Source organism: Lactuca saligna, chromosome 2, assembly GCF_052625555.1.
Source record: "Lactuca saligna cultivar CGN05327 chromosome 2, ASM5262555v1, whole genome shotgun sequence".
Lineage (NCBI taxonomy): Eukaryota > Viridiplantae > Streptophyta > Magnoliopsida > Asterales > Asteraceae > Lactuca > Lactuca saligna.
This window is the reverse complement of record NC_136418.1, coordinates 22,874,202-22,946,290: the sequence shown is the minus strand read 5'-3', so window position 1 is coordinate 22,946,290 and position 72,089 is coordinate 22,874,202. Positions and strand designations below refer to the sequence as shown.

Here is a 72,089-nt window from a genome sequence, read left to right as displayed (position 1 = left end):
TAAACTAATTAATTCCCCAGATTAATTATTTGGATTAAATAAGATTTGTAATGGTCAATTAAGTTATTAATTCAATTAACCTCTTGTTGATGGTTTCTCAAACAAGCTCACACATTAATCTTCCTATTTTCTTATTAATCTTAGTTTCATACTCATTACTTCCAAGCATATGTTTTAGCATTCACATAGACATATGAGGTTAACAATTAAGTGATGTTCATGCAACCTAATTGCCTTCCAATTAACAGAAAATAGTAGTGATTAATACATAAGGTTCTTTAACAAACTTAATTTAATAAATCACCAATAGACAATTAAACAAAATTCAATAATTAAACCATAGGAGTTCTTTGGTATTCCCCAAACAGAAACAAAAACGAGTTTAGCTCATAGTTGCAGTAGAAACAAGCATAAAAACAAAGTTTATGAAAGCAAACATGTTTAATTCCTAAGTCTAAGTGGTAGAATTAACCTAATTGCTTGAATTCTTCCAACTCTTGAAGCTTAGGGTTCCTCAGCGCCTTCTGAACCTTTTAGTCGCAGCTAATCCTTCAAAACTCACCAGGAGTTATATCCCATGAGATAAGGATTCGTCTTTTAAAGATATCCCAAAACAGAGGGTACTCGGCGAGTAGCAGAATCAACTCGCCGAGTAGGTCAATACTTATCCGTCTTTAGATTAGCAGTCGTATTTATCTTCTGGCATATCATCGTGTACTCGCTGAGTAGGGTCGATCTACTCGCCGAGTAGGTCCTTCTTTTCACTCTTTAATCTTCACTTGCTTTCCCTTTTCTCCTCTTTGCCTCCAAGCATATCTTTTGGACTGAAAACACAATTCAAAGCATTTTAAGTACCTTTTGTCCACATTATTTTCATAATTAACCAAAAATAACTAAGAATATATGTTAAATAATTAACTAATTATGCACATATCAACCACTCATGAACACATGTTGTTCATATCTCAAATATATATAGTTGATCAGACTATATTTATCCCAGATATGATTACATAACTATCTAGGTTTGACTGTAGTGTTCAACCTCTGAGTTATTTTGTTTTATCTCTTATTATGGTACATTCCTAGCAAGTATGTGTTCTTTTTTGTCAGAGTGTTTTAGTCCCATTGTTTTTAAAGTTGTATATCATGTATGGCTGGATATACTAGTTCACTATAAACAATGCCTTGATACCAATCTGTCACACCCGCAGACCAGAATGGAGGAAACGCCCGAAGGCGGGTGACATCATTTGTGTAGTATCATAACAATTGTTCATAATTGAAACATAACAAACCCATACATCATACATTAATATAACAAGCTTACATTGTTTTACATCATGTTCGTGTTTTCAAGTGTACACAAAAGAAACATCAGTAAACAATATCCAAAATACAACAAAATAAATCTTGAGTCCGTGATCCATAACCTGCTTATTGATTTCCTGACAATACAAGTCGTTTGAAAAGCGTCAACATAAAATATGTTGGTGAGTTCATAAGCATTTACGTATAAAAACTTTGATAATATTTAGAAATCCAGAAAATCCAATATTTTCTTATCAAATAGTTGTAATTCTTGTTTCAAATCGAGTATAGTTGCATGTGTCTCTTAAATCATTATTTTCGAAATCGTACAAACCGTTTCCCTAGAAAATCCTATATTTTATGATGTGTAAAATAGTAGTTTTGGTAAAACCATAACACTTGTGTGGAAAAGTCTCATTGAGGTAGTAAAAAATAGTTGATTTTCAACCAAAGATGAAATTTATATAAATACGTTTTTGATGTATTCTAGTGAGTCGTTATAACCATACTAATATGACGGAGTGTCTGTTATGATGTTCTTCAGGCATCAGTTTTGTTCAAGACATTTGTCACCCTAGACTGGTTGGCCTAGCTGTAGCAAACAGCAAAGGTGCGAGGTGTCAACCCTGTATAGATCTATACATAAATTCCCGCTCTCCCTCCAGGAGGCTCTAGTTATAACTCTTACAGGACTTAGAGTGTACAATATTGCATTAATGTATGTACTGTGAAGATTTTGTTTGACTAGAATACTAACCGATCTTTGAGCAAATCATGAAATTCATTATTTACTAAATAAATAATAATAATAGTTGTAGTTGTAACTAGATATTTTGTTTCGTTCGTTTCGTTTATTTAAATCAATCCGCTTTGAAATATTTATCAAAATGACCCAATATTATACCAAAACCGGCAAGCAACCTTTTTTTCTTTATAAAAGACTATGTGTGATTCCAATTATCGGAAAAATCCTAGTTGTGAGTTATACATGTATCTTTGGCTTGTGTGAGTTTATGACAACAGCTTTATGATATGCAAATTTTTCTATCATAAAGGCATCATTTGTGTATTATCTTTCCATAAATATTAATATCAAATATTTATGAAATACCCCTAACGGTTTGCAAAAACAATCATTTATGGGGCATAAAGTCCAAAACTTTGTAGATCCTAGCAATTGTGTCAACTTATAAGTCTATTTCAACAACTTTTTGTCTTTAGATGTAAACATATGAAAGGGGGGGTATGAATGGACACATTCATAACCTTGGGAGGCTCTTCTTGTACATAAAGTATTCTCTATATGGTGGTTTTGTAAACATTTCTAAGATTTTCATATAATCTATGAACTTACATTCATGAAAAATCTGTGATAATATAATAACATCTCAACATACATACTAAACATACAAATACATGCAATTATCCAAGGATTTAGACAAGATTTGACTTGTATTTTCCCCCAAAAACAATAAAATATTGAAAAAGGTGGGGTATGAAGATCACCTGGGTATGTTTTTTGGGTGGATTTGAAGAGTGATGAGGAAGTTTCCAACTCCAAAACTTGATAGATTCTTAAATCTCTAAAGGATTCTAAGAATAATTTCTGTGTGTAAATATAGTGGAATCTTAGAATAATGTAAAGAATTATTATTCAAAGAGGATAGAATACTCACCAAGGAAATATGGGAATTTCCTTTGAAAGGATGAACTTGAAGCTTGAAGGTGTTGAGAGGATTTCTTCGGAGTAAGCTGAGTATGGAAGTGAGGTGTGTAATGTGGGGGAGGAGATTCACGTATCTAAGGGAAGGATAAAAGGTGACTTGACATTTGCTTGGAAACCTGGTGGGTAAAGCATATTTTCTGATGGATAATGTGTGTTTATTTGGGATTTGCATGGGAAATTTGGAATTAGCATCACATCATAAAGTCAAACCCCTTTATTTGCCTTAGAATCTCCTTAAAAATCTTGGGTATTATTTTATATAAATATTTTTAAAATAATTGATTTTGGCATAAAATAGGGGTTTAAGGGGTTTAGGATATGAAACATACGAGTTTGGTGTGATTTCCGGTGTCAAAATGTCTTAAAATGAGAAAAAGGTCCGAAAATGACAAAAATCCGGGGTGCAGTGTTGTTTCTGTGAGGGTTCAAAGGGTGTAGGAGGTTTCCAGAGTCATTCTCCAAGGATCCGGAGTTAACTGGAAATTTTCGAAGCTCTTCCTTCTGATCTGGAGCATGGTGTGAAGTCTGAAGGTCCGGACCGAGGTGTGAGCCGGCTAGGGATTCCGAAGCACTTGCGAGACCTTCTGAAGTGAGGTTCCAAAGCAAGCCCTAGACCTTCTAGAGTATGCGAGATCAGGAGCAAGGGGGGTTCCGAAGATGTGAGTCCTCTTGGGTCCTTAGAAGACATTTCGGACCAAGAAGGGTCCGGACCAAGAGGGTCCTTTTGGGTTTTCTCCTCCGGTTTTGGGCTGTTTTTAACTGAGGATGGTACGTTGAGAGATTTGGGAGAGATTTCACATACTTGGGGAGATTTGGGAGATATATATATATAGTAAGAGAGATTAAGAGAGACTTTGTCGTGAGCCCTTAATAATGTTTTTCTTCTTAGAGTAAGGACTTTAGACTTATTTATATCTCATTTTGAGTGCTTTACACCCTCGAAGGGTACTTAATAGTACTTTCTAGAGCTTTTACTTCCCCAAATTAAATTAGGGTGTTAAATTTTGAACATTTGGGACTTTCAAGTCTTACTTTGCAATAAGATTATATTTGTACATTAGTAAACATAAAGAAATCCCTAACACATAATACTAGTTTAGTTGACCAAGTTGACTTGCTGACCTTGACTCGACTTTGACTTGAGCAGAAGCTTGTCGGTTGTCACAGTCAGTCTACTAGTTTTTATATTACAAGTTCCCTATTGTATGCTAGTTAGGATGTAAACCTTGGAAAAATCAAATTTTCATGAATATCAGAGAAAGCATAGATCCAAGGTTTTTAGGGTTGCATATACACCATAGGAGTGTTAGAATGCTCAAAACCCATTAGTAACAACTTTCCTTGCAACCAAATAAACTTTCTTGATCTTCAAGCTTCACCAAATCACCATAAAAACCATCAAAATAGGTTTAAGGAGAGAGGATATGGTCATAATACTCAAATGATGTTATGGTTTCATTCAAGGAACATTATAAGGTTTATGGAGGATGAGGAGTGACAAATCATTGGAGATAATGCACCTTTAATAGTCACAAAATCCTAAAAATATGCTTTGCCCACTTGGAAGGAAGCACACCGTGCTTATTAAGAGGTGTTCCGTGCTTTTTCGATTAATTTCATATTTTACCACTAACAAGTTGAAGTTGGGAGTTGCTTTAACCGCCCTTCCAAGATTTTGATGAATAGGGATTGGCATATATATATATATATATATATATATATATATATATATATATATATATAAAGTATATGATTTAGGAATGATGAAGATTTTGATAGGCAGGGTACAATAAGTTGTAGAAGCCTTCAAGTAAGAGATTGTTAGGGTGTGAAGACTTAAGAAAATTCAATGGATCATCTAGATTTTTCATTAGAGCATTTCGCATGTCAATGAAGCATTTAGATATATATGTAAGCATCAAGAATCAACATGGAGCATTTGGGATCAATGGAGCACTTGGAAGCTCGAGTGAGTATCAGGGATCACATGTGAGCATTGAGATCACGTGTGAGCATCAAGTGTTATACTTTGAACATTGTAACACCCCGTTTATTAAATAAATAAATAAGCAAATTAATGAATGTATAATAGCCTTAAAATCAATAATTATATAGCAAGGTATTGATTTCGAGGAGTTAACTGGCATAATTTAGAAGTTGGAGTTAAAAGTGTATGTTTCGAAGTGGTTGTAAATATTCATGATGACAGGGACTGATTGGTAATTATTAGGACTTAACATGGAAGGAATTATGGAAGCAAGGGCTAAAGGATAAATACTGGATTTAATTGGTAAAGATTTTTGGAAGCTGGGGGCTGAATGGTAAATTTTTTATTAAAGTTGAAAAGATTTATGGGATCAGGGGCCAGACTTGTAATAATGCCTCAAGGTTTCGAATGGAACATGGGATAACACCTGTGCCTTCCACCTCGTGCATCTTCAACCCTAAACCTAGGATATCAGTTGCCGCATTGCATGACACTTCCAGCCACACTATTTCCTCGTTCGTTTTCCGATCATACCAGGTAGCCAAGTGATCATGTGATGAATCGAGAATATATCAGAGTAATCAAGTAAATGAACACAGAAAGTAAATAGAATCTGGTTTCAGCTCATATTATGCTTTCAATGTTTACAAAGAGAAAGTAGACAAGACAAATAATGATTCTTATCTAACTCTAAGTAAAGTCCCTATTTATAGGAGACGTCAAAGCATACAAAAAATTACAAGGACTAAACACCAAGTCGCTACTCTACCATCAAAATGCAACGCTGTTGCCGGAGACGCCGTGGGCAGCCGATGAGTCGTCGAATCAGAGTTGGAATTGGGTCATTGTGTGTGGTTCGTAAGCCGTCGAAGACACTCGGTAAGCTATCTACATCATAATTCTTCTTCTCTTTCGTTCTGTTTGGCGGTTCGACGTCGGGTATGTCGGTTGTGGCTGCCACCGCCCGTTGGCCGCCACTTATGCTATACTCTGGCAACGTCAGCTGCTTGGGAGGTCGTCGGACATTATATGCTTGAGTATACATATGCTAATGTTGTGCTTACAGGTTGTAATGCTTCTCAGTGATTGCAATGTGGATTCGCATGCGTATGGGCTCTCTATCGCGTGAAGTTGTGAAGATCCACCATGGCAGCCGGCCATGGTGGCTGCTGTCGTCAAACCGGCATTAGTTTTTGTTGTTGCCACCATCTAGTGCCATCACCACCACCGGTCACCACTAGGGTGACTATGTGTGTGTGTGTGTGTCTATTGCAGTTAAGTGGTGTTAGGGTGTTGTTTAGCCGGAATTCTCGAAGAACACCCACCACCACCACCGTGCGGTGGTGGCTGCCACCAAGTGTGTGTGTTTATGTTATTTAGTGTGTGTGTTTATTTTCGGATTTTGTGTTGTAAACTGTAATCATGTCAGAATGAGGAAAAGGAAAACCCTAACCACCATCGTGAGGTGGTGGCTGCCGCCTCCTGCCACCACCAGCCGCCATGTTGGCTGGCAGTGTGCTTGTTATGTTTGATTCGTTGGGATGTTTGGACAAAGGGTCTAAACCCTATTAGGCCTAATAAACCCTAGTAGGCCCAATGAAACCCTAATGGGCCTAATGAAGCCTTAATTGACCTAAAAGCTTAAACATGTGACTAATGAGCCTAATGAACCCTAATTGATCAAAATACCTAGTGTGACAACCGAAAGTTCATTATGTTACATTACCCCATTTCCGTTGACGGAATATTCCACGTTATAAAAGTTCTGTTAATTTGAGGTCGTAAAATAAATAAATGTTCTATTTATTTATGTTCTATGTCGATATTCGTCATAATAAAATAAAGTAAAAGCATGTAAATTACATTTCCATATTAATTTGGAAAAAGTTAATTTTATTACGACCACTAGATCGGGTGCGACCAAAAGCCCCGTTTAACGGCAGTGTCGGGTGGATTTCCACTGAGCCTCAACTCAAGCCACTATATAAGGGGGAATGGACTTCATTCCACCCTTTTCACCCTCTCTCTATACTCTCTCTCATAAAAGCTCATTTCCGACTCAAATCCGCGAGTTTCCGCCTCCAAAACGTAAGATCTTCTACCCTAACTTGTTTTAGACATTGTTTAGTGTTGTTTTAACCCAAAAATCACCCAAGAAAGCCAATTATAAGGAGTTCACGGCCTAAGAACCTCCTTAGGCCGTAAACACCTTAAATGGTGCCAAAATACCCAAAACTATCTCCCTTAGGCTTGGAAACTAATTTAGGATTAAGCCTAGGAGTGTTTGAACCTCAAATCAACAAGTTTAGGGGCTTGAAAGAGGGTTTACATACCAAGAGCATTCTTAAACCGTAAACTCCTCAAAATATGCAAATCAAGCCTCAAAATCACTTCCAAATCACATTTAGGCTTAAGATATGGCTTAGGGGCTTGCTATTTCGGGTTTGGAACAATTAAACACAAAGAAATGAGGGGTAAAAAGAAGTTTATGGCCCAAGCACATGCTTAGGCCATAAACACCCCCAAACCATGTCAAATGATAGTTTTTGTCCCCTAAATGGCCTTATACCTTCATTAGAAAATCCTAGGGTTTAATCAAGGGCTTCAAATCAAAGTTTATAGGGTGCATGAGAGTTTATGGACAAGCCATAGAGCTTACGAGTGTAAACTCCCAAGGAGTGGTCATTTGGACCGTAAACTCCAAGGGAGTGGACTCTTGGAACCCTAAACACCCCTATAGCCTTGGATAATTACTTAAAACCAATTCTAGAAGCACTTGGGACTTGAAACTATCCTAAAACAATCCTCCCATGAGTTTACGGTTGTAAACTCATGGGGAATATGGCCTCCCAACCGTGAACACATATAAAGTGAGTTTTAGGAGAGTAAACTCGTTGTTCAAGCCATACACACCCTTAGATGTTACCCGGGCACCCCTAACGCTTAATTAAAAGTGTTTTCACACTTAGGAAGCGTATACTTGTTTAATTAGTATTAAATGTACTAATTGTATGTGAACATATGTTATCATATGTTAAATAGGTCACTAAGGGTGTTCAAGCCTTTACTTGACATCGAGCACCCAACCGGCACCTCCATCAGATCCACTTACATCAGGTGAGTTCATACCCCTGAATGAACCTTTTAAATGTTTTTACATGTTTTATAGGGGGGAATACAAGTTAAACATGCCAGTTATCATATCAATCATATGTGATTGATAACCCGCATGCACTAGGATTTACCACACTGTTAACTGTTTTACCGAGAATGACACTGCAAATGGTTTTCTAAAAACGTAGTTACTTGTTCAGCTTTTACTTATAATGTTTAATCAAAGTTTCATTTTAAACTTGTTTATGAAAAGTTTCCAATGGATTTCTAAAGGTTTTCAAACTTGTTTTACAAATAAGTACCAAGTTGTGATTTATTAAGTATAAAGGTTTTTCTAAAGTTTTCATTAAGGTTTTCTTCCATGTTTTATTACTCTTATTTGTTAGATACTACTGTTTCGTTATACTTCTGCATAGTTAAACGCTTATACTGGTTAGAGGCTCCTACTCACTCGTTCAACACTTATACTTGTTATAGGTTCCTTCACTTGTTAGACGCTCCTACTCACTCGTTATACGCTCATACTTGCTAGACGCGCCTTCACTTGTTAGACGCTCCTACTCACTCGTTATACGCTCATACTTGTTAGACGCTCCTTCACTCGTTAGACGCTCTTACTCACTCGTTAAACACTCCTACTTCGTTAAGCACTTCGGTTAGTTAGATGTATGCATGTGCTTGTATAGATGCATATAAATAATGTTTGAAGGACTTAGGAAGGCTTGTTCGCCCTATTTCCTTTGCTTCGTTGAGATGTGGTCTGGTGGGATCGGATATCCGTCTGAAGGTCATTTGACCATTAATTATATATTATGTATACAAGCATGGTCATATTGGTTTACATTAGTCAGTTCGATTATGAGTCTCTATCACTAGTTCAGTATTTTTACATTAGATCTCACTATATGAGATACATGCTCAGTACACGGCCTTCTCCGTTGTCGAGTTGGTAACCAGAGTCTCTTGTAGGGAGAGCGGACATTGTGTGTATAGATCTATACAGGATTGACACCCCCGCACCCTGACTGCTAGCTACAGTCCATGGCCTACCAAGCCAAGGGGTGACAAATGTCATAATTATACCGACGCTTGCAGGGCGTCAAGATTCTCTAGTGTCGATCAGTATGGTTACGAGTATCTCGGGGTTACCTTATAATTCATAGCTTTAAGGTAACGGGTTTTATACACAGTATTTCACTGTATATACTGTGTTTACTGTATTGGACCTTACTAGTTGTATCTTTCATTTGATACTATCTAGGGTCTGTCTCTAGTTTAGACCTTGCTAGCTGTATCTTTCATTTGATACTGTATGGGGTCTGTATTCTCTATTTTAGACCTTGATAGCTGTATCTTTCATTTGATACTGTCTGGGGTCTGTATTCTCTGTTTTAGACCTTGCTAGCTGTATCTTTCATTTGATATTGTCTGGGGTCTGTATTCTCTGTTTTAGACCTTACTAGATGTATCTTTCATTTGATACTGTCTGGGGTCTGTGTCTCCTTTTGTTAGACTGAGCCAGGCATACCGTTCATTCGATACCCTCCTGGAGTCTATGATTCTTTTGCCTTAGTCAGCAGTCCTCACAGCTGAGGCATATGTTATTTTCCTTCATATTCTCCGACTTTCTTAAAAAGAAAATCCCGTATTTTGATAATGAAAGTGTTTAAGGGAAAACTACTTTTTACCACATAACTCTGACCAGTCTTGGTAGAAGACTGCTTTTTAATCAAAAAATATAGGATTTTCTAGAAAGGACTCTATTTCACTGTATACTTGAAAATTAGTACTTATATAAAGTTTTTTTTTGTATAAAATGACACTAAATGTTTATGAACTCACCAGCATTTGTAAAAATATTAATACTCGCTTTTCAAATAACTTGTATTCTCAGGTCATCATTAAACAGGTACATTCCAGGAGCTTCTGTTGAAGACGGTTTTATGCCAAGCTATATCTATACTAGTTTTTCTATTACTTTAATAATTCTGTACAATGTAAACTATGTAAAATTATCATAATTAATGCAATGGTTGTTGTACTTGGATTACTCTACTACATATGTTGTGATACTTAACATGACGTCATCCACCCCAGAACGTTTCCGCCGTTCCGGTATTGGGGTGTGACACCTAGCTATTGGTTCTATTGGGCTAAGATGGGATTAGAAATCCTAATTAGGGTTTAGAAAACCCTAATATTGGATTTATGGGCCTTGAATTTATCAGGACCCACATTTGGGCCATTGGAATGGAATTGTGTATAAAAAACCCAATCACACCATATGATTTATTTAGAAGAGTGATGGACTGTAACGCCTGTGTTTCTGGGCTTGCCATTTTTAGCAATGTAATAGTCTAGGTTAACCTTTGTAAGTCGTTTTGAAATAATAGAAGTGTATTATTTGAGTATTATGTGTTTTGTGCTTAATTGCTTAATTATGTGGTTTGATTAATTAAGAATAAAAATAAGCGTCAAAATTTAAGTGTAAAATAAACTTAATATCTTTAGATAATGTTGTACTAGTTGAAACAAGGTTTCCGATGATATAAAGAATGCCGAAATCCGAGTTATAACGAAGAAGTTATGACCTGTCGAAGTTTCGCGACAGGACCAGCAACGCTGAATGACGTAAAAAGTGAAATTTATGTTAGATCGATAGTTAGCCTTAGTGATCTAAACTAGAATAGAAGATCTCATTGTTAGTATCGAAGCGATAAAAAGTTAGGCGAGAACGGACGTCAAACGAAGAAGTTATGAATTTATAACGAAATTTTCTGTCCCGGCCTATTAAAAATAAATAATAAAAATAAATTCAAAATTAGCCAACGGAGTTTAAATGAAAGTTGTAAAGCGTAGTCACACCTTCGCGTGGATATAAAGAACGTTGAAAACGGAGTTCGTATGAAGAAGGTATGAATTTTCGAAGTTTATTAAATAATTAATAATTAAATTTAATTATTAAATTCGGTATTATACGAAGACGAGTCACCGGACTCATCCGAAGTACGCACCGCGTACTTGTGTACGCCCCGCGTACAACGAAGGATGTCGACACTCGCACTCGAGGACTTCGGATGACGCATGCGCTTACGAACTCGGAGCAGTACGCCCCGCATACTGCTGTACGCCCTGCGTACTGCGAGGCCTCAGCCTCCTATAAATAGGATGCGAGGGCAGTCGGATCTTTTGCCATTTTTCTCCCTTCTCTCTCCCGTTTTGCATCGTTTTGCATGCCAGAAATACCCTGAAGCCCCGGTAATATTCCCGAGTCCCGAAAAAAGTCCTGAGATCCCGAAGATCCCGAGAAGTGCGGTTTCCGAGCCGAAGCTCTGCCCGCGAGAAGTTCGATTTTTGTAGAGATCTTCCAGATCTACTGAGGATTACTACTTTTGCAAGTCGTAGTGCTGTCCGATCATCTTCTGATCAAGTGAGTGTATACTACCTTTCATAAACACGATAATAATAAAAGTATGATTTGAGTGTATTAAGTATATTGTTGTTTATATGTGTGAATGTGTTGTTACTATCTTCTAACGCATAATTATGAAGTATTTTATACGAAATAAGTATTATGTGTGTGTGCCTCATCTGTTATGTGGAAAATGTATTAATTGAGCATGCTATACAGGTTTTGAAAATATGTATAAAAATATATGTTTTATCTACTAATATGTTGGGTAGAACATGGGTAGATAGTTGGTGTGTAATAAACAGATGAGAGGCCTCGATGTTGTTTTGATCCAGTCATCTAGCGGAACTTAGATGACGACCACGGACTTTTCTAGACAGTCCAGTGGAACGCTAGCAGGCTCATAACCTATAGGTGTTAATGAACTTGGGTGTTCATTTGCTGTATTCCATCCCCCTCATGGTTGCCTTATTTGACTTATATTGCTGAGGAACCCCCGAAGCATGTGTTGTCACCCCGATGAAATATTCTTAGACTAGGTCCCTTGTGTTAGTTATTTTAGCGACATAAAGTGAGAATAACGGGAATGGGTAATTAGGTTATTGTTGGTTGATAATAATTAATTTAATTATTTATTGTGGGTTGAAAACCCTATATGTTCACCAGGCTCCCAAGCCTGACCCACTCAGTTTTATTTGTATTACAGGAAGTGGCGCAAGGGCGTAAGATGGATGAACCATCAAGTTGTTTTGTTTACAAGTCTGTATATGTATATATTTGTTGAATGACTTGTAATGTTTTCGTTTATGCTTATTGGTCTGTATCGGAACATGACACCCCGAGTTTTGATTATATAATGAAAATACATTTCTTTTATGAAATGCTTTGGTAAACATTGTTTTATCATGTTTTGTTTTTGGGAACAAATTCCGCAACTCTTTCAAATCAAAAGGATTTACTCTGAAATTATTTTAAAAGCATAAATGAAAATCGGTCTTTTCTGGCCTAGATTTTGGGGATGTCACAGTTGGTATCAGAGCATTAGTTTAAGCGAACTAGGAATTTGTAGGATTTCTAGACTTAAACTTAGAATGCTAAGTGAAATTTTGAGATGTGTGTCTGTTATATTTTAGACACGAGCACTAGTTTATTTTAGGAAAGTTGCCTAAAATGCTTTATGTGCTAAATGTTATATGTTGCCATATATGATATTAATTGTTCGGATCTATGGTCTGTTGCCGATCGGATCTAGAAACTTTATGTGTGTAGGATTCTAAACGTACGTCTACGATATTAGAACTAGCATATAAACGTTTCGGAGTGATAAGGATGATTTGAATATCTATCGTGAATGAGGATCTAATTTCACCTTATTCGGTATGTAGATCAAAAATGGTGAGAACAAGAAGTGGAGTTGGAAATGCTGATGAAAACAGGAATCAACCACCAGTGATTGAACAAAGACCTGTCGTAGCGGCAGCACCTGAGCCAATAACCATGGCTGGTGTGCAAATGATGATTTAAACAATGTTGGATCGTGAGATGGATGAAACTAGACGGCTGCTTCAACAAAATCCTGAAGAACTGTCAATTCGTGTGGAAGAGCCTGAATTAAATGAAGGGCACTCGGAAGGTGGAAACTTCAATGGGTCTGTTGGTCAAGCCAACCCACCGATAGTTAGACAAGACAACCGTGATGGAAGGAATGATGGAATGGGATGCAAGTACAAGGACTTTCTAACTTGCAAACCATCGACCTTCAATGGAAAGGAGGATCCGATTGGAGTTATGGATTGGATATCAGAAATGGAATTGGCCTTCAGGACTTGTGGCTGCAGAGGCAAGTTGCAGACCATCTATGCAGTGCGTCAATTCCGAGGTGGATCCGTTCGTTGGTGGAATACTCTAGGGAAGACTTTAAGCCCAAATGAGCCACTGCAATTGACATGGGCAGAGTTCTTGGTGCAGTTCAAGCGCAAGTTCTGCTCGGCTCAAAATCTATTGGAACTAGAGAACAAGTTTATGACATTGATGAAAAGCAGCATGTCAGTTGATGAATACACCAATAACTTCACCGATAAGATGGAGTTTGCCTTGTGTATCGTTCCAGACGAGCTGACAAAGGTGGACCAGTATGCGAAGGGACTCCCATGGGAGTACGAGGTACCAGTACATCAGACACATACTCTAGAGGCAGCTATTTGGGCTGCCAAGTCTGTTGAGAACATGATAAAGGGGAGAACCACCAACAAGGTTGAGGTTGGTGAGAAGAGAAAGTTTGAGGGAACATCTGGTTCCGGTAAGAAAGGCAAATTTTTGAAATCTGATTCGAAAAAGTTTGGAGGAAAGGGAGGCGAAGCGAAATGGTGTGATAAGTGTAAGAAAAAGCACTTTAGGAAATGTAGCGAGGATGTAACCTGCTACAAGTGTGGGAAGGTTGGACATTTTGCCAATGAATTTCCGAACAATAAAAGGATGTGTTTCGGTTGTAATGAAGAGCGGCACATTTTGAAAGACTGTCCGAAGAAGAAGGAGGCAGCTAAGCCCAACATTCCACCAAAGCCGAAGGCGAGAGCATTCCAGATGACACTGGAAGCTGCTAAGGATGAAGTTGATGTCGCTTCAGGTACCTTTCTCGTAAACACATTGTCTGCCAAATTTTATTTGATTCTGGAGCTAACTACTCCTTTATATCGCATGAATTTGGTAGAAAACCAGCTTTGCCTGTTGATAGACTAGATAATGCTTTATTAGTCGAAGTTGCTAGTGGCAAGTTTGTACCTGTTAGCCATCGTATGAAAAACATCTTAATCGATCTTAATGGGAATAAGTTTCACGAAGAATTATTACCTATCGAACTTAATGGTTTCGACATCGTGTTGGGAATGGATTGGCTTAGCGCCAATGATGCCGAAATTTTATGCAAGAAGAAGATAGTTAAAGTGAACCCGCCTGGGAAGGAATCGTTTATGGTGTATGGGGACAAACGCCGAGTGAATTCCGGAATCATTTCCCTAATGAAAGCTAGAAAGTGTTTGACCAAGGGATGTACATCATATTTAGCATTCGTGATTGATGCTAAGAAGGAAAAGAAGGTGATGCAGAGTATTCCAGTGGTGTGTGATTATCCGGAAGTATTTCCCGAAGATCTTCCTGGGTTACCACCTGATAGACAAGTGGAGTTCAGAATTGACTTGTTACCAGGAACCACGCCAACAGCAAAAGCACCTTATCGATTAGCACCGACGGAGATGAAGGAATTGATGATGCAACTTCAGGAGTTATTGGACAAAGGTTTCATTAGACCTAGTTCATCACCCTGGGGAGCTCCGGTGTTATTCGTAAAGAAGAAAGATGGAAGTATGAGAATGTGCATTGATTACAGAGAGCAGAACAAGGAAACAATAAAGAATAGATATCCGTTGCCAAGGATTGATGACCTGTTTGATCAATTGCAAGGTTCGAGCTATTTCTCGAAGATCGATCTAAGGTCAGGATATCATCAGCTAAAAGTAAGAGAGCAAGATATCGAGAAGACCGCATTCAGAACTAGATATGGACACTACGAGTTTTTGGTTATGTCATTTGGACTAACAATTGCTCCAGCAGCATTCATGGATTTAACGAACAGAGTTTGTAATCCGTTCCTTGATAAATCTGTGATAGTGTTCATAGACGACATTCTGATTTACTCGAAAAGTCAGGAGGAACATGGCAGACACTTGCGAGAAGTGATAGAAGTCTTGAAGAAGGAGAAGTTGTATGCTAAGTTCTCCAAATGTGATTTTTGGATTCGTGAAGTCCAATTCTTGGGTCACGTGGTCAACTAAGAAGGGATAACGGTTGATCCAACAAAGATTGAAGTTGTAATGAAGTGGGAACAACCGAAAAGTCCCACGGGGATCCGAAGATTTTTAGGATTATCCGGATATTACCGAAGGTTTATCCAAGGCTTTTCTTCGATTGCTACTCCATTGATAGCTTTGACCCACAAAGGAGCTACTTATGCTTGGAGTGATAAGCATAAAGAAGCATTCGAGAAGCTAAAGAAGAAGTTATGCGAGGCACCGATACTTTCTCTACCCGATGGAGTCGAAGACTTCGCTGTTTATAGCGATGCGTCTGCTGTTGGATTGGGTTGTGTTTTGACCCAAAGAGAAAAGGTGATAGCATATGCGTCTCGACAGCTAAAGGAGCATGAAAAGAATTACCCGACTCATGATTTGGAGTTGGCAGCGGTAGTTTTCGCTCTAAAAATATGGAGGCATTACCTCTATGGCACGAAGTGCAAACTTTTCACTGATCATAAGAGTCTCCAATATCTCTTCAATCAGAAAGAGTTAAATATGAGGCAACGACGCTGGCTAGAGTTACTCAAGGACTACGACTGTGAGATACTTTACCATCCCGGTAAAGCGAATGTTGTTGCTGATGCTCTCAGTCGGAAAGTCAATGTTGAGAGAAAAAGGCCAAGAGCGTTGAGAATTGAAGTTGTCTCGACTATTTTGGAAAGTATAAAGAAAGCTCAAAGTGAAGCTTCTGAGAAGAATGACCGAAAGGAGGAACGTTTGGGCAAAACGTTGGTGTTCGGTGTAAACAGCCATGGACTGAAGGTGTTCCAAGATCGGATTTGGATACCTAAGACAGGAGGAATCAGAGATCTTCTGATGGAAGAAGCTCACAAGACCATGTACTCGATTCATCTCGGTAGCACTAAAATGTATAGGGACCTGAAACCCCACTACTGGTGGCCGACGATGAAGCTTGACATTGCGAAGTATGTGGCAGAGTGTGTGACTTGTGCAAGAGTCAAGACACAACATCAGAAACTGTATGGGAGTTTAGAACCTTTACCTGTGCCTATGGGTAAGTGGGAAGACATTGCTATGGATTTTGTCACTAAACTGCCCAGAACAAAGAATGGCCACGACATGATTTGGGTGGTCGTCGATCGATTCACTAAGAGTGTGCATTTCATAGCAGCCATGGAGAAATGGTCTATGGAAAGGCTTGTAAATTCTTATGTGAAGGAAATTGTGAGACTTCACGGTGTTCCGCTAACAATTGTGTCGGATCGTCATAGTCGTTTCACCTCAAGGTTTTGGAAAAGTCTACAAGAGGAAATGGGTACCAAGTTATGTTTGAGTACAGCTTACCATCCGCAGACTGATGGTCAGAGTGAATGAACGATACAAACACTTGAAGATATGCTGAGAGCATGTACCTTGGAATTCCTAGGTAATTGGGATGAACATTTACCATTGGTAGAATTTTCCTATAAAAATAGTTTTCACTCGAGCATTAAGATGGCACCTTACCAAGCTTTGTATGGACAAAAGTGTCGTACGCCGTCTTGTTGGCTTGAGGCTGGGGAAAAGAAGTTTATGGGACCGGAGATGGTTCATCAAACTGCTGAAAAGTTGAAAATAATTAGGGAAAGAATGTTAGCGGCGCAGGATCATCAAAATAGCTATGCTGACAAAAAACGAAGACCGATGACTTTTGAAGTTGGGGATTCGGTTTTGCTTAGAGTCTCGCCGTGGAAGGGACTTATAAGATTTGGTAAAAGGGGAAAGTTGAGTCCAAGGTTTATTGGACCGTTTAAAGTTCTTCAGAGAATTGGGAACCAAGCTTACAAGCTCGAAGTACCAGAAGAACTGAATGGAATTCATAACACTTTTCATGTGTGTTATTTACGGAAGTTCACGGGGGAAGTTCCCGACATGATTCCACTTTCGGAGTTGAGAATCGATGAGAACAAAAGGTTGATTGAAGAACCTGAGGCAATTGTTGACCGAAAGACTAAGAAGTTGTGACGCAAGATGGTCGAGTTAGTGCTTGTCCGATGGAAACACACGAATGGGCTGAATCTCACCTGGGAGACAGAGACTGACATGATGGGTCGCTATCCGCATTTGTTTTTTGAGGTGTGATTCCGGGGACGGAATCATTCTAAGGTGGAGAGAATTGTAACGCTTGTGTTTCTGGGCTTGCCATTTTTATCAATGTAATAGTCTAGGTTAACCTTTGTAACCCGTTTTGAAATAATAGAAATGTATTATTTGAGTATTATGTGTTTTGTGCTTAATTGCTTAATTATGTGGTTTGATTAATTAAGAATAAAAATAAGCGTCAAAATTTAAGTGTAAAATAAACTTGATATCTTTAGATAATGTTGTAGTAGTTGAAACAAGGTTTCCGAAGATATAAAGAATACCGAAATCCGAGTTATAACGAAGAAGTTATGACCTGTCGAAGTATCGCGACAAGACCGGCAACGCTGAATGATGTAAAAAGTGAAATTTATGTTAGAGAGATAGTTAGCCTTAGTGATCTAAACGAGAATAGAAGATCTCGTTGTTAGTATCGAAGCGATAAAAAGTTAGGCGAGAACGGACGTCAAACGAAGAAGTTACGAATTTATAATGAAATTTTCTTTCCTGGCCTATTAAAAATAAATAATAAAAATAAATTCAAAATTAGCCAACGGAGTCTAAACGAAAGTTGTAGAGCGTAGTCTCACCTTCGCGTAGATATAAAAAAACGTCGAAAACGGAGTTCGTATGAAGAAGATATGAATTTTCGAAGTTTATTAAATAATTAATAATTAAATTTAATTATTAAATTCGGTATTATCCGAAGACGAGTCACCGGACTCATCCGAAGTACCCACCGCGTACTTGTGTACGCCCCGAGTACAGCGAAGGATGTCGACACTCGCACTCGAGGACTTCGGATGACGCATGCGCTGACGAACTCGGAGCTGTACCCCCCGCGTACTGTTGTACGCCCCGCGTACTGCGAGGCCTCAGCCTCCTATAAATAGGATGCGAGGGCAGCCGGATCTTTTGCCATTTTTCTCCCTTCTCTCTCCCGTTTTGCATCGTTTTGCGTGCCAGAAATACCCTGAAGCCCCGGTAATATTCTCGAGTCCCGAAAAAAGTCCTGAGATCCCGAAGATCCCGAGAAGTGCGGTTTCCGAGCCGAAGCTCTGCCCGCGAGAAGTTCGATTTTTGTAGAGATCTTCCAGATCTACTGAGGATTACTACTTTTGCAAGTCGTAGTGCTGTCCGATCATCTTCTGATCAAGTGAGTGTATACTACCTTTCATAAACACGATAATAATAAAAGTATGATTTGAGTGTATTAAGTATATTGTTGTTTATATGTGTGAATGTGTTGTTACTATCTTCTAACGCATAATTATGAAGTATTTTATACGAAATAAGTATTATGTGTGTGTGCCTCATCTGTTATGTGGAAAATGTATTAATTGAGCATGCTATACAGGTTTTGAAAATATGTATAAAAATATATGTTTTATCTACTAATATGTTGGGTAGAACATGGGTAGATAGTTGGTGTGTAATAAACAGATGAGAGGCCTCGATGTTGTTTTGATCCAGTCATCTAGCGGAACTTAGATGACGACCACGGACTTTTCTAGACAGTCCAGTGGAACGCTAGCAGGCTCATAACCTATAGTTGTTAATGAACTTGGGTGTTCATTCGTTGTATTCCATCCCCCTCATGGTTGCCTTATTTGACTTATATTGCTGAGGAACCCCCGAAGCATGTGTTGTGACCCCGATGAAATATTGTTAGACTAGGTCCCTTGTGTTAGTTATTTTAGCGACATAAAGTGAGAATAACGGGAATGGGTAATTAGGTTATTGTTGGTTGATAATAATTAATTTAATTATTTATTGTGGGTTGAAAACCCTATATACTCACCAGGCTCCCAAGCCTGACCCACTCATTTTTATTTGTATTACAGGAAGTGGCGCAAGGGTGTAAGATGGATGAACCATCAAGTCGTTTTGTTTACAAGTTTGTATATGTATATATTTGTTGAATGACTTGTAATGTTATCGTTTATGCTTATTGGTCTGTATCGGAACATGACACCCCGAGTTTTGATTATATAATGAAAATACATTTCTTTTATGAAATGCTTTGGTAAACATTGTTTTATCATGTTTTGTTTTTGGGAACAAATTCCGCAACTCTTTCAAATCAAAAGGATTTACTCTGAAATTATTTTAAAAGCATAAATGAAAATCGGTCTTTTCTGGCCTAGATTTTGGGGATGTCACATGGACTTAATGGATTAAGTGAAAAACACTTAACCCTAATTGTCATTTTATGTGAAACCCTAACTTCACTTGGGTTTATTATTGGGCCTTTCTATTGGTCCTTGATGATTGGTTTATCAATGGGCCATCCAAGATCAAGCAAATGGACTAGAATAATTAATAGGCTTTGAGGTAAGACCCATATGAGGAGTTGGGCCCAATTTGGAAAATTGGGCCATAGTTTGAGCCTTTATGTTTATGTGATATTGGGCCATTAGAATGTTGAATGTTGGACTGGACTAAATGGTTAGGCCTTATGGTAAGACCTTATAAAGGTTTAGGCCCAATTCGGAAAATTTGGCCATGTGTTGGGCTTTAACCCATAGTTGACTTTTGGGCCTTTAGATTGAGCCTTGGGATTGAATCAAGCTAAGATAGAGGTAAAGCAATCTTTTACCCCAAGCGTTGACTTATGGATATGTGTTGGAACCTAATTATTAATTGGGTGTTATTTTGATGTAAACAAATTCGGTAATCTGTCAGCCATCAGCCACAACTTTATCCACAGGACTTCAGCAGTGTGAGGTGAGTCTCCTCACTTTTTGTTTGGGTTTAAGGCACCAATGTCGGCCCATTTAGGTTTTGTATGATAGGAAGACCTGGGGGTTAGCCCTAGGCACTATGCATGAAAGACCAAGAGGCGGCTCCTGTCATGTAGTATGTTATTATGTATGGTAGGAAGACCTGGGGGTTAGACCTAGGCAATATGTATGAAAGACCAGGAGGTGGCTCTTGGCACACTATATGCTGATTAGCTAAGTAGAGTAGTATGTATGCTAGTTGTCTTTTTGATGCTTGCATGGAAGACCAGGAGGTGGCTCTTGGCACTTGTCTGTGAGACCGAGGGGGTGACCCTCGGCTTGGCAAGAAAGACCATGTGGCGACCCATGACATAATGTCAAGACTATGTGTGGCACATAGCACCTTTACTGATTATGCTATATGTATGGCTCATGGTTATGTATGACAGTATGCGAGTATGTATTTATATGCTAGATAGTATCCGGTTGAAATAGACCGTAGGGATAGGCCAGCAACCAAATATGTTAAGTAGTATGTTGATATGTATAGTATGTGGTATTTGCGGAACTCACTAAGCTTCGTGCTTACGGTTTTCAGTTTGGTTTCAGGTACTTCGTTTTCAAAGAAAGGAGTCGGCTCGATCGCAGCGCATCATACTCTGATATTATTTTATGATAACATGTTTTGATTACGGATACTTTGGTCTTGACATGTGATGTTATTATGAATGTTTTTATATTGTTGGTTTTATAATAACTTAATTAAATAACAAAAATTTGGTCTTGAATTTTGGGGATGTTACAAACATGCTCAAGGCGGATGCTCATGGACGATGCTTATTGATGATGCTCATGGACGATGATCATCGATGATGCTCATCGATGATGCTCATTGATGATGCTCATGGATGATGCTCATAGACGATGCTCATGGTCTATGCTCGTTAATGATGCTCATGGATGATGTTCATGTATGATGCTCATGGACGATGCTAATGAAGTTAAAGGTTATAGAAACGCCCACATAACATTCTGTGATTGGTTGGAAATTAGGGCATCCCCTTCATAGGCTAATTATGGATAGGCCTGGCCCAACAAAATCTGGCTTACCCATTTTTGCCTATAAATAAGCTCATATCCTCATTCATTATTCATTCAACTTGTATGTGTGTATGTGTGCATAATAATTTCAAGAGAACAATCATTGTTAGGTTGAAAACACATCTTTCAGAGCAGTTAGTAAGTAAGAGATATTCTTTTGTTTTGAGACCTTAAATAAGGTGTAACATTTGTGTGTGATTGTAATTGTTCTTGGAAGTTTAATAAAATCCTCTCTCTCTCTCTCTCTCTCTCTCTCTCTCTCTCTCTCTCTCTCTCTCTCTCTCTCTCTGATGTTGGTCAACTTGACCTAACCATGTTAAATATTGTGTTCAACTTTGATTTAAGTTTTCAGAAGTTTTATTTCGCAAGTTTCATCGAAGTTTGTTCAACATTTGTCTAAAGAGCTAAACTTGTTTTGTTGTTATAGCAACATTTCGCTAATTTATTTGACAACTAGGTGTGAGACTCATGTATTACATAGGTTTAATTAAAAAAAATAAATATAGAATTTTAACAATTTGAAAAGTTTAAATTTATAAGAAAAATTAGAAAATTTTTGAATTATTAAAATAAATGAGACTTTAATGTATTGAATACATTACATATATAAACTCTTTCTAATAAATATTTTACATATATATTACCTTACACATTAAATGTGGAATTTTAATTTAATAAAATGAAAAATACAATAAAATGATAAGTGGAAAATAGAAAATTTAAAAATTTTAGAAAATATCATGTATCCAAATGATGGAGAATAGGACATGTGGTAAAAAAAACTTTCATTTATTATAGTAGATAACTTGTCGTCATAGACCAATTATTATCCACTTTTAATGATTTTTTTTGTAAATTTATTAATTTATTCTCGGTTTTTTTAGATGTTTTATAAAACTTCTCATGTAATTTTTTTAAACAGATGCAATATTTGAATAGGATAGAAAATCCCTTTAACAACAACATTAATTAGGAAAGTAAAATGAACACTATTGAATAAAATTAAAATTAAACAAATTAAGATTTAAAGGTTAAATATAACTAAGTTTGTAAAAAGAAATGTTATTAAATGAAAGAGGTTAACGGTAGAAAACACAAAAGCCAAAATAAAAATAAAAATAAAATAATTAAGTGGTTAATAATATTTTCGAATTTTCTATTGACATTTTCTTATCAATGTTCTCTTTTTGTAAAAAAACCATTTAAAAAATTGATACATTTGACTTTTTGGATGTACATTGAGTTGTGACATATCTACATAATATTAGTTTATAGTTTACACATCAAATGCCTTACCAATTGAATAGCACATTAACAGACCCATGTCAAATGTGTAAATTTATGAAAACAAAAGTTAATGTGTCTAATGAATCCTTGATATTTTCCATTTTAGGTAAGCAATAATAAAAATTTCTCTGAGATCACCTATCTTTGTTACTATTTTCATCTGAGCATATCTTATTGAATTCCCTACCATTGCAATTTTAAAATGTGTTTTAGAATAAGAGTTATCCACATCATTATTAGGAACACTCACCAACCAATGTGAGACTAGTTTCCTACTCCCACAAAGAGTATTAATTCATGACATTTTAACAAAGAGAAAATAAATTTCTTCCTACTTTTTATGCCTACAATTATTCATACTCACTAAAATTATGATAAATCACTATTTAATTTAATTTTATTTGATATGTTTCTAATATGACTTTAATGAGTTAGTTCAAAAAATATGGAATAATAACACTTGACATAAGAATATTTATTTGAGTAAATTACACGAATGGTCCCTATGGTTTAGGGTAATTTGCGTGTTTGGTCCCTAACTTATTTTTTTAACTCGGAAGATCCCTATTGTTTGTTTTTGTTACGCGTTTGGTCTCTATCTTATCTAAAAAGACTATTATGCCCTTGATTTTTTTGATTTATTTAAATAAACACACCCCTAATCTCACCCCCTCACCTTATCTCACCTACCCCATCATTATTTTCTCTTTAAATAATAATCTTTTTAGATAAGATAGGGATCAAATACATAACAAAAATAAACAGTAGGGATCAAACGCGTAACAAAAACAAACCATAAGGACATTCCGACTTAAAAAAATAAGTTATGGACCAAACACGCAAATTACCCCAAACCATAGGGACCATTCATGTAATTTTTCTCATTCTTGAATTGTTTTACCAATGTTTTGTGATTTAATCCTCAAGTCCCCAATAACCTGGAAGTGAATCCGGGATGTTATGGTTAATAACTTGTTCATCCACTTAAACAAATATTTACCACGACTTTTATATTTTAAAAATAATAAATAAATAAATACACCATTTTTGAATAAATTGTAAACCACTATAATCACTTTGAAGCTAAAAGTATCATCAGTTTGTTGTGGTTCAAAATTTAGCAAATGCATATATTAGCTTTCACCTCTAATCATCATCTATTCTGTGCATTGAATTTTTTGACCTATAAAAATTTAACTTCTTCACCTTTTAAATTTTTGCCTCTGAAAACATCAAAAAAAATATATAATTTATTAGTTTATCGATTAAAAAAATTATTTTTCCCAATTACCAAATTTCTAAAAAGGATAAAATAATCATACCACTAACTTTGAGATAAGATCACAAGACCAAAGTATGTTGCTACACCAAGAAAAACAAGAGACAAGAGTCCCCTGAAAATTATGGATACTATTTTTAGTCAACATTTAGTCAAACATAGCAAATTTTCATGAGTGAATATATATAAGAGTAAAATTACCAAATTACCCCCCATCCAACACCATTACAAGGACAAGGGCAAACTTCTGCAAACTTTTCAGCATCACTAGTGTGAACTTGTCTAGAAATTAAATCCCCATATATATCTGTATAAAAATGTAAATACTTTATTTGTCATTTTGAATTTTATAAATCAACAAATCAATCAGAAAAATATAATGTGAACTTAAAATGATTCATGAAAAGGATCTTTACCATAAATAGAAAAGACACTGTTCATCACACCTGCAATTTTGTATGAGGGGCAAATTTGTAAAAACTTAAGTCAACATTGAGAGATAAAGAGGTCAAAGATGGTATTATTACCAATGAACATTATAATGTATCGAAGAATCCGAACTTTTGTTGTTTCTTGTAAAACCCAAACTATTGCAAGAATGATAATAAATCCTGATGATTATAAATTTATAATATACAAAAAACAGGATTAGATGTTACAAATTTTATAAAAATTATTGGAAATAAAGATTTTGTAAGCACGTATTAGTCATACCTATACAAAGCCCACGAAGTGTCCACTGTAAAAATGATATTTAGTATATTAATCAGTATTTACAATAGTTTTTGTAATTATATTTAGTATTATTAATTAGTTAGAAATTAAAAGAAATATTGTTGCTTACATTTTTAGCAACAAAAAGAACGATTATTAAAGCAGCTGCTAAACATCCTGCAGCAATTCTTGCTGCAAGAAGATTTGTTGATGCCAAGATCAAAACCATTCCCCAAAATGATGATCCTAAATCTGTAAATATACAAAAGAAAATATAAAATTTAAGATATAGATATATAGATATATAGATATAGATATAGATATAGAGGGAATTTAGTAATTTACATCCAGCTGGCAAGATAAACCAATAAACACCACCACGCGTTTGAGTCATTCCACCTTCATCAGCATGAATCTGCATTCCTTCAACCTTGAATTCAAAGAAAAAGTCGATCAAATGATAATTTAGGCAATGATTATTAGTTATCTTTTGGTATTGTGAACGTTGATTCCCTTTTGCATATAGGAATTGCTTACATGGCCACATGTAAGTTTGCAAGCAACAGCATGACTAGCTTCATGAAGAAATACAGTGACAAGCTTGAATGGTAAAAGCACCACTGTTCTCCATAGCTACAAGAGGAAATCAAATGATTGCATAAAAAATAAGAAATTAATAAGCATATGATATGATAAAATCATAATATTAAAGCAACGAGTTGAATTTTTCTGCATCTACACATATTCATAGACTCTTACAGACAGGATCAGATTCAATGTATGTGAAAAATAGAAAATCGTAAGTACATTCGGATTTCTGTAATCATTTGGAATTCAAATCATCATGTGTTATGTTATTAGATCCATCTCTGAATTTTCTAATCTGTAAAACCTGATATAAATCAAGCAAAAATAGCGAATCCGCATCAATCACTTAGACAATCACTTAGTAATTCATCGAATCGACGAGAGAAGCATAAACTAAATTTGCTTTTACAACAACTAAGAGCCAGAATAGAATAACAAACCGCGAGAATGACGACGACGCAGAAGGCGAGAGTGATGAGGAACACTAATTGATCGTGATTACAGCAATTTCTGAGCTCCCAATTGGCCATTTTGTTAATAACTACAGAATTCTTACTGATTATCAACAAAGAAGAAAGAGAATGAAGAAATTATAATATAATATGGTAGTTTCTGCGGGGTTTGGATCTAGAGAAGAGATGGCCATGATCGATGGCGTGAGTCAATGCGCGTCTTCCATACCTCCATTAATAATTTACAGAAATTTTGAGAGAGAGAGAGAGAGAGAGAGAGAGAGAGAGAGAGAGAGAGAGGAAGGGGTGAGTTTGGGTGTGTAGTGTGAAGGACTTGGGGAAGAACAATGTATTTGAGTATTCCCATTGTTTAATGTTTATGCATTGACTTATAATTCAAACCTTTTGTCAGAGTGGGTCCAAATACATTGCATAAAGTTTAACAAATATTTACATCGTTTTTTTTAACATTTTATGTACTATTAATCGACAATAACAATTAAATTATAATTTTACAATAAAGGATTAATAAAAAAATATGTTTATTATATTGAAATGGTTAAATTTTAGTGTGAATTATAATTTTTGATTATTATGTATTGTTTTTTACTTATAGTAAAAACGTGTTTCAGTTTTTTTTATTTTAAACAAAGTACGATTTACTATAAAAAAAAAAAAAATCTGCCAGTAATGATGATTTGAATAATTTAATTGTTGTGCTGTCATTTGATAATCAAACAGCTGTATATGTTATTGAAATGAATGGAAATTAATAATTCTGGTTATTTTTGGTAAGAGAATATATATAGAAGATAAAATACAAATTCACCCCTTTTGTTATTTTTGTATGTAGTTAACCTCTTAAAATAGTCCCTTTAAATATTGAGAGTAAAAATAACATATTCGGAAATGCATTTCCTCTAGATTTGGTTTAAATAAGTAATATATTTTATTTTTAAACAGTTTATATTTACCTTTAATTCTGTTTAAGTTGTAATATTTTAAATATATATATAGTTAGTTATAACTTGTAACACTTATTAATGACAGCTAAAACGAATATTGACTTTAAAAAAAATGATATAGTGATAAAACATTTTGATACTTCCATCTTAAAATAAGATAATTAGATACAAATCGAAGTTTTATCTAAAAAGTTTTGTGAAAAATATTATTTTAAAGTAACGAAATATCTAAAATGGTCGTTTTAACTTCCTCTTTGTGAGCTTACAATTGCATAAACTCAAGAGTTAAAAAATATTATTTTAAGGTAACCATGTATCTTAAATATTAATTTTAGACCCACTTTATTAAATTTGTTAAAAGTGTCTCGTTTCTCCTTTGTAATTATAATCATTCAAAAATTCAGGTTTTAACCGATTAGATAGATATTTTTTTTTCAGGTTTAAACAGATCTTTTTGACTGAATAAACCGAAAAACTATTTGATTTGCACAAAAAATGATTTTTCCGGTAAGATATCTTTCATAGAAAGTACCAAAACCATGATCATTTGTTATCATTCAGCACAGTCAGTTATACTATCAAACAGTATGATTTCTTTTCCAGTCAGTAAACTTTCTCAGGCAAAACTTTCCAAAACAACATTTCCCAAACAATGGAAAGGACCCTTAAGTTGTCAAAACTTAATGGCATGGCAGAAAATCGTTTTATTTTTATCGATTTTATTAATATTTAATAACTACAACAATGTTACATCATTCAACTCAATATTATCTTATATTTGAAAAAAAAATCCAAATATATAGTCCAAGTATCCAACTATTTTAACTTTTTGTTGGTTCATTATGACCCCACAGAGGTCCAATATTTGATACTTAAAAGTTTATGTATAGAATGTCAAAAGGGCTTCTTACTCCCAAAAAAAAATCCTCCTACATATTAATCAGAAAGTAAAATTAAGAATTGTATAAGTGCTTCTCAATCGACAATCAAAACCAACTCCACGTTTGGCCATTTTTTAATTTTTTTTGAACTTTATTTATTATATTTTACTTGTGATCTTTTTGGTTTTGATTACTTGAAAAAACTTAACAATTAAAATTTTATATAATTGGTTACCTAAAAACCGCTTTAACTTGAATTCAACTACAAAGTTGTAAAACCCCACAAAATGAGATAATCCCCAAACAAAACATGAAAACCAACAAAGGATCCGATTTCAGAAAAGAGACTGCATAAAATATTAAGAAAAAAAAATAATAACTTCCAGAATCAGACAATTGAGTAACAAACTTCAATTCTAAAACAACTAATCTTAACATCATCAAACCAAAATGTAATACAAACACAAACATCAAAACAAACTCCTGAATGAACTCTCTAATCCATCTCTGTAGTACCTGAAAGAAAGCAAGCAAACAAAACCACAAACAAAAGGGCATTTTAGTCATTTAAACAACACTCAACTCAAGACATTTTTCCAAACCATGGGGGTGTTTGAAAGTGATTTATACACATATATTTGCCGTATCAAAATCAGAATCTCAAGCTATAGTTTCTTGAAGTTAGTTTTGATGGAGTTACAACTTGAAGGGTATATAAGTAATTTCACCTAATATGTTACTGACGCAACATCTGCTGAAGCTGAAGCACTTGGTTTCTTTGATCAGGTGGCAGCTGATTAACTTGATCAGGTGTCAGACTCATTACCTGCTGAAGTAATGCCTTCTCCATATCTGCAGTTAACTGCACACATGCAAATAAATAATTAAATAAATAACAAGTTAAGAAAAAAAGAAAAATAAAAAAAATTACCGATGGAGGTCGTGGAAGCTGAGTGGCTGAGGTCATATGAGCAGGAAGAAAAGATGATGTGGCAGTGGGTCCCACTGCATTTTCAGGCATCCAATTGGATCCCCTTTCTGGTTGTTGTGAAGGGACTCCCATTTGGTTAAAATCCATTCCTACATGTGAACCTCCTCCCTGTAAAAAATTCATAAAAGGTAATACCAATTTATTATTATTATTATTATTTTTAAATCCAATTGAGATTTAAAAAGAATAACAAAATACCTGATATAACCCTTGAGAAAGCTGCTGATTTGGGCCTTGAGAAAAAGGTGGGCCCATGCTAGTAGGAGGTCTTGAACTTGACTACAAAGTTCATGAAAAAAAAAAATTACAAACCCTAAATAACTCAAAACACACAAAATTACGAGTTTAGCCTTACATGAAACATGGGTTGTTGTGAATGGTGGAGCTGGGGTCCACCCGGGTGCTGGAAACCTGAAGTGGGTCCCATGTGAGAATAGTTTTGATGAGGGAAAGTTTGCATAGAAGGTGGTCTTGGTTGTGGTGGTAGTGGTGGTTGAAGAGGCGGTTGGAGTGGCAGATGAGAGATGTTACTTATATGTAAAGGTTGCTGTAATGGAGTAGATGCGGGAGGTAATGGTGGTGGTGGCTGGGTAGAATAATGAGATGGATGAGCCGCCATTGGTGCCGCCTGAGGTTTGATCTGAGCTCTGCCATGTTGTGGTGGTTGTAATGGAGGTAATGAAGGGGAAACAGATGATGGTGGTGGTGTTGAGATGGTGGTGTGGTTTTGTTGTGGTGGTTGGTTCTGTAGTGGTGGTGCTAGTGGCTGAACTGGCGGTGGTGCTGGCTGAGGGTGGTGGGTTCCGGTAGGTTGAATGTTGGGTATCTCTTGAGGTGGTTGCAGCATTCCTAGCATTATTTGTGCCTGAAGGTATAAAGGAAGAAGAGAGACAAAGTGACAAACATCAGGAATTACATAGATGATAGAACCCTAATCGTTGATTTATTGAATCTGAATCATAAGAACAAATACACAGAAGATATAAGTAAAAGTAAACCCTAGATATTAGATTAGAACAAGACCTGAAAGAGAGCTTTAGTGAGTAAAGGGTTTTGAATCAAGATTTGTCTCGCTTGATCCTGGTTCTGTTCGATCAATGTCTGCATAAGGAAACACAGATAAATCGATTACATCTGTTTGAGTCCCAAAATAAGGTTTTCAAGTTTAGTTTTTCATCTTTTCCCCTAATTCAAGGAAATAAATTACCATATCAAGCTGTTCATTCTCCCTAATCTGACTAAATATGTTGAAATAAGAATCCAGTTTAGTCTAAACTCCTCACATTCACTTAACAACAACAACAACATACAACGAAGTTCTTGTAAAATTCGGGAAACAAAGGAGGAATCGTCAATTTGAAAAGAAAGAAAAAAGACAGAAGAAGAGGGGTTTGTGTTTTTACCTTCATCTGGGACATGATATCGTAGAGTTGATTCTTTGACATTCCGGCGATATTCACCGATAGACCATCACCGGTGGCCTGATTTCCGGCCATTATCACGGTAGTTTGGGGTTTTTTTCCGGGTGATTTTGATTAGGTTATAGCTTTTAGGGCTCTTTCGTAAGAACTGTGAGAAGATGGGGTGGGTCGAAGGTACAGACAGGGGAGGGAGAGCAGACGGTGAATTTGTTTGGACGGAGATACAACGATCTTTAGTCGTCACTCACTCGCCAGTCACCAGCCTTCTGGGTCTTTGCCTCTTTGGGTCTAATGTTCCATTTGAAAACAAAATTTCTGTTAAAAAAAATAATAATAAAAAGAGAGAGAAGAGAAATTTAGGTTTTTTTGTTTTTTTTTTTTTTTTTGAAAAAAAACATTTTCAGATACACACCACTTATTATCTCGTAGTTTGTTTTTTTAGAAGTTTTCAGAGTTAAAAACTTTTGTGCGTGCTCTATTTAGCGTAGCACTTGTACTGCTTCTTCCAACTTCTTTTTATTCTTTTTTTTCTTGCTGAATTTTTATTATACATTGTTGAAATTTTATTCCACTTTTTTTTGTTTATTCTTGTTGAACTTTTTTATTGTTTTTTTATATTGAATAATGATAGATTCTTGACGAAATATCATTATTTTTTTGCGTAATATATTTATTTATTTTTTGTTGAAATATCATTATTTTTTATTGAAATATCATTAATTTTTATTAAATTTTTCATATTAAAAAACTATTTTTAATTTATAAAATTAGTTTATTTTAACTTTTTAATATCTGCAGCAGTATGCAGATATTAAAAAAAAAACAAACAAACAAACAAACACGCTTCTTATTACAGTCTACAGTCGTTTGGTCCACCTCTTCTATGCAGAGGGTTGTAGAGGTGATCCGCATACTTCATAAATTTTTGCTTCAGAAAATCAAACAACACCTAAGTAAACTAACCATTTTTTTGTGTGTTTAAAAAAAACTATTATAATTATAAATACATATAAAAATTTAGAATAGGAAATGAATAGTAATATTTTCCACATTCAGATTTTGGCCACAGTAATTTATGGAGGTTGTCAAATTTAGTCATCAGTCAGCGGGTGATCAATGTAGTGTCTTCTCTATCCACCGCTTTAAGATTGTGTTTGGCACGCCACAGTTAGCTGAAAAGCTAGCTAATTTTTCGAGTTTTTTTAAGTTGTCATGTTTGGCAAGCCAAAAAGTAAGTTATAAGTTAGCTTTTTATGAGTTTTCTTAAAAAAAAATTCAAATATACCTCTTAATTAATTATAAAAACACATTCTTTTAAATGTCATTTTATATCATTTCATATTTTGCAGCTAGCTTTACCAAACATCATTTTTTATCAGTTAGTTTTTCAGCTATCAACTAACTTTGTATTTAACAGCTAGCTTTTCAACTATCACCTAACTTTTCAGCTAACAGCTAGCTTTTCAGCCAGTAAGCCAGGGGCGGAACACGAACAATATAAATAGGGGGCCAAAACATAGACATCCATATTTTTTCTAGATGAAGTCATAATCTAATCAATGTAATTTCCTATATAATTATCAGTTCACTATAAAAATAAAAAATTAAAATTAAAAAAAAAAAAATTGTTGCTCTCATGAATGATATCCAAATGGCAAACTGATACATTTCTAGTTTATAACTTCATATTATAATAAAAATATTAATATAAATATAAAAACAAAACATTAAGTTACAATTAAATAAAATATTACATATGTGGTAGGTGTTTATATTGAAAAACTAATTAAAATAAACATAAAAGACTATGCTAATCAACACTGAGGATTGCAACATTTAAAAGAAAACGGAAACAGTACACTAGAAGACTAGAAGAAAGAATTAAAAACTAATTCAAGTATTATCGTGATGCTGGCAAGTTTTCCCCAAGGCTATTCTCAAATACAATTAAATAATAAATTAAAAGTAATATTAGCAAACAAAACCAAAAAGAAGAAAAGTAAACAAAAGTAGAACTCAAAAGTCAAAAAGCATTACCTTCGTTACAGTTATCCCTATGGTTCCAAAATAGAACCAGACGGAGATGGCGATTGTGGAGGATTGTGGAGGCTGTAAGTGTCTGAGCGGTAACCAAGATCCATGAAGACGAACGATAGAGTGAGAGAAAGAGTGGAGGATATGTGATCGACCAGATCCCATTTGAAGCAACGATTATACGAAAATAGCGAGTTACCCGGTTATTTGATGCATTGTCTCTTTTTCTCATGTTTGATTTATTTATGTTTATATTCTTATAATCACATAATCGATTCTTAAATCTTAAATTGGTATTTGTTTCGAAAATCCAGGGATGCCAATACAGTAATTATCTTTAAGTAACAAATTAATTTATAAAAAATTCAACATTACAATGCTAAAAACTAGGGGGGCCATGGCCCCTCCTGACCCCTTAAGGGATCCGCCATTGCAGTAAGCCCAAACATAGCCTAACTCTCGGCTATCATATGTGGTGTCTTCTCTATCCACCGCTTTAACACTCTAATGGTTTTGTTCCAGGTAACATTTGTCTGCTAAAGACTTCTTCTAACTTCTGTTTCTTCTTTATTCACTCCACCTCTACCCGAGATGGTGATTTCTTTCCTTTCTCAGGGGGTGTTTGGATAGGAAAAAAAGATGTGCTTATTGTTTATTCCCACAATAAGCTAACTTTGAGTATTTGGATAAAATCCAGCTTATTAAGCTAAATAAGCTAATTTTAATAAGCATCTCTCCCCATGCTTATTGCTTATTCCCACCACAAATAAGTTAATAAGTTAATCCAAACACCCCCTCACTCCTCAAATGTCGATTTCACGTCTCTTTTCCCGTCGATTGTACGTTCACCTCCATTCCACCACCGCTAACTTTTTCCACTCACATTGCTACGTTTTTGTAACAACGATTTCGATGACATGTCGACGTGCCTAAAATTTTTGTCGGTGATCGTTTCTCTTTCTCTTCTCCAATCTACAAATGGGTGTTGTTATTGGTGGGTTGTACACTCACTGGAAGCAACCCCAATCTCTTATGTGAAGATCATCTAGCGATTTCAGTTATCAGTATGCTTACCGATTTCAATTATCGGAGGAAACAACGAGAGTACACATTATGTGTATGTGTTCTTCGATTTCAGTCAGCGGAAACGTGACTTTTCTTGGTAACATGTTTGGACCGCCTCCATTTCACCGCCAAAATCAAATGTAGCGGTGGTGTGTACGGTAATTCCGACCCCCACTATATTCGTTGGTTTAAATAGGATGTCGAAAGATGAATGTGATTTGTACATTCAATCCATTGAAAGTCAGCAACGTAAGTTAATTGATTTTGATTTGTAATTTAGGTTTTCTTCTGATTTTAATTCTGATTAAGGTTCATTCTCTTTCAGATTGTTATTTTTTACTCCAATTATGATGAACACTACTTACCAGACATTGGAAATGCAACAACGTAAGTTAACAATTTTTTGGCTCTGTTTACTCGATTAGGCTCTATCTCTTTCAAATCGTTAATTTTGACTCTAATTGCCTGTTTATGTTTCATAAATTAGATTTCATACGTCAATTCTAATTAAGTAGTTGGTATGAAGATCAATCAAAATCAACTAAAAAGACAATTTGGGTTTGTCATGGTTATGTAGGAAGCGATTAATAACATTTCTTGAAAGTTGTATTTTCTTCCCCTTGGAATAACTCATTCAAGAAATTTTATGTTTCAAGTGTTAATGGTGATGAACAATGATGGACATTCCATAAAAGCATATAATTGAAAGAGTGATTCAGCTTTATATCATATAGTTTATACATCAAAATCACTTAATGACATTGTAGTGAAAACCAATTCAAGCACAGTAGAATTGGTCAACGGAGAGGAGATTGGTGAACAAGAGGACCATGTAGCCTCTGAACAAAAACGATTAGCAAAGATTCGTGATTTTTGTTTTAGACTTTCATATGGCGAGTTCTTCTTATTGTTATATCTAATGAGTCTCTCATATCATTTATTAATATATATATATATATATATATATATATATATATATATATATATATTCATTTTATTCTAAATTATGGGTGTGTAACACCTATTCCAGGTATCATTTAATTTATAGAAAAATTTTAGGGTTTTGTGCTTGGACTTGGCGAGTTGGGGAGCTCCAACTCGTTAAGTATAGTCATTTATGAGGGTGTAGGGTTTAAATCCTACTCGGCGAGTCGGAAGACCTCGACTCGCCGAGTAGGCACTGTAACGAGAAACCCTAATTTTCAGGGGTCTATACCCTATTTAAAGGACTTATGGCTCATTTACAACCTCTTCCATCGTTCCTACAGCCAGAGAAACCCTAGTTTGAGCCTTGCACCTTCTTGAGAGAGAAATAGAGCTTTTGAGAGTGATTTGGTGTGATTGTGAAGATTTTGGAGCTTGAAGAAGAAGGAGCAAAGAAGGAAGCAATAGATCTAACATCCACCCTGTATTGGTGACCATATTGAGGTATAAAGTCACTATCTTAACCTTTAGTTGCTTAGATTTCTTTTCTTGGATGTAAATGGTCACTTTTGGTGCCAAAAGGGTGTCATCTTCGGATCTGGACTTGTCACAAGGATATGGTTCCAGATCTGGAGCCCTTTAGGGCTTCAATGACATAAAGTTGCTCACTTTATTTCACTTAGGCTTAGTGATCTAAAAGAATGTTGTATAGTTCGTTAAACCGAGAACATGCATAAAAAGAACGCCCAAATCTGACTTCGTATGACGAAGTTATGATTTTTCGAAGTTTCGGCTTAGCAGTATACAACCCGAAGTTCGAATATGAGATCGAGCGATATTTAGCGGAAAAAATCTAAATGAGAATTGAAGATCTCGTAGATAGTAGTCCAACGGAAGAAAAACAGATGAAAACGGACATTGGATGAAGAAGTTATGAATTTCTAATGGAGTTTTCATGTCCCGGCCTACTAAAAATAATATAAAAGTAATATATTTATAATATATTAAAAATAAATTCAAAATTATCTGATGGTGTCTAAATAAAAGTTGTAGATCTTGTTTTTACCTACGCTTCTATATAAAGAACGTTGAAAACGGAGCTTCAATGCGAAAGTTATGACTTTTTGAAGTTCCGGGCGCGAACCCCAAAGTTGTGGCAGTGGCCACGACATGGAAATAGTGCCCATGGCGTGGCATGTTTTCTAACGCCTCCTGGAGTCTGCCAGACCCAACTTGCGATGAAGCATGCAGTGACGACCAAGCCCATGATGTGGAAAAAGTGCCCATGACATGGAAAACGAGAAATTAGCCCTATAAATAGATTTGAAGGGGCAGCCGGCCAAGGTTGCTAATTCACCCTTCTCTCACCTATATTACCTCGATTTTCATGCAATGAAGTACCCCCGAAGCCTCGGTATCATCCTGAGACCCGAAGCTAGTCCCGAAGCCTCGAAGATCCCAAGAAGAAAAGAGTTTCCGAGCCGAAGCTCTGCCTGCGAGAAGTCCAGTGTGTGACGTGATCCTGGTTTCACCGAAGAATACTATTTGAAGAGCTGTAGTGCTGTCCGATCATCTTCTGATCAAGTGAGTGTATATTCCCTTTCATAAACACGATTTTAATACAAGTATTGGTTGAACGTATTATATCCATGTTATGAGTGAGTGTATAGTTACTTTCTTCTAGCACATAAGTATGAAGTATTTGCTATGAAATACATGCTATGTGTTTATATATTGTTGTTTATTTGAGATGTTGGTGGAATGGATGAACTATATAGGTTTTAATGAGTTAAATTGTATATGTATTTTGTAACTACAAATATGTTGGGTAGGACATGGGTAGATGAGATCCGTGAGTATGGATCAAATCAAGAGGTTACTTTTAGATCCGTGAGTAGGGATCAGATCAAGAGGTTAGTTTTAGATCCGTGAGTATGGATTAGACCAAGATGTTAGTTTTAGATCCGGGAGTATGGATCAGGTAAAGAGGTAAAACTTTTTATTAGTCCGAGAATATGGGTTAAGACTAAGTTAATTGTCCCTAGTCCGAGAGTATGGATTGGGCACAGTTATTGATCCCGGAGTATGGATCAGATCATGATTAAGGTATAGTTAATTGTCCCTATTTCGGGAGTATGGATTGGGTACAATTATTGATCCGAGAGTATGGATCCGATAGTTTTAGATTCGTGAGTACGGATTAGGGGAAAATGTTAGTTTTAGATCCGTGAGTATGGATCAGGTGAAAAGGTTAGTTTTAGATCCGTGAGTATGGATCGGGTGAAGAGGATAGTTTTAGATCTGTGAGTAAGGATCAGTTAAAGAGGAAAATTTTAGATACGAGAGTTTAGATCGTGTCATTGTGAGGATCGATGGGGTGGGATAAGAGTTACCTTTATATGGTGAAATTGTACAAGTTTGAATGTTTTATATATATAAATATATGATATAACATTGTGGGATGAAAACCCTATATGCTCAGCAGGCTCCCAAGCCTGGCCCACTCATTTTTCTTTGTATCACAGGTATCAATACGAAGACATATTTCACTGAGAGATTAAAGGAGATGTAAATCACTAGTGTAAATAAATGTATGTTTTGTTTATGCTTATGTGTCTTTATCGGATCATGACATCCCGAGATTTTGTTATATAATGAAAATACATTTCTTTAAGAAATGCTTTGATAAATACTTATCATATTTTGTTTTGGGAATAAATTTCGCAACCGTTTTCTTTGAAATATTACTCTGATTTTTAAAAACAAAGCATAAACAAATCAGTATTTTCTGGCCGTGAAATTGGGGATGTCACATTACGCACTATTAAATACTATTTTAAAGAATACTCTGTTTTAAGTAAGCATAATAAAAAGTTTTATTTGTTCGTGAAAATTGGGGATGTCATACTTCCACTCATCGAGGATTTTAATTGTTGAAATAGGTATGAAATTTAAATTGTTTTTCTTTTATTTTTCAATAATTATTTTTATTAATAAGTTATTTTTATGTGATAGGTATCCTTCGGGAATCTACTTAAAAAGACATACAAATAATCCAAGCCTAAAATCAATTATTTGTAGAGGTAAGATATGATGAGAAGATGAGTAATATTGGTTAAGGAAAACCCTTTGACATGTTTTTTTGTAAGTTATACATGAAGGTAAGTTAAGCCAATATGGGGTACATGCAACCTTTGAAGATATCAATTTCTTAATGTGGGTTTTGGGATGTTTGTCTCTAATACCACTTCTTTAATGATGATAAATATGAAGAACAATGACAAACAACACCAAGAATTGAGTGGGAACTAAATGTGAGAAAACCACAAGACATAAACATCAAAGTTGCTAATAAATGATGACTACAAATGCTTGTTTGATAAACTTTTTCAATAGCGAGAGAAGAAATATGATGCATATGTATCTAACTAGCTAGAATTCTTAAAACACTCCAAAACTGTCAAGCAACACTTATAAGAAAATGTTGCATTATTAACGAAATTTTCCATGCTGAAACGCAACGTTTTTTAAAAAGTTGCATTTCGTAGAAAACATACTCGCATCCAATAAGGTTATAGATAATATCCAACAATCATGTTTCTTGTCAAGTAACCATTTGAGACATTTACAGTAAAACCACATGTCACCACAAATAACACAAATACCAATGTGACAAATGTTTATAAGATATACGACATTATGTTACATAAGAGCATTCAAAATACATGGTTTAATGGAATAAATGAATAAGGTTGTATGTCGAATTGAAAATAAATGGATTAAACTCAACTATAATAGGATGTGAAGTTGATATTTACGAATCTTTACTTAATGGTCATTAAATAGTTTGATGGGAATTTTTTTTATAAAAAATGTGTTCCATTGAACTGTGTAGCATTCAAGGTATTGTATGAATTAAATGGTATAGTTGTATGAATCATGAAATGTTGATGTGACAACCATCAAGATTTATAGAGTTCGGTGCATTGTGAATGCACTTAGTTTGAAGTTGTTTAATTTCACTCAATAAATTTAAAATATGAATATAAGATATAGAACTTTAATTATTATCAAGTCATTTCTAGTATCATGTCTGAATAAGATTTATCATAAACATATACATATAAAAGATTACGCAAATAAACTCATACATATGTTTAATTAGGTTTATCACAAAAAAAACATTCAATTACTCACAAAGTATAGCTCTATATATGATGATGTGCCATGGGTCATTTTTTACACCGTTTCGATATCTCCAAAATTGTCTGCATGTTTCTTGTCATGTAGCCTTTTGAGTCTCCTTGAGTAAAATACAACAATCCCTACAAAAAGCATAGATACCAATGTATATCCAACCCACTTCATATTTGAAGGGATCAATATCACTAGCACAAGGGAGAGAGGTGAGAGAATCAATGACAACCAAAAAGTAATGTCCAAGATCATGTCATAAACAGGGGACAATAACTGATTGTTTGTATAGAACATAATCCCTGAAGCTAATGTAATCATGGATAATGCTCCAAAAGATATGATCATAAATAGACAATGGGTTTCCATAGGAGGGATTGATTGTTTTTGGAAGTTTAACTGAATGATTAGTACCAGTGTTCCAATCATCGTATAGTAACCCCCAAGAAAGGCAAATAGCGTATGAAAGTCAAATTGAAACCTGAAAAAACAATTGTTTATATAATAAGTTCCTAATATATAAATATAAATATATACTAGAATTTAACAATTTCGATTTTAGTTCATAGAAATATAAAAACAGTCTGCTTATGGAACTAGACTTCATAGGGTAGATCTACAAGATACATTGTTGACTTTTCAAGCCAACATATATATACACACAAGGAGAGACTTGTTGAGACAATAAGAGAGATATTGTTTTCCTTTTATAAACAATGTGGGACAAATAAAAAATATGAAATAAAAACCTTCACCTTATCCTACACCATGTATGGTAATAAAATTTTTACTTAGGTTGTGTGTTATACATACCCCGTTGGGTGGTAAGGTTAAATGTGGCTAGAAACCACCATCGATGGGAACATTGTACCACTCCCATCGGTTCTTGTGACAAAAAGCCTCATTATGGTTGCACCCACTACTTCAATAAGAATTCTGATTTTGAAAGACATTTTCTAAGTTCTAACCTTAATATGATATTTTTTTTTCTCTAATACCGTTGCCACCATCACCATCACTGATGTTACCACCACATTCGCTTCCTCTACAACCATAATGCCACCACCATTACCACTACTTTCGACAATTTGCCACCACCACCTTACCCACACGCTTACCTTCACCACTACAACCACCACCACCAACACCAATATCACCATCACCGTCACCACCTCCACCACCACCACCAACCCATTGACTTTAAAAAGCAAACAATTTTTTCATAAAGATTGAAGACGTGGAAAAAGACTTTGGTCTATATCTTATTCAGTAAACATTGAAAAAAAATTTAGATATTTTACCACTTCAAAAACAAACACCACCTATGTTTCCCTCATCTATTTTTTTATTATTTATTTCAATCGGATAAATTAATTATATTATATAATAAATGACCCTCTCATTTGGACCCCCTCTCTTCCTTTCTCTTTGTGAGACTAATGCCAAGGATTTGCATAAAATAAATACTTTATTAGGTAATCAAAACCAAGTAACAATTTTTCAATTTTGGAAGACACAAACTAGTTTGTGGTTGATGATAATTAAGGAAATCAAAGTAACTAGATAAGGTAATACTTACGACAACAAATCACATTTCACCAATAATGACTTTTCCATGGATTTATGAGCAAAGAAGGTTATCATCCACAATATATGAGTAAATTGACAGGGTAATAATTGTGTCACAATTACAAATGTATCTGAGTAATCTCATGATGCTTCAATTATTCATTATTCCTAATGTTCGAATTTCTATTCCTAATCTGTGATTTCGGCCCATTAATCATTTGATTTGGCATTGATCTATTGTAAGACAATTCCAACACCACCTTTTGTGATTGTGTTTTTCTTTAAAATAACATATTCAGCTTTAAAATCCAACCTTTGGAATGTTGTTGGTTTCTCATTATTTTGTCTTTTAGATCCTGTTCTTTGATTAGAAGGTGATTATAGTTCATATGATTATTATGACTAGGATACATATTGAGATGAAGAGTTTGGAGTTGTTGATGGAGTTTTGTTTGAGATTTGATTTGAATTTGCGGCCTAGGGTGTGTGGTGAACAAAGTTAGGGTTTCCTGCAAAGATTGTGTGGTTGAAGTCTGTTAATTGATTGTTAGAGGGGACTATGCTGAGTAATATAGTTCATAGGAAAGATCTAAGTTTGTTAGCTTTTAAGCTTTTCATTTGACCTAATTTTTAGAAAAACTCACCGACTAGTTTGTTCTAGGAGATGCTGAGGACGTTCAAGGTTGCAAACTCATAAATCCTCTCGGGATTTCTCATGAAAATTTGTTCAAGATAATATCCAACAAACTTAGGTCAAGGCAGTTTCGAACTAAAGCTGGAGTTTTGGTAGTTAGATTGTTGTTGCTAAAATTAATCGCATACAACCTTTTCAAATTAAAATCTCTTTTAGGATTCTGTCGTCTAAATAATTAGATTGGAGAAAATGTTTTGTTAAGTTCACTAAACCACCTATCATGCTGTATAAAATGCCCAACAAAGGATGCATAACGTGACTTGGCAAGCACATGAGTTAGCTCCAAACAGCACCCCAACCTTTATAAGTGTGAGGTATTGTGAGTGAGGCTATGTTGCATTACAAAGGAAAGAGAAACACCCAACGATATTGTGACCATTTGAAAAAAAAAAAATTTAACCTCTAAATTATACATATAAATACCAATAAACATTTATAATATAACACACAATACTTTCACTTATTTCTCTCTACATTACAATCCATAAAATGGATAGAAATCCAAACACCGTAAACACTCCAAACACCCCACCTACACCCACTTCGCCTACTAGCACATTCTCACTCAACACAACACATCGTCAATATCCAAATTTCGAATCACCACTGAGAGGTTTCATGAATATGCTCCTTCCAAAAAACTCATCAATTCCACAAATCACCCATTTTCCAACAACCATACCAACAAAACTACTTCCAACAGCCAAAACCTTACTAAACACCAGAAGAATTCCAACAATTCAAATGATCATAGTTTCAACAAGTTCAAACTCAACCTTCCTAACCACCACCTACATAACCCCAATCTCCCCACAATGATGATGTCGAAAGGGTGTTGGAAACTCAACCACAATTTACAAGAAGGCAACCAAGGGACAAAAGAAAAAATGCTCAAAATAAATGGGATGAAAATGAGGAATTGGTGCTAACAAAAGCTTTGGATTGCAATATCCACTAACAAGCTTATGGAAAAAGCCCAATTTCGGACGACATTTTGGAATCGTGTTCTAAAACACTTCCACTTGCAAATGGAAAAAGGTGAATATTGGATTTACGATGGTGTCAATGGAAAATGGCGCAAGTTAAGAAGTAGTTGTACAAGTTTTGATGGAATTCACCTTAACCTCACAAACATATGTCGTGACGGGTGTAATGATTTCGACCTTTTAAATACCGCTCTTCAAGAATACCAAACCAACCATGGTGGTAAATCATTTGGCCATCAAAAATCTTGGCGTCTTATGCTTGTCGATCCAAAATGGTTCCTTGATCTGAGCTCACTTAGTCACTCATAAATGCAATCCCAACGGCTCTAACAAACTAACGAGAACTTCTTAATTAGTAGTGGGTTTGGGAATTGACATCAATGAAGATGATGATGATAACGAGGAGCCGAAAAAGGTCATCCTTCAACGCCCAATAAGAAGGGATAAAAAAAAAAAGCAGCATCTTCATCGACAAAGGACATAAGAAAACCCCGTTAAACCTAAACGAAATTATGTTCAAATTCTTTCATAAAAACTTGATGATCATCTTAACTTTCTTCAAAAAAGTTAGGAGCACAAAACAACATTCAACGACTTGAAAATGATAATCACGTCGTCTCATCCGGATCTTCCACCCGATCAAGTTAACCTTTTTAACAAGCTCCAACGCAGGATGAAAAATATTATATCTCTAATTTTTAGGTTTTAATGTAATTTTTATTTTCACTTTGGTTTAATGAAATTTATTAATGTATTTTATTTTATCATAAACTAAAACTAATATAAGGCGTAGAAACAGAAAGTGAAAACGATGAAATTGAAAGAATATATATATATATATATATATATATATATATATATATATATATATATATATATATATATATATATATATATATAGGTTCAGATTCATTTGAGACCATTCTAATTTTGTAAGACCGTGAGATCAAATCTAAAAATAATTTTTAAATGCAAAATAAATGGAAAAATCCAAAAATTCTTTTTTTAAATATTATTTTCGGAACTTGAATTAACTAAAAAAATATAAAAAATTTAAAAAAAAAAATTCCGTTTTTTTTTTTTTGAAAAATACGTGAAATATTCTAAATAGAATATTACACTGACATATTCTAAAAAAATAATTTTAAAATGCAAAATAAATGGAAAAATCTAAAAATTCTTTTTTTAAATATTATTTTCGGAACTTGAATTAACTAAAAAAATATAAAAAAATAAAAAAAATTCTATTTTTTTTGAAAAATACGTGAAATATTCTAAATATAATATTACACTGTACATATTCTAAAAATAATTTTAAAATGCAAAATAAATTGAAAAATCAAAAAATTCTTTTTTTAAATATTATTTTCGGAACATGAATTAACTAAAAAAAATAAAAATAAATAAAAAAATGCGTCTCACGGTCTCACAAAATATAAGTGGTCTCAAATGAACTTAACCTTATATATATATATATATATATATATATATATATATATATATATATATATATATATATATATATATATATATATATATATATATATATATATATATATATATATATATATTCTAAAGAGGGTATTTTGATAATTATACTTCTCATATCCACGTATGAACAAAATAACAATTCCCGCAACCTCCTCGTCCCTCATTACAGCTACCTACTCTCCGGCCTTTCAACCGCACAACCTCCACCAGCCACAGTCACTGATCGCACCAACGACACTCCGGCTACGCCATTGTCCGCCCTAGTCCCCACATTGTTCTGGTGGCCGTGACCCGGAAACGCACAGCACCATCTCTTCCTCCACCAGACCTCTCCCCTGTTCACTGTTCAGTGCAACCTCAACACAGCAGCCCCTCTACCATGCTTTTTCTCTGCTTCTTCGTCATCTCAACACCCCTGTCATCAGCTTCTTTATCATCCCTCCCAATTCACTATTTACAAATCTAATCGATCCCCTGTATTCTCCTTTTTCTCTCCAAGACATTCCATCACCCACAATGGTTAGATCTTGTGCGCCTTTGGGCCATTTGCTTTGTTTCCCTATCATAAACCTCTGTTCTATTTATATTCTATAAATTAATAGCCACAATAACATCAAAACCCAAAAGATCCCGCTTTTCATCAGGAGTTGTATACTCATAAGACTTAATAAAACTGTGCAAGCCTTAATCAAAACACAAATATCTATACACACTGCAAAAGCTTGCTTAAACCTCTACATCAAACTAATGTTTTAAAACAGAGCCCGATAGACATTAAGTAGATCAAATGTTAATAAAAGATAACTTACCTCCGATTGCGCAGCGGACTAAGAAATGGTGTTGTGCTATTAGATACGTCATGCTTTCCAGCTCTATTGGTGAGCATATATGGATCTAAATCTAAATCGCCCATGTCTCAGTTTTGAAGAATTCGAAAGAGATTAGGAATTGTTTTGGTTTAGGGTCTTTGAAAATACAAAATACAAATGAAGGACATTGCATGATATCTTTGCATTATTCTTCATGTTAACAGCGTTAGCATGACGTATTTGCGATATCAAACTTTATAGTAATAGCCGCACTAAACTTAAATTTTCAACTAGTGTCCATGGACAGAGTTTCCACGAACTTTCATGAAAGCATATTTATAAATAGTAGAAGGTGCAAATATGAGTATATGTTCTTCTGAAAAAACCCTAAAGTTTTAATCTAGTTTTCTAGAAATAGTAGAAGGTGCAAATATGAGTATATAAAATATGAGTATATGTTCTTCTCAAAAAATCCTAAAGTTTTAATCTAGTTTTCTAGAAATAGTAGAAGGTGCAAATATGAGTATATAAAATATGAGTATATGTTCTTCTGAAAAAATCCTAAAGTTTTAATCTAGTTTTCATTCAAGGTGCAAATATGAGTATATGTTCTTCTGAAAAATCCTAAAGTTTTAATCTAGTTTTCATTCGCACAGTTGAAAACTTAAATTTTAAATATGTTTTTTTTATATGCTCCCGCGTTTAACTTAAATTATCATGAAAGCATATTTCCCTTATCATGGGAAATCTCGATGCATACGGTTTTAATTCATTAATAGTAGAAGGTGCAAATATGAGTATATGTTATTCTGAATAAATATTAAATCGCAATATTGTATCATTAGATAATAAGAAGTATACGACACCGCCACTTGTAACTGCTTCATCAGAGACAGGATAAACAGATGATGGTAACCGGATATTTTGAAACTCCCTCTATTGCCATGTAGTAGATGAAAACAATTCTAGGTTGTAGTAATCATAGTCTATTTTTTCCATAGGCATATCACTACAAATAAAATAACAAATAAGTAAATCATAAAGTAAATTACTAACATAAAATGTACTACATATAAACTCTTACGATGGCTTTGTGTATGACAATCGAATGACCTTGAAATGTAACGGGTTTGAACTGATAACTACCAAAGCAAACTTTGTTGCAGTGTATTCAGAGGCCGGACGCGGTATCCATCTGGCATCTGAAGTCGTTGGTTTGATAACAAATAAAATCTTTGAAACGTATTCATCTAGATCATAGGATTCAAAAAGAAGGAGTCCACACAATCATGAGGCTAAAACAGTACAAGTATGTAGTAGCCAACTAATGTCATGATTGTTGCTACCAAAAGACGGAAGAAACTGACGCTCTATATTTCTCCATATTTCTCCACGCTCTATATTTCTCCATGGTTTTTTTTGTTGAACGATAATTCCACAAACCACATTATTTCTACGGTTGTAGTTATGAAGAACATAGTTGTTGTATGTTAGATTTCCATAATATGTATTTGTACAACGTACAGTAGCAAATGTTTGTAATGATGTTCGTGAAAGAATTTCAATAATTAGTTCAGAAGTCAATAACGATAACTGCAAAAGAAAGAAATAATAAGATAATAATATTAGAAAAACTTAAAATTTAATATTTGATGACATACGATTTTAATTGATAATAAGTATACTGTTTGTAGCATTGAGGGTAAAGAATTTTACCTGATCCATTTTCATTATTTTTTCTACTCATCAATGATTGTATTGTTAGACGTGATCTTTGAGATAGCATAACCTTTTGTTTTGTTGTTGAAATTGTCATGTGTAATTTGAATTTTGAACGCCATCTTTTTTTTCTAATAGTATATTTAGAGTAGATGGATAAATTTCATTATTACCAACCTAAAAAAATGAATGTTTATAAAAATAGATATACAAAATAATAATTTTGTTTTATGTAAATGAAGTTAATATGTATAACTTTATAGAAGTCATGAACCAACTCTTGTGTGTTTTTTCTTATTAGCTTCTTTGCGTCAAAATCATATAAAGTAACTAACACCGAACCGGTAATATCTTAACTATAATGGTGATTTTAAAACTGAAAGCATTGATGTAAACATATTTATATAATAATATTTATAAAATAGGTTTCAAAACATGGGAACAACATAAATGACTTTGTTTATGCAGCTTGAAGTGTTACAATAAAAAAACTTCTTTATCTTGAGACTGATCATATGATGGATTAAAATTTGTTTCACGATTTTCTGTTGACATCTAATACAAGTAAAACAGTACCATTCCCCTTCAGCACATACTTGCTTAATCGTAATGACAACAATTAAAGTTTTTTCCTAAAAAATATTAATTGAAGTTTAAATTTTAGTATAAAATAATAATAATCAAGGAATAAGATATAAATAATACAAAACCAATTTCTCATAAATTATATATTGTAAATGAAAGTGATTTATATATACCTAATGTACTTGTTGGAGATCAGCAATACTATTGAAATCAAAATTATGAAGGAAAATCTTCATTTTCGGAGTAGATGATCGATGATGAAAAGTTGCTACAATTAGCAATTGTGGTTTGAGCCATTTATCTGGACAAAAAACAAATATTGTTTGAAGTTATATATATATATATATATATATATATATATATATATATATATATATATATATATATATATATATATATATATATATATATATATATATAAAACCCGAATCTAAGATTGCAAAAAATATATGAAGAAATATAGAAAATGAATTACCCTCCATGCAGGCTACAAAATATTACTTTGAAAATGAGTCAAAAGCATTAATTGTGAATGTAAAATGATGGTATATATTATATAAACGATGCATTTTTTTAAAATTTTTTATTTGATTTAAAGTTTTGTTAAATATAAAAATGATGAGACCTCCACATCTTTAAAATCGGATAACCAAAATTTTTTAATAGTAGACTTTTCATTTCAGATATACAAAAAAATTAATACAAAGTTACAAACACAAGTTCCTACAATTAAAAAAAATACAATTAAAAGACGTCAATTTAAAATTTAAAAACAAACAACATATATAAATATTTATATTTAATATGATATTAATGAATTAAAATTAAAAACGAAAATAGCTTGTTTTTCATACGAATACATTATTAACCCTAGATATTTTAGGAACATTCACATATGTTTGTTATTTATCACTTAAAACTTACAACCTGATTCAAAATCAATAATACAGAGAGTATAAAGTGAAGACGATGAAGACAAAGTTTTCAAAAGAATAAACGTACCTGATCTTGAAGATCTAATTTTGAAGAGAAAAGAAGACGTGGAGAATAACAGAAAATAGTGAAATTGGCGAAGATGACGGCAACAATAGAGGATGGAGGTTTAGAGAGTAGTATGAACGGGTGCCAGTCAGGAACTCAGTGAGTCAGCAACAGGTGCAAGGCTAAGAAGATGGTGAAATCGGATACTTGGGAATGACAACTGAGAGGGATTGGTAAGGTATGATCTAAAAGATCAAAACAATGAGTTTTGTCCCTAATTTCCTAGATATTTATAACTGATTCGTGATATATTTTTTCCTGATTTTCATAGTTTTTGTGAGATTTCTTTCCAAATTTTATAAAAAAAAAAAAAAAAAAAAAATCCTCCCTAATCTTGTAAATTTTTATATTTGTTTATGATCTGTATGCATGATAGCACTAAAAATCAGCATTGTATCTTCAATTTTATGAAGAATAAATCTCGATTTTTTACTTGAGTATGATCACGATCGCAACATTTTCCCTCAAAATCCCTGAGTAATTTCCAATCAAATCGCTATAAAATCGTTTTCATGTGACAAATTACATAATCCATCAGCAAAAGCTTCAACGCAAGTTTGGATTTTGACCAGGGGCATCATAATAAGAATTTCTTGACATCTATTTTTGTGTGATAATGCATTTGCATCACTTATTTGCTTATTTTAAAATCCTTTAATAGTAATCATATCATCTTTATTAACCCTTATGAACTAATCCTATCAAAATATAAAAGAGCTTTGACTTACTTAGACAACACAAATCTTTTTGTGCCAATTTTAATCCAAGTTTTTGACTATTATCTCGAGATGTATGCTTCCAACACTGCAATTTGACATCCAATGGGAAATCCGTGAGTGATCCATGATATGTACAAGAGCCATTATACATAAATGGAAAAATGGGATTGTCTTAGTGGCTGCAAATACCAATGTATGCTTATTAGGGAAGAAGAAAGAGATACAGTCGGCGATACACCTGTCAAATATCATGGAAAATGGGCACTCAGACGTATGATGTTCGGTGGAAATAAAGTAGGTTGTTATGTATCCAACATTTTTGGGGGTTGTTTCTTTATAAAGTATGATGTACTTACAGGGGTAGATTGGCCATTTTATCCTAATTCCATAGGAAAGATAGATTTTCATAATTTAAACTGATATTTTGGTTAAAGCTTGATTGGTTGAGTTAAATTTGAGTTGTATCATTTGTTAGTCATTTTATCTCTTGCACATGGTTTATTTTCATATCTTTTGAAGCTTATGAATGAATTTGAAAACATGGATCTGATTCCTTCGTGTAAAGGACACTTTACAAGACCTTTCATCTGGAGTTGGTTCAGATAAGGCTCAAAAGTTATGAATTAGCAGGCTATTTAAAAAAATGGATTGATTAATGGCAGTATGGAAAAGAACATCTATGGGAAAGTCCATCAGATACTTTAGGGAACGATAATTGCAGCCTTAAAGATGATGAAATTTTAGTTACATATATGTACTTTTTTGTAATAATGTTATGTTTCCATAATGAACCAAAAAATGAAAAGCATTTGTATAAGAACTGTTTAGTTTTTCTTTTCTTTTTTATCTTTTTTTTTTTGTTATATGTAAGCATGCTAACTGTTTCGATTAATGCCTCCATGTTTCCTTTGCTTTATCTGAAAAGTTAATTTTTATTAAAAATCTAAGAGTTCAGGGAATCACTTTGATAACATGCAATGCTACTGAAATTGTCTTCAATTTGCTGGATTCTTAGTTCCTACATGGTGTTCTTTTGACTATGGGAATTTGAGTTATGCTACTGGTATTAGCGAAGGGATTGGCAAAAAGATCAATTGGTTACTTTTATCTTTGGTTGATAATAGGTACTTCTCTAATAATGCTCTAAAGTGAAATTTGAATGTTTGGAGATTAATCACAATCGAATCATTTTTTTAAGGACAAAGGGGCAGTTTGGTCAAAATCTGTTTTGGTTGACCTTCAGACATTTTTTTATTTTCGTATACTTGGAGTTTGAATGACATGGATATGGCTTGGTCCCACCATTGCATTTGTAATTGGATCGATTTCTTCAGGAAATGGTATAGTGAAAATTTGATTCAAGGGTATTTATGTCAACAATGTCAAATTAAGGAAAGTTTTTTTTTTTCTGGGAGTTGGTATCTCTTGATTTGATTTTCATTTGAAGTGGAGTTTTTTTTTTTTTTTTTGTAGATTTCATGGGTTTTTTTGTGGTCCTAATCTTGAATGGATTATCAATGGTAGAAGAAAAAGAAAAAAAAATAAGAAAAAGAATTTTAACTGGAAACGTAGTAAGACCCCTCCTCAAAAACTATATATATATATATATATATATATATATATATATATATATATATATATATATATATATATTCCTTGGTCCAAAACTACTTAGTTAATCATATTATTAGCACAATATTCTTTCTGCCAGATTATCTTACTTTTTGTTCGACTTTAATTACATTTTCAGGAAAACGTCAACACAAATTGAATTTCAAAATGGCAACGAACTGTCAATACCTACTCCACAATAGCAATCTACTTCTGACTAAGAAGCACATTTCTATTTTTATGTGGGCATTCAAGGTTTGTTTGCGTTATTTAGTGTAAATATCATTCAAATAAAAAAGTTCTCAATTTATCCACCTAGTGGATATATCTACCCTTACACAGTCAATTTTACATATTTGCCCCTCTGGTTCTATTTTCCATATCTGACCTGCACAGTAAAATTGACATATTTTCCACATATTGGACATAATTGCCCCTATATAGTTAAATTGACATATTTTCCACCTATTGGAGGTTTTACCCTAAAATACATTAATTTGTTACTTTTGGTTGTTGTAAGTCTTTGGAACAAATAACATTGTACTTTAGTGAGTCAACTATCCTTTTTCTTTTTTTCATTAAAACATAAAAATAAATACTATTTAATGTTTTTTTTCCCAAATGAAAAGCTAAGGGTGCACCAGGAATGGAAAATAATGTTTGTGTTTATTGATTATGGTAATGTACTTTTAATTGTTATTAAGTTAAAATAGTTACTGTAATGTATGTTAATGAACTGAAAATAGCTACGGTAATATACTTTTAATTATCATGCTTCCTATGGTGTAATATATATTTACAATTCTATGTTTTTTATGCGCTCCCTGCGTTTAACACGGTTCATAATCTAGGGAGGTCCAACCAGAAAAAAAAGCTATGGTTTATTTAATTTGACATTCCAATCATTTCAGTTTCAAGGGTGGTTGACATAGGTGTGGTTTTGCTTCAACCTAATTAAGTATTGATTAAATTCAATTATGTATTCTAATTAGATATACTTTGTTTAGCTTCAAAGATCCTGTTTTTTTAAAAAAGAATTACTAACATGTTGAAGTCTGATTATGTTGAAATTTAGAGCTAAAAATCGTGCCTTCATTAAATGACAACCATTGCACATAGAATTGTAGAAGTTCGGGCAATAGTTGAATCGGTGCATGATAAATTAGGGTTTGTGAAAGTTTTGTGTATTGTATGTTTCTTGATTCACTGTATTTTCTACATATTTCAATAATACCAACAATCCTGATTTTTTTATAATTATTCTTCAATATTTATATACATTTGTATTTTATTTATGCATTCCCATACATTTGTTTATTCAATAAACAAAAACCTGTCTTTTGCAGGTTTTAGACTTTGGATTGTTTCATATGTTTATTAAATTAACACATTTGATTTAAGGGTGTAAAACATATAAAGAAAACACAATCAATGATCCCGATTATTTAAGATGATATCATAAAAAACGAACATAATAAAATTAAATATGATAAAGTAACATAAAGACACGTCGTTTTATTGATTATATTGATATGTCTAAATAAATAAAATGAAATGTATGATTATCTATAATCGTTGAAGGATCTCTTTGTACACAACATTTTTTGTTTTATTGGTTTGACGACCTTCCTCATCACATATGAGTACCTTCAAGCCTTTTTTACTTGTCACGCGAGATACAGCTACATATAACTGACCATAAGTAAAGAAATGTCTACGGAAATACAATCCAAGAGTTGATAATGACTGCCATTGACTCTTGTTAATGGTCATGGCAAAACAAACAGATACGGGAAATTATCTCCGCTGAAAATGGAAGGGGATTCTTTTATCAGACGGAGTTAACTTCATGCGAGGTATATAAGTAGTCTCATTAAAGAATCTACCAGCTATAATGCGTGCCTCAATGACATGTTTTCCAAGCCTAACTATTTGTAACCTTGTACCATTGCATAGACCTTTGGTTTGGTCAATATTACGAAGCAACATGACCGGAACACCTGTTTTTAATGTGAGTTTATGGTTGAGAATTCCAGATGCCTTAAACGCATTCAGTACATCCGGAGAGTAAACTGATTCCTCAAAACAATCTGTTGGCTCTGTCTCATATAAAAAATCCGAACTCATATAAGTTTTCCCTTCGTCTTTCATCAATCCTAACATGTAGTCATTGATAGCATCAACTTCTTCATTTGTAGGAACCAAAATAGACTTATCTTGAAAATATGATGGGTCATCAAGATGATTTTCAAAAGAAGGATAAATGGTCGATACAATTGAATGAATATGGTCACCTGTAGAGCGAATGATAACATCTTTTGGAAATTCAACTTCAACTTCACCATCATTAGGACCACCAATATTACTGTCACCAATTTTAAAAATCCATTTTGCAAATTCTTTTGTCTCATCCAAATCATTAGTTGGACAACCAACCTGAAGCCTCATGTTTACCTTTAAACGTAAAATTGTACATTCACTCCATAATCTTGATGAATGTAACGATGCCTGCACAATATCTGAAGGATTACCTCTTTGTATTACTGGAAGAATTTGTCTAAAGTCACCTCCAAATACAATGGTCTTGCCGCCAAACGCTTTATTCCTGTTAATTTCTCTAAGCGTCCTATCAAATGCTTCAAAACAATGACGGTGCATCATCGGAGCTTCATCCAAAATGATAAGTCTCGCTTTGTTCAGTAGTGCAGCAAGATCACTATCTGGCGCGATAGAACAAAATGAATTCTTGGTCAAGTTAATTGGGATAATAAATCTTGAATGCGCTATCCTACCACCAGGGAGCAATAGTGCTGTAATTCCACTTGAAGCAATGTTGATAACAATTTCACCTTTGGATCTAATAGCAGCAGACAAGGTCTTCCAAACAAATGTTTTTCCGGTTCCTCCGTAACCATAAAGGAGAAAGACACCACCTTGGTTGTTGTTAACCTCATTCATAATGGTGTGATAAACATTTTTTTGCTCGACATTTAATTTGGAATACAAATCTTGATGCTCAACTTCAATAATACTAGGATCATAGTTAAGCTCATCTTGAATTAACATATTGCATGACTCTTGAATGTATCTATGACCAGGAAACAACATATTTGGTATTTGCTTCAAACTCAATCCATAGCTCAATAATGATTTCTCGATGTATGACAACATAAGGTTGAAAATTGCATCCTCTTTTAACTTCAGGCCTGAAAATGCAATAGACAACGAAATTAAATATAGTTATAGCTATGTAAATGGCTTAGGTTAAGACCTTTATAACGACTATAAATGATGTAATCGCGAGTTGCTTTTTTGTCAGTTTTACATGCATAATGTATAAATGATGGAAAACGAACAATTTTTGTGAAAATGGCAAAAATAATTGTTGATTATGTTTTATGTCAAAAAATTTCAAAAAGGTCATTTTTAAGCAATGTAGTTCCATCCAAGGACCATTTGTATATGAACAATAATTGGGTTGCTTTGGAATCAAATTAAAATGTAGGGGAAAACGAAATTTTAGGGCAATTAATACAAATGCAATTCCTGACCATTTAAATATGACCTATTGTTAATTAGTTTTTATCTGTTTTATTTAAAGTTGAAATAATTGATTTTCTTTTCAAGAAGAAATTAATTAGTTTGAATTAAAAAAACTATAAATTATTGTATTTACTTCTGATGTCGATTTCTTGTTCACGAACGTGAATGACATAATCAGAAAGACATTGATATGTCTCTTCAAAAACATGAGCAGAACTTGACAAACTATCTGATGTAATCAACATAACAAAGAGAGACCGAAAGAAAGAACTGTGGCCCAATGATGTGTTTCGTTTATTGACGAAATGTACTCTCTATCATCATCTAATAGACCAAGAGCATATCAAGCATCTTTGTAAGAGTCATGTACAATTTCGTTAATTGTCTTGATATCTTCATATCATGTAGGACCCTTGATTTTGTTCAACAAAATCTGTAGGTAATAAATGTCACCAGCCTTGGGAGAAACGTGGTTTAATCAACCGAGTGCCTTAGACATGGTTTTTCTTTTTGTCCATATCTTATCTGATTTATTCCAAACATATTTAGTTGGGAATTCAACGTATGACAACTTTCGTGCATCTTCATCATGCTTGTTACATTCCATCCAAGCTAAAAATTGAGAAGCAGCGACAGTCGGTTTAGAAACAACCTTATTAGGATGTTGGTTTGGTTTAAAAACAACAGGTTCTTTGTGTTCGAGGTGAAATGACAACCTTTCGATAGGCGGTGTTCGATAATGAATATCATACCCAAAAGCCTCCAACATGCCTCACATGCGGAAATATAACGATAGTTATAGAACTCACCAATTTCGTCATGGTCGTTATTTTCTATCTGTTGTTTTTTTCTTTTTTGTTGGATCATCAATAGATGTTGTTATCTTATCCGGTCCTTTGTTAATATACTTAAAAAGATACTTTATCGATCCAACTTGGTTACACCACTCTAGATTCATGTGAGCTTTATATTGTTTCATAAGGATCTTACTATATGGAACAACATTTCTTAAAAATCAAGAAAAATGTCATAAACAACATTAAATGATAATTTGAAGTTAACATAGGAAGAACATAAGAAAACATATATAATGAGTAATATGTTTTTATAGATTACATTATCTGTTTAAAAATAAAATATTAGTACCATTTTAATTTAAGTTGTTTATTGATATTTATGTATTTAAACATATAATAATATATCTCATAAAAAGAAAACAAATTTAAGGAATTAAAATTTAGTAGATCATTCAAAAGGATTTGTGTATACCTTTTATCTAAAGAAACACCTTTTTTAAGGACATTATTTCCATCGTTACGTCTCCGGTAAATAGGATAACCATCTTCATCAATATATGTATGATCGGTATATTCCCTTGGAAATCGTTTTGAACATTTGCCTTTTTTCATACACGGCATAAATGGTTGATCGTTGCCACAAGGTCCGTGTATCATGTTATCACAAACAATCTGATACAAATCGGGTTCACTATCCTTGTCTAGCAATTCAGCACATATAACATGGTCTATGTCTTCAGGATTTGGAATTTTAGATTTTTTTTCCAAAAACAGACATACATGACAATGTGGCAGACCCCTCTTTTGAAACTCAATGGTATATACAACTGTGTGAGCAAAGAAAGCAACCATGGTTACAAGATAAAATTATCAAAAAGTTATAATGTTAATGAGTAAAAAAATATATAAGATTGATACCTCTAGCGACTTCACCCAAAGTATTTTCATCCTTCAATTGACTGATTAATGAATCAAATTTAATTTTGAAAATTTGTGTCAGAATATCTGGCCTGTCTTCCGATTTAAGATTCTCGGCTTCAACAAATCTAATGACTTATGGCCATTTAGGATTACATGTAAGGGTTAAAAACAGATATGGATAACCAAACCACTTAACCAGAGTCATCGCATCTAAGTAGTTTTGTTGCATGTAACGGTTGCCGCCAGTAGAAGAAGACGGTATAATAATACAGTTTCCCATCAAAGAAGCATCTTCAATGCCATCTTCAGCTGCCTGGGCCAAGTTGTGATAAGGTGTCACGCGTAATGTCTGGTTAAACCTAATATAACTAATTCGTTCATTTTCAACCATTGTATACGAATCAACCAAAAACTGTTGGAATAGTTTTCTTGAATGTAATATCAATGATATTTCATCAGTTATCTGTTGTATACGATAAGCGAAAAACTCGCACATGGTCAACCTTATTCGTCCATCAGATTATGGATCTTCAACGCCAAGATGTAGTATATCGACTCGAAATCCATCTTCGACATAAGGGAATACTAAAGGATATTGAAGTGCAAGATACTGAGGATGCAACTCATTAATACGTTGAAGTTGTCGACTTTGCGTTTCCAATACGATATCCCTTGAATCATACCCATCAATGTCACCTATAATGAGGGTAGCTACCTCATTTGTGGTAGGAAGATTATACTGCCTACCATCATTTTCTCTTGACCCAATCAATTTCAACCTAATACGCTCTGTTGGATTTGAACCAAAGCGATCACGTGCCATTCTAAATTGTTTAACCAGTGGATTAATGAAATCCAATAAGCCCATCAACTCGTGAATAGTCCAGAACTCAAGAGAAAACGGATTTGCCATAGACTCATTAGATGTGGTCTTTTTCTTTTTATTAGACCTATAATAACATAATAAAAAAAATAATGGATATAAATATTTTGTAGTAATATATATATATATATATATATATATATATATATATATATATATATATATATATATAATATACTCCATAACTCAAGAGAAAACGGATTTGCCATGGACTCATTAGATGTGGTCTTTTTCTTCTTATTAGACCTACAATAACATAATAAAAAAATAATGGATATAAATTTATTGTAGTAATATATATATATATATATATATATATATATATATATATATATATATATATATATATATATATATATATATATAGGGAAAAGTGAATATACCCTTAAGGTATATAAGCTTAGGTACCCAAACTTATAATAATACGTCGTTTTGTTTGATATATTTATTATAATATTGTTAAAGATTTATATTCAATATTCTTAAATTTTCACTATTATCTTCCTCTTACATCACATCTTTTTGTCGAACACTTATTAGGCTATATATATTATTGTTGAAAATGGCAATTATGTTGTAGCACCTGGTTCCTGCTATGTAAATCTTATTTGAGTATTTCCCATTTTAGCCTTGGACTCGGCGAGTCATAGGACCGACTCGCCGAGTAGGGACGAGACCCAGGACACGTTTAAGTTGGCGACTCGGCGAGTCCATATCCTAGACTCGGTGAGTCACCGCTGTTGGATGAAACCCTAAGTTTCAGGGGTTTGCACCTTATTTAAACCTCATATCCGCCCCTTGCCAGCCCCCATTCACCCCCAGAGCTTCCAACCCTCATCCTAAGCTTGTTCCTTGAGAGTTTGAGGCTCTTGTGTGTATTCTTGAAGGTTTTAAGGCAAGAAGGGGAAGAAGATCAAGAGGAAGGAGAGCCATCCAAGCATCATTGTGTTTTTCAGTTGTTTCATTGAGGTATATCTCATTTCCCCCCTGTTTCTATGCTTAAGATTTCATTTAAGACACTCTTGAGCAATTCCCCAAGCTTGTTTGTGCATAATGTTTCGTAATAAGTGGATTGGCCTTTAGATCTAGGCAAGATTGAGCTCCAGGAGCTCAGATCTGTTAGCCTTATGGACCCATATGGCTTGTTCATCCTAGATCTACCCTTTTGAGGCATTTTGAACCCTAAAATCCATATTGGTGAATATCTACACGTAAAGTTGGAAACTTTACGTGTGATTCGTGTCTTAGAAGCCCAGATCTATGAATGGCATGGACTGAAATCGAACAAATTGGTGTATTTAATGGATGCATGGCGACGACTCAGTGAGTCGTTCATGTGACTCGGCGAGTCACCGAATTGGTCCCTTTATGTTGTATTGAGTTTGAGCAGTGAGTCACATGGGGTGACTCGGGTGAGTTGGAAGCTGAACTCACCCATGGTAGGACTCGGCGAGTCATGGCCTGGCTCGGCGAGTCCAAGGCAATCTTCATAGATCAAGAACAGACTCGGCGAGTTGTTCATACAACTCGGCGAGTCTAAGCATGAGTGTTCATTGGATGAAGATGACCTCGACGAGTTGTTCATACAACTCGGCGAGTAGGACGAAGAACTTCAATGTCAGTTTAGAAGAAGAACTCGTCGAGTCATAGCCTAACTCGACGAGTAGAATCAGGGACTCAGGACAATCGTCTGGATAGGGACTCGGCGAGTTGGAGAGCCAACTCGACGAGTCGGGTCAACTGAAAGTTGACTCTGATTTTGACTTAGGGCTAGACCAGGGGTAAAATGGTCATTTTACCCAAAGGACAGTTAGCAGTGTGTGATTAAGTATGTTTTGGGAATTGCAGTCGGAGGAGTTCTGGAGCAGCAACAGCGGTCAGTCAGATCCCGATCAGTTTAGCAGCTACTTTTAGGTGAGTTGCCTTCTAGTAGCGGTGGGTCTAAGGCCACAATGCCGACCCATCAGTAGGAGATGTGTGATTAGATGATTGTCTTTGTGATATTCATCTAGGGTTGCTACTATTGTGTTATGTTATGTGTTAGTGACAGTAGGGGGAGATAGTCCCCCAGAATACCGGTCGATAGGACCGAAGGGGCGGTTATGCCCAGCCATGCTAGATAGACTATGTGATATATGTGTTATGTGGTAGTAGTAGGGGGTGAAATAGTCCCCAGTATCCGGTCGAAAGGACCGAAGGGGAGGCCAGCACCCAAATATGCTAGGCAGTATCCGGTCGAAAGGACCGAAGGGGAGGCCAACACCCAGATATGCTAGGCAGTATCCGGTCGAAAGGACCGAAGGGGAGGCCAGCACCCAGATATGCTAGGCAGTATCCGGTCGAGAGGACCGAAGGGGTAGGTTGGGCACCCAGATATGCCTGACAAATTTATGTATGTTATGTGATTATGTGGTATGTGGTACAGTGGGGGAACTCACTAAGCTTTGTGCTTACGTTTTACAGTTTTGTTTTCAGGTACCTCTTCTTCGAAGGGGAAGGAGCTGGCGCGGTAGCGGCACATCATGCACACACTCTGGTTTCCGCATTTACGAGATTCATTGGGATTTGTACTCTGATATTTTGATGGGTTGTATGGTTTGGCTTTTAAACATGGTTTGCGTTGTGTTGTGGTTTGATCAAACAATGTTTTAATTATTAATGTTTTCTAAAGTAAGGTTTTAAAACGAAATTTTTGGACGTGAAAATTGGGTCGTTACATATGTAAGAGGAAGATAAATATGAAATTTATGAAAATCTTTGAAGTAATTCAAGTTAGAAGTTCAATTATAAGAACATTAGACAATTACAATGTCTATATATGATACAAAACGATGTAGTATGGTGAGTTTGGGTACCTAAGCTTATATACCCTTAAGGGTATATTCACTTTTCCCACATATATATATATATATATATATAAAACTAATGGAGTTATATAATATAGGGTATTCACACACTCGCATGATTTGAATCTGTTTTGAACCTCATGATATGTATCATATATGTACAACTGGCAAAATCTGGGTGATTCACCCTCTTCGGGAAGTAAGCTGCCTGCAATATGATAATTTTGGCCATGCATTCAATAAACATAAGGACCACCTCCTGAGTTAACAGTGTGATCAATCTTTCCAACCATAGATGTGAATGCGAACATCATATTGTATCGACGTATATTCTGTATAAAGTTTTGACTTTTTTCCGAAAGACCGCTATATAAATCAAGCAACAACTGAGGTGGGTGAATCAGATTGGGTAGTTCAACTTTTCCATTGTAACAACAAATGGAATAAAATGTTTTCTTTAAATCCTTATTTCCTCGAATTGCTTCTCCCTGCCACACCTTAGCTTTACATACTGAGCAAACATATACAACATCTCCATAATCCAAATAATCTATAAATAAATAAACAAATTTACGAAATTATATTTGTGGTATGCTTTAAATGTAATAGGGTAATGGCATTTTATTTGTCATGACAAATAACTTGTGGTGTGGATATAATACCTTTGCTTATTCCGATATATTTACTATGATTGTTACCGGTTACATCATTCGGAGCATTTGACGTAGAAGGAATACATATTTGTGTCTTCTTTTTTGTAGAAATTGGTCTACCTCTTTTTTTCTTTTCTTTATAGTTAACGCTGGTACCAACTGAAAAATGTGTAACTAGATGTATGAATAAAATATATAATAACACAATTGAATGATGAAGTTGATCATTATTAATAGATAAACGATCAAGTTGAACAATATGGGTACCTGAAGGTTCAACGAAATCTTCATTTAACTCAAAAAATGGAATATTTTGTGTATTAAATCGTTTTCGTTTCGTTGTTGTTGAATGAGTTGTGTTGTGCTGAATTGTATCTTGGTTGTTGGAAAAGTCTGGAGGTAATTCGGTAAACTTTTGAGCAACTCGACAATTAGGGGGTATGAAGAAACTATTTTCTGAAAAATGAAAATTTGTATGATAATATAGCGAAATATATAAATAAAATATATGAATTTAATACACATAAGCAAATAAAAAAACAAAAAATGCAATACAAAAGAGACATAACATATAAGAAAATGTACCTTTGTGAGAATTTTTTTGTATTGTCTGAGATGATGGTGTTTTCAAAGCATTCGATGAAGAGAATGAATGAACTAAAGAGGAAAAGTATATATAAAACATTAAATTAAATAAGATATTAAAGGAAAAATATAGTTACCCAAATTAGATATTATAGACCTATATGTATTAAAAAATATAGTTATACAAATTAGATATTATAGACATATATGTATTAAAAATTAAAAGTTAAAAGTTTATGTATTGGAAAGTTAAAATTGACGTTATATGATTTAAGAAGTGGATATAAATATAATATAAAAGAAATTAAGAATACTTTACCTTAATTGGTTAGGTGTGAAAGTGGCGATCTTGGGAAAATAAATGTTGATTGAACATTTGGTTGTATGATGTTATGAGACGGGGTAGCCTTAGGTAATTCGGAAAGGTTACTCGATAATTAGGTGGTATGAAAAAATTATTTTCTGAAATGAAGATTCGTATCATAAACAGAGGAGAAATATTAAAAAATATTAATAGTACAATAGATAAGCAAATATAAAAACGAAAGTGTAATATAAAAGATGCATAACATATAAGAAAATGTACCTTTATTGGATATTGTTTGTAATGTTGAATGTGATGATGTTTTTAGAGCATTCGATGAAGATGATGCATTCATTAAGGAACAATGGTATGTATATCAAAAAATCAAATGAAATATAAAGAGAAATGAGTTATACAAATTGAACATTATAAACATTTAAGCACTTCAAATATAAACAAAATGCTTAAATATGAATCTTACCATTTGTGATGTCAGACAGTGGTGTTGTTGGGTGAAACATTAGTAACAAACCTTGTAGGTTTTTTCTTTCCCGAAGCATTTGATATGTTTGATAATTTTTACATTCTTAGTCATATATATATATATATATATATATATATATATATATATATATATATATATAGTTATGATGATGATTTCTAACACTTTAAATAAGGGAACTGGATATTTGAAGGGTTTAAATTTGGTAAAAAATAAATATTGCATATAATTAAATAAAGTAACGAAATATTAGTTGGGTTTAACTTAGGTAAAAAATAAAGTCTTCATATAATTATGGAGGGAATAAATGCACTATAGAAAAATTGATTTTGATTACATATTCCATTATTTTATTCCGTTACCATATAAAAACGATGCATATTTATGCAAATAAAATTTAAATTTGACTTTAACAAATAAAAGTAGGTGAAATATCATATATAATAAAAATATAAATATATCAAAATATATATATATATATATATATATATATATATATATATATATATATATATATATATTAGGTAAGTGAATATTAGAAGGATTTAAATTAGGTAAAAAGTAAAGCATGCATATAATTATGGTAGGAATAAATAAAATATAGAAAAATACATTTTGAATACTTACACTATGATTTTATTCTGTTACCATATGTAAACGATGTATATTTATGCAAATAAAATTTAAATTCCATTTAGACAAATAAAAGTAGGTGAATTAGCATATATATAAAAAATTATTAATTTTTGTGTTTGTGTCTCTGTGTGTGTGTGTATATATAATAATAATAATAATAATAATAATAATAATAATAATAATAAATTTATAAAATCAAATGATGAACGAAAGAAAAAAGAAAGAAAATATGCATTAAATCAAAAGAGTTCAATAACTTGAAATTGTCATAACCTCCAATTGTATCATCGTGTACACACCAAATAAAAACTCAATAAAATTTTAAAAACAACCAAAAGATCAATAAACAGACAATTAAAAATGCGACACACAAAAGATTAAAAAGAAAATGTCTATAAACATATCGAAGATGATATGTAAAATTTTGATGGGCGGCTTCATATTAGTCAAACTTTTCCAACTTTGGGATCTTCAAGGTATCTCGTACAGCACAAGTTTTTGAAGAAGACCACTCCAAAGAGTCAGTGTTGGCATCAATCTCAATAGGGCGCTTCCCCGTACTCGATGATGGTGTTACAACTTCAAGGTCAACAACATCAAGATTGTCATCATGCACAGAATTAGTATTTTCCTGCAGAAAACAGAAAATAATAAATATCGATCAAGAAAAACATAAAACAAAACATAACATATTTGCACAAAGTCATGAAAAATGAAAGAAAAATATATTGAAGAGAGGACACAAGGTTTGACTTTGGAAATATATGAGACAGTTACCAACCTTATTTGGCTTGTTAATAGGAGTATCATTATCATTTATATTATGATGTTGATGATTTGGTGACCGTTTTGTCACCTCATCAAGAACCCTTTCATCATCGGTTAACTTATGCACGGTGTAAGCACGATAGTTGTTCTGCAGATTGAACATGGAAATCTGAACTTTGAAGACAAATTTCTTATTTAGAAGAATTTTGAACTCATCAGGTATCTGTTGTCGCCCTTGATCCTAATTTACATTATAAAATGGTTGGAAAAGTTAAAGAAGAAAAATCATATATGTCAATCATTCAAATAACGGAAATATTTTATCAAACCTTAGCTATTTTTTACATCAACCATTGGTTTCCACGATGAATAAGATCTTTTACATGATGCTCAAACAATACAAACGAAGAAGAGTCACTTTCATCTTGCACATGAACTACTATCCTAATCCTAAAAATTATAACATAATACTTATATTTAGCTTGACATACACAATGAAATATATGAAAAAAGCAAAATACATGCATAGTCAAAGAGATAATAATTACTTACTTTCCAAATACATCCAAGACAAATCCACAACCATCACAGTGAAAAGGGCCAGCATCAACATCATCATCATTTTTAGTAAATTTTTTAGAACAATCACGGCAATAAAATGAATACCAACCATCATCCATATCAAAACCAATGATAGTTGCGATAATGGTTACACCAACTTCCTATTTCATATATAGGAAAAAAAAGGAATCATATTAAAATATTATTTCATATAAATTGTAGATATAAAATCAAAACAATAATAGAATGCGGAAACTGTTATATAAAAATGTTAAGTAAACCTCATTAAAATCAGGAATTTCAGGATTACTAAAACGCCCGTAATTGTATTTGGTGATTTCAGACTGAAACTTTGCCAAAGTTAATAAAATTCCCCTAATCACCTTTTGTAGGCTCCATGTTATTTTTATAGCACAATTTTCACCTGATGCCAAAATGGTCGCATTTTTGTCAATTTGACCTTTCCAAAAACTATCTCATTTTGACCAAAATGTGCTCGCTTTAGTTAATTTTTTTCACCGAAACAAATGTCCATTTAACGGAAATACGTTGCTATAAATTGATCTGTCAAGTACAAACTATAGAGGCATGACACACCATGACAAATTTTTTATAACCTTGATTTATGATGATTAGAACGGCTTGATTAGTTTTGAAATCGTGAGATATTTAGGGAGGATGTTTATTAACCCAAAAAAATAAAATTTTATTTTCTATTTATTGAGCATGTTTATTTCTAGAATTTTGAGTTGATATTAGATTATTACTTATTAGGATTTAGCAATTGCAAATTTTAGTTTTCAATTGTCATATTTAGTAGGGATTACCTGTTTCAGTTAACAATTGACAAATTTAATATTATTTGAGGTAAATAGCTAAATGTTATGTTATTGTTTATTTATTTATTAGGAAATTCCTATTTCCGTTATCTTATTATTATTTGTCATGAAATATGTAACTGTACAATAAGAAACTATTTAACTTACTAATATTTCCTCTTTTAAGTTTCAAGATTAAAGTAATCAAGGTCCAATTAAATAAAACTATAGGCAATTAAGTTTCAAGATTAAAGTAATCAAGGTCCAATTAAATAAAACTATAGGCAATTAGGCATGATGTCAAAAGGTTGGCCGAATCAAATAAATCAACTACACCTAAGGTCAATTAAGTGCTTACAACATCTCAAATTGTCCTATTGAATAGAATAAATTAAGCTATAGCAACAATAACAGTATAGCTTTATAATCATATTTAATACATTACGTATTTATAAATTTAAAAAAATGGGTGGTAAAGTGTTGATAGACCATACATAACAGTTATCAATATTGAGACTCTTTGACATGTGTAATCTAATTTATCTTTTACTCTTTGCAATACTAACAAACAGTTGGTTGCGTTCAACGGTAAGTTGCCCTAATACAACACCTATAGTTGAAAGGGTGAATTGGGAAATCGAAGAATTAGACATACCCTCGGAAGCACTAAAGACTGATAAATGATAAGTAACCTTTCAAAATGGAAACGCGAGTTTTGGCATTTGATATTGGAAATTTATGCCCTAGCCAATGAAATTCAGTCATGGATGTAGCTTGTTCAGATCTTGCTTCATCCATAACAGCTTGTATTTATAAAAAAATGAAAAGAATGGAAGAAATAAGATTTGTATGAAGTTAAAAAGGTATTCAAATTAATAGCATTACCTCGAATTTAGCTTTAAAAAGGTTAAGTGAGGTCCAGTCTTACTAAGATGTGGGATCATGTCCACGCCAAACATAGTCTGTAATTGTCATGCCTTATGCAGCTACACCTTTTCTGACAGCATCCACAACAACAGCAAGTGAAGCACCTATAATAAAAGTAAAAGGTTTTCTTGTTTCTTTATATTAATTTATCAAGTAGCATGAAAATGTTTCTTTAAATTCACAACAACTGGAAAATAAAGGACGAATGATTGAAGCATATAATCATTAGTACATGAGACAATTTAGAAATTAAATGCATGAATATCATTGATCAGCTCCTTGAAATACCTGCACTTATATTCTCAAATGCAGGACTACTATTGATTGGTTCTCCTCTTGTCTGACTCATGGTACACCTGTAGTGAAGGAAAGATGGAAAAAATGTGTCAGAATGGTTACTTCAAATGCTAACAGAGGAAGGAAGACAATTTGAAGGCTTAAAGGTGGAGGCTTAGTAACTACATAAAACAAAATTAGTATTGAATCAGAACCGATATACATGGTATTATTTTATAATCAGTTAATATAATAATATCATATGTTGTCATACCATTGCTATTTTTAAGATAGATGCAAAGAAGCAGTTCAAATGCAATAAGCAAAGGTGTGGCAACAACTGCATGACATGGTTCCCACTGCATAAAAGATAAAGAAAAAGTATTCCTTGATGCATAGAACAAAATCTATCAGAGATCGATTGATATCCACAAGATTATAGATCGTACATGTGTACCTACATATAAATTTTAATAAAAAATGTGACAAAAGCCATCTTTGATTAATTGACATATCTATCAATACATATTTGAATTGGAAATTTAATAAAATGTCAGCTCGATATAAGAAGGAAAAAAGTTGACTAACCTATTTTTGAAACGCCAATTACAAAGTTCATCTCCCTTTTGTGGTTAGAGATTCCAACCTGGTCCACCTTGAAACACCAATACCTACTCATTGACAACATATAGAAACAAAATATTATTATTGAAAGTCGTAATAAAAAAATAGATATAAAATGAAAACAATATACTTAATTACCATTGAATAGTCATGACCCTCATCTTGTGGTAAATGAACATTCATTTCATCTCTATCAAAATCAGCACTGTAGGAACTGAAATTAATATTTAACACCATGAACATTCATTTCATCTCCATCACCTGTATTCCATCAATCAAGTACCTTCATCACAAGCAAAAGAAACTGATGGTCACAATTCTGCACTTGAAAACCACATGTGATTCCCATGAAAATAGTTCAATTAATAAACAATTATCTCATTAAAATACCATTTTCGTTTGGATGTTTGTATAATAACTGATGCTCTCTCTGCTCTACATTTATCAATTAAATATGTGAATGCTTAAATGACAGCCAAGGTTAACAATGTCTCATTCTCTCACTCCAAACGCTCAAGCTCACTAGGGTTTCACTCTGGGGACTGGTGAGCACAAATGACGGCCATAAGGCCCTTTAAATAGGCCCCAAACCCGAGAAATTAGGGTTTCATTAAACAGCGTGGACTCGCCGAGTCCACCAATGCGACTCGTCGAGTCCGGTCATTAATCCGGATGAGAAATCGCGTCTCTACTCAGCGAGTCTACGCACCAACTCGCCGAGTTCTTCCACAAAACTCAAAATAAAATGAATAAATATAATACCTGAAATTCCGGATGTTACAATGAACAAATCCACATCCCGCGTAGCGGGGTTTCCCACCTAGTTTCTATTAAAGGGGTGTTTGGTTTTGTGTTTTAAAATAATTTCTTTTAATAAAAATACTTGTTAACTTATATGGTAACAAAATAAACTTTTGTAAAAAAATATATTAGAATTAGTTTATTTGATACAAAAAGCTATAAGTGATAAGTTTTTTTTTTTTTTTTTCCAATTTTTTGATAAAACTAATTATAGTTGTAAAATTACCCCAAAAAAGGGAAAAGAGAATATGGGCTTCATTTGTTATTCTATTTTTATATCAAAAAGTTAAAAGTTATAAAAGGTTTCAAATTAATTAAAAAAAAAAAGCAATTTCTTGGAAAAAAAGTTATAAAAGGTTTCAAATTAATTAAAAAAAAAAAGCAACTTCTTGGAAAAATCTACAGGTGAGAATAAAATATCTTTAAAAAAAAACTAGTAGTATTTCCGTTATCCAATGTTGAATTGTTTATTGACTTCTTTTCAACACAAAACCAAACATCCCTAGAAACAATTTCTTAAAAAATTTCTCATAAAAAGTGACATATAATCCCCAAGAGGGCTTAAAAATCATCACAAAACCCTTTCCATTTCCCTTCCCTTATCAGTCTCTCTCTATGGACCCTATGACGGATATACCGCCGATGACCACCCACCTCGCCGATCACGTCTCCGACCCTCCTCCGACGCTGCGTCCTACCCAAACCCATCCTCCTTACACCGAGGTAACAATTCTCTCTTTCTCTCTCTCTCTCTCTCTCTCTCTCTCTATCTCTCTGTATGATTCTCCGATGTATCTCCTTGAAAATTTGCTTAAACTATGTTATGAATTTGTTTCGGTTTTTAACAGATGATAATAGAGGCAATTACTGCTCTAAAGGATAAAGATGGATCTAGTAAGCAAGCGATATCTAAATACATAGAGAAAGAGTACAAGAATTTACCTCCAACTCACTCAATCCTGTTGACTCACCATCTGAAACGTTTGAGGAACGAGGGTCAGCTCATAATGGTCAAATACTCTTACATGTTTCCTCCCAGATCTGATCAATTTCAACCTCCTACATCCACCGATTATCATTCAACATTCGGTTATACTGAAACTGGTGATGTTAATCATGCTACCGATGTAAATGCTCCTACAATTTCACCTCCTCCTGGTTCAACGAAAAGGAAAGTCGGTCGTCCTCCGAAAAATAGATCTGATTCGGGAATAGGGGTACAAACTCAGATGCCGAATGTACAACCATATGATGCAGCTCCTCCTCCTCCTCCTCCTCTGTCTTATCAACCTCAATATCAATACGATGTCGATGTCGGCGAAGATCTTCCCGTTAACCATGGCTCCGGTTCGGATTTTCAAGGGAATGCTAATGCTACAGCGGGGTCGGAGCCTCTTTTTGCTTCACTAGGATTGGGCGACGACGGTGGTGCAGCTCCGTCACTACCACCGCCGCCACCGACTGAAAACACATCGGCTAAAAAGGGGCGTGGTCGTCCGCCGAAAGTGAAGAAGGGCGTTGGTAGACCGAGAAGGATTGGAATAGGGCCGGTGACTGTGCCGTTGTCTGGAAATGTGTTGGCGCCACGAAGAAAGCCGAAGAGGGCTGGAAGACTAAATGTGGGTGGTGTTAATGGTGGTGTTGTTGAGAGTAGAAGATCCGGTCGGCCTTATGTCAGTAGGTTTGGGAGATTGACCGGAAAACCTCTCAACAAGCCTAGCAATGTAATTGATTTTCCATTTTCATCTCCATGATTCCATCTTCTTCTTGTTCTTCTTTTTTGTTCTGTTTCTGATTGGTTTCTTGGTTGTGATGTGGCTTCTGGTGTGCAGGTTGGACGTGGAACGGCGGTGATAGTGACGGATCCACGACAGCTTGTGGTTTATCAAGAATTGAAGACTAAATACGACCTTCTTGTAAGTTGAACACCAAATTTTTTCTCACTGTATTTAGCTTATAAGTAAATAAGCTATCTTAAGTAGCTTATCAATAAAAGATAATAACTTAGCTTATCAAAAAACTAGCTTATAAGTCAACTATCTCAAATAGCTTATAAGCTAAGATCAGTTAGCTAAATAATTATGTGGCTAAATTGATTGAAAATTTAATATATAGCAGTGAAAATTTAATATATAGCATTGATACAATAAATGCTTATTTTCTAATGTTTAAAGAAAAGTATAATGGTTTAGTGACTACATGAAATAGTTACGGGATTAAATCAATAACATGCTGAAAATCCCAAGTGTTTTTTCTATATATTGACCTATTAAATATGATTACAAACAATTATCACCAAAAGTAATAAGGCTAAATTCTATAAAAATCATTGTAGTTTGAATTTGTTACATTTGGGAAATCTCCAATAAAGTTTTAATATTTTGGATCAGTTTATGGTTTAATCCCAAATTAATGATTGTTTACAAAAAAAAAAAAAAAAGACAGATTACTTGCTAAAACTTCCGAATGATCCTTTTTTGCCAGTTTCGCAAATTTAGCCAGTAATCCGTCTTTTTTCGTTAATTTGTCAAAATATTAGGATTTTTTTTAAAGATTATGTTATTTTTACAAATAGTCGAAATATTGAGATTTTTCTAAAGATTATGAACTAATCTATATTATTACGTTATTTTTTACCAATAACTAAAATATTGAAACTTTTCTAAAGATTATTCTTAAACTAATTTTGGTTATTGGTAAAATATAACGTAATATTCAGAAAAATCTCAATATTTTGACTAATTAACGAAAAAAGTCGGGATACCAGCCAAATTTCCGAAGTTTTAGCTTGTAATCTCTATTTCTTTGTAAAAAAAATTAATTTGAGATTAAACCGTAAACTGGCCCAAAATATTGGGACTTTATTGAAAATTTCCCTTTTCGGTTTAATCAACTAAAGAATATATTTTTGATTTAACCATTAAGACTTTGATTTTTTTTTTTAAATACTGTACCTCATAAAGCTTTGAACTTTCTTAACAATGGTTTCTTTTAAAAAAAAAAAAAAAAAAACCTCATTTACAATAGAAAAAGTTGTCATTTGTCAAAGTCACTTTAATGAAATTTCCCTACTAAACTTTAACAACACTACATTTTCCACTAAACCTTTATGGAATCTCCCCATTTATTTATTTACTCAAACATATTTTTCATGTACTTACCTTAAACCAAACCATTATCAGCAATCAAAAGTGAAGCAATTCGCAATTGCGGTCAAGCCGTGCATCGATCCCAACTACGGGTCCATTGCATTACAAGCATTGCAAGAGCTCGAAGCTCTAATAGCCGGGGCCGATACCAATGGACCGTCACATGTTCAAACCCCAGAACCGGAACCAGAACCAGAACCAGAGCCAGAACCAGTACCTTTTTAGCAACATCTTTTGGCTTGTAATTTTATGAATGTAGTACTTAGTACTAATAGTAGTGATGTTTACTGACACGTGTTTGTTAGGATCTGTTGTATAAATGTTGTAGGAGGTTGAATGGCTTGTTGACATGTGTTTGTTGAGCCATGGAGAGAGAAAGGATATGACATGTAGTAGGTGAAGTTTAATAATGAGCCAGGAAACATGTGTTACGTGTTATGTAATGGATGAAACTGTTTAAATGTTTGTTTTAGCAATAAATGTTTGTTGGAGGGGTGATATGGTGGTGTTTGGATATGGTGTTTTATAAAAAGTAAAAACATTAGATAAATTTGATTCAACATGACATTAGTATTGACTAATGTTCTTTTAATATGGATTGTGTTTCATAATTGGCCATAAGTTTAAAATTTACTTAAAAGTGTTGGACATGTACAAAATTATATGTTTTGATCTAGTATGCAACCAGTTTAATCGGTCTATATTACTAGCTTTATTAGTATCTAAAGTTAAAAAAAATCCAATTTGTTCATTAATCTTATTTATATTGGTGGTAGTTTTACCTATCAAAGTGGTTGGATGAAATGATTTATTAAAAAAATCCGGTTATACCATGTCAAATGCCTGGTTAGGCCTTGTCCCATGTCAAAAGCATGCTTGAATGATTTCTATATACTATTTAATTCTTTTATTAGCTAAATTATATATATGTAATGTAAACTAAAATGCTTACTTATGTTTTGTGAGCTAATTTGAGGTTTCTAATTAAAAAATATATTTTTATTCTTTCAAGAAAAAAATCGTTAAAAGATAAATGTAATAAGATAAATGTAAAGTTTAAAATACAAGATCATAAATAAAAATGAATATAGCACGAAAGTCATTAAGTTTACACTAAAATTATAATTTGATATTGATTTTTTGACTCAAATTTGACACTATTTCTAATTTGTTATAATTCTGACCACTTAATCAATCAAATAAGATGTATACTGACATCGGTTTTGATGACGTGACATGCTGATATGGAGTGTTACATTAGCAAAACTAAACAAAATTGAAAAAATAATGATCAATTTGAAAAAAAAAAAAAAAACAAAATGGAGTTTTGGTTGGCCACAACGTGGTGAGGGAAGACACCACGGTGGGGCCTCACCTGTAGGATACGTGCCTTTATTTTGAGTGCCACAACGTGATAGGGTATTGGACACGGTGTGGTGGCTGCCTGCATGCAAAACCCTAAGATCCGAGATTAGTGCCCTTATATAAGGGATGTGATGGCTAGGGTTTACACACCCTTAGCCTCCATCATCTCCCTTTCATCCCAAGCAAACACTAGTCTCCATTTTTGTATTCTTGAAGCTTTTATGGTGATTTTTGGTGCCTTTAAAGAGAATAAGGTGTACCTTGAGTATTAATCCAACAAGCAAGCTCCTCTTCCACATTCTAAAACATATATTGGACCATTGTGAGTCTTTAAGTTCCAATATTTATGTGTTATACTTCTATAGTAAGGTTTTATGTATTGTTCTTCATGTTTGGATTAGTTTGTATGGTTGGATTTCCTAAAGTTGGCAACTTTATGGATCTTTGGAATCCTTTTGAAGTTTAGTGTTCCAAATCCGAATAATGGATGTGTTTTGGTTCCATGTTGACCTCATTCCCCCCGCCCCCACCCCCCGGCCTAACCAAGTTCAATATATGCATTGGACATGCCTGTCCATAATGCAAGGGTTTTTATGAAGCTAATAGATGTTACGAAGCTTTTTGCAAGAGATGAGAGTGTGGCTTAATGGATTAAGGGCGTAATCCATTAACTTGTCCAATAGTAGTTCCTACGGTGTGGCATCTTGCTCACCGTGTTGTGGAGGAAGATTTTTTTGCGACTGATTGTTTGGATGCTTCCACAGCGTGGTGGCATGCTTGCCACGACGTGATGGCTGGTCTAGTCGCGATTGTTCGTTGTGAAGCTGTCACGACATGGCCAGTGGGTGGCCATGACGTGGTGGCTAGTTGTTGACTCTAACCAATGACTTTTGACCAAGTTTGACTTTAGGTTAACTTGAGGGTTTTGTGTTGTTGATTAAGGATCCAGTCCTTGTATGTTGTATATGTGACTCACAATACGAGTTCTTGGATTCTTATGAGCTGTGTTGTTTATGCTACTAATGTGATTCGAGGATGTGTACTCGAGATTTTCGATGTTGAGTTCCTAATAGATCTGGTGCCGATTGCGATGGGGGATGTATGTGTCATCATGGGCATGGACTGGTTGAGCCGATTTAGAGTTGTTATAGACTGCGAGCGACAGTTGGTGACCATACGAGACCCTAGTGGGGGAGTACTTACGGTGTATGACGAGGGTACCCGATCTGGGTCAGCATTTTGTTCGGCTGCCAGAGCGAGACAGAGTCTACAACAGGGATGTAGAGGGTTTGTAGCCTATGTGATGGATACACGAGTTGCCGCAAAGAGGCCGCGTTCTGTTGGTGAGGTACCGATAGTGCGAGAGTTTCTGGATGTTTTCCCCGAGGAGTTGACGGGTGTGCCTCCCGAGAGGCAGGTGGAGTTCCGCATCGATTTGGTTATGAAGGCAGCGCCTATTGCCAAGGCACCATATAGCCTTGTGCCACCGGAGATGTAGGAGTTATCCTCACAGTTTCAGGAGCTATTGAGGAAGGGATTCATCTGACTGAGTAGCTCGCTGTGGGGAGTGTCGATCCTTTTCGTCAAGAAAAAGGATGGTTCACACTGGATGTGCATTGATTACCCGGAGTTGAACAAGTTGATGGTCAAGAACCGTTATCCACTACCGAGGATCGACGACCTGTTCAATCAGTTGCAAGGAGCGTCTTGGTTTTCCAATATAGACTTGATATCTGGATATCACTAGATGAGGGTGCATGATGAGGATATCCAGAAGATGACGTTCAGGACTCGTTATGGGAAT

The 72,089-nt window shown here is 34.1% G+C and overlaps 4 protein-coding genes and 2 long non-coding RNA genes across 7 annotated transcripts; 1 reads left to right on the top strand and 5 right to left on the bottom strand.

Moving 5' to 3' along the window:
• Positions 1-23,638: 23,638 nt before the first annotated feature.
• LOC145030762 (uncharacterized) lies at positions 23,639-25,975 on the bottom strand. 2 transcript variants are annotated; one of them, XM_078979174.1, is made up of 10 exons: positions 25,616-25,975; positions 25,125-25,220; positions 24,933-25,017; positions 24,718-24,839; positions 24,588-24,612; positions 24,401-24,484; positions 24,290-24,319; positions 24,075-24,180; positions 23,917-23,988; positions 23,639-23,817 (listed from the first exon to the last, which is right to left on the bottom strand). In XM_078979174.1, the coding sequence occupies exons 1-9, from the start codon at positions 25,703-25,705 to the stop codon at positions 23,919-23,921; spliced, it is 708 nt and encodes a 235-aa protein (XP_078835300.1). In that variant the 5' UTR covers positions 25,706-25,975; the 3' UTR covers positions 23,639-23,817; positions 23,917-23,918. The 2 variants fall into 2 exon arrangements, with proteins under 2 accessions (XP_078835300.1, XP_078835299.1); XM_078979173.1 differs by having other exon boundaries at positions 23,924-23,988.
• A 1,831-nt stretch (positions 25,976-27,806) lies between these two features.
• On the bottom strand, positions 27,807-30,190 carry ESP1 (hydroxyproline-rich glycoprotein family protein). Its single transcript, XM_078979172.1, has 7 exons — positions 29,868-30,190; positions 29,488-29,565; positions 28,820-29,329; positions 28,663-28,743; positions 28,405-28,572; positions 28,202-28,335; positions 27,807-27,989 (listed from the first exon to the last, which is right to left on the bottom strand). The coding sequence occupies exons 1-6, from the start codon at positions 29,958-29,960 to the stop codon at positions 28,210-28,212; spliced, it is 1,056 nt and encodes a 351-aa protein (XP_078835298.1). The 5' UTR covers positions 29,961-30,190; the 3' UTR covers positions 27,807-27,989; positions 28,202-28,209.
• A 20,933-nt stretch (positions 30,191-51,123) lies between these two features.
• LOC145029590 (uncharacterized) lies at positions 51,124-53,638 on the bottom strand. The gene is made up of 3 exons (XM_078978089.1): positions 53,353-53,638; positions 53,003-53,098; positions 51,124-52,532 (listed from the first exon to the last, which is right to left on the bottom strand). The coding sequence occupies exons 1-3, from the start codon at positions 53,636-53,638 to the stop codon at positions 51,124-51,126; spliced, it is 1,791 nt and encodes a 596-aa protein (XP_078834215.1).
• An 8,138-nt stretch (positions 53,639-61,776) lies between these two features.
• LOC145028806 (uncharacterized) lies at positions 61,777-62,198 on the bottom strand. Its single transcript, XR_013676191.1, has 2 exons — positions 62,094-62,198; positions 61,777-62,005 (listed from the first exon to the last, which is right to left on the bottom strand). It is a non-coding gene; the product is annotated as an uncharacterized LOC145028806 (long non-coding RNA).
• Positions 62,199-63,665: 1,467 nt separating this feature from the next.
• On the bottom strand, positions 63,666-64,728 carry LOC145028805 (uncharacterized). Its single transcript, XR_013676190.1, has 4 exons — positions 64,621-64,728; positions 64,359-64,426; positions 64,029-64,174; positions 63,666-63,946 (listed from the first exon to the last, which is right to left on the bottom strand). It is a non-coding gene; the product is annotated as an uncharacterized LOC145028805 (long non-coding RNA).
• Positions 64,729-66,289: 1,561 nt separating this feature from the next.
• LOC145030760 (uncharacterized) lies at positions 66,290-69,418 on the top strand. Its single transcript, XM_078979170.1, has 4 exons — positions 66,290-66,494; positions 66,620-67,495; positions 67,604-67,687; positions 68,954-69,418. The coding sequence occupies exons 1-4, from the start codon at positions 66,387-66,389 to the stop codon at positions 69,143-69,145; spliced, it is 1,260 nt and encodes a 419-aa protein (XP_078835296.1). The 5' UTR covers positions 66,290-66,386; the 3' UTR covers positions 69,146-69,418.
• The last annotated feature ends 2,671 nt before the right edge of the window (positions 69,419-72,089 follow it).

What these genes read in the sequence shown, in the direction of transcription:
- ESP1 (XM_078979172.1), bottom strand. Translation starts at nt 29,960, where the DNA reads ATGGCCGGAAATCAGGCCACCGGTGATGGTCTATCGGTGAATATCGCC. An exon ending in ATATCATGTCCCAGATGAAG is followed by an intron (nt 29,566 to 29,867) that starts GTAAAAACACAA and finishes TTCCTTATGCAG; the next exon opens with ACATTGATCGAACAGAACCA. An exon ending in TTTCTCAAGGGTTATATCAG is followed by an intron (nt 28,573 to 28,662) that starts GTATTTTGTTAT and finishes AATTTTTTACAG; the next exon opens with GGAGGAGGTTCACATGTAGG.
- LOC145030760 (XM_078979170.1), top strand. Translation starts at nt 66,387, where the DNA reads ATGGACCCTATGACGGATATACCGCCGATGACCACCCACCTCGCCGAT. An exon ending in CCCATCCTCCTTACACCGAG is followed by an intron (nt 66,495 to 66,619) that starts GTAACAATTCTC and finishes GGTTTTTAACAG; the next exon opens with ATGATAATAGAGGCAATTAC. An exon ending in AGACTAAATACGACCTTCTT is followed by an intron (nt 67,688 to 68,953) that starts GTAAGTTGAACA and finishes AACCATTATCAG; the next exon opens with CAATCAAAAGTGAAGCAATT.
- LOC145029590 (XM_078978089.1), bottom strand. Translation starts at nt 53,638, where the DNA reads ATGTTGGAGGCTTTTGGGTATGATATTCATTATCGAACACCGCCTATC. An exon ending in AACCATGTCTAAGGCACTCG is followed by an intron (nt 53,099 to 53,352) that starts GTTGATTAAACC and finishes TGATTACATCAG; the next exon opens with ATAGTTTGTCAAGTTCTGCT. An exon ending in ACAAGAAATCGACATCAGAA is followed by an intron (nt 52,533 to 53,002) that starts GTAAATACAATA and finishes TTGCATTTTCAG; the next exon opens with GCCTGAAGTTAAAAGAGGAT.
- LOC145030762 (XM_078979173.1), bottom strand. Translation starts at nt 25,705, where the DNA reads ATGGCCAATTGGGAGCTCAGAAATTGCTGTAATCACGATCAATTAGTG. An exon ending in ACTTCGTGGGCTTTGTATAG is followed by an intron (nt 24,485 to 24,587) that starts GTATGACTAATA and finishes TATAATCATCAG; the next exon opens with GATTTATTATCATTCTTGCA. An exon ending in GTTGGATGGGGGGTAATTTG is followed by an intron (nt 23,989 to 24,074) that starts GTAATTTTACTC and finishes CATAATTTTCAG; the next exon opens with GGGACTCTTGTCTCTTGTTT.